The 72,089-nt window shown below is 43.3% G+C and overlaps 1 long non-coding RNA gene and 1 pseudogene across 1 annotated transcript; both read right to left on the reverse strand.

Annotated features, from left to right (window-relative positions):
• Positions 1–808: 808 nt before the first annotated feature.
• On the reverse strand, positions 809–16,461 carry LOC118856500 (annotated as a pseudogene).
• A 4,782-nt stretch (positions 16,462–21,243) lies between these two features.
• Positions 21,244–47,746, reverse strand: LOC118856151. The gene is made up of 6 exons (XR_005010834.1): positions 47,655–47,746; positions 46,559–46,626; positions 37,079–37,195; positions 30,365–30,450; positions 29,311–29,571; positions 21,244–22,326 (listed from the first exon to the last, which is right to left on the reverse strand). It is a non-coding gene; the product is annotated as an uncharacterized LOC118856151 (long non-coding RNA).
• Positions 47,747–72,089: the final 24,343 nt, after the last annotated feature.

The raw sequence follows: 72,089 nt of genomic DNA on the forward strand, positions 1-72,089 counted from the left end.
GGCTTGGCTCCTTGCTGCCATATTGTGTTTTAATTTCCTTGCTGTTATAGTGAAGTGGAATTACTGGTTTTGGGATACAATTACTGCTATGTCAAATTGCCAAAATGTCAAATCCTCAGTTTGAGGATTTGATCCTCTGGTGTCTGAATAAATGTTTTACTTCTGCCTTCTGTGTAGAGAATCTTTTATATTTTGTGATTCTGAACAATACAGGCATATTCATGGTCACCATCGATATTGTGAATCTTGCCTTACTGATATAGACATCAATAAAAACTCATTTTAAAATAAGAAAAAAGTCATTCTGGAGTCTTTCTTGGATTCCCCAAATAGGCACCAAGAGGCACTGGAGCCAGGTAGCTGCTGGAGCCCATCAAGAGAGGCAGTTGCCAATCCCAGGGTCATGAAGGTTTCTATAGTTGTCAGTCACAGGATCACTAACGGGGGCTACTCTCATACCTCTTGAAGGTACCCAGGATGAAAGGGGATTCTGCTCATCAGTGGTCAATTAATCTGCCATCTCCAACTCAGAAATGATGCACACATATAGGAGGTGAACCTACCAATCCTCTATAGACAAGGATCTATTTGGCTGTTGAGATACTATTTTGTTTTTGAGTATCCCAGGTACATCATGCCCAACATGGCCTTCATTGGAGGAATAAACTGTGAACGAAGGAAAAGACTTCAACAGGTTTATCATTTTTGCTTTCTTGGACTCTTCTATCTCCTACCTCTGTCTAGGCCGTGCCAGCGATGGATGTCTGGTTAATGCTTGGTGGCTGGCACTGACATGCATTGGAATGAATTAGTGGATGGTGCCTTTCCCCATCACCGCTTCAGCCAATTGCTGTTCTGGATAGAGGAGATGCTTGTCCCCTGAACTGGTGCATGTCTGCTGATCCAGAGGACTGACTGACTGACTGTATTCCAGGAAAGACAGAGGTGGCATTTCCAACTAAGAGAACAACCAGGACATTGCCTTGCAGGAGTGGGGGACCAGGACGGAAGGAAGGAAGGAAAGAGGGATGGAAAGGAGTGAGGGAAGAAGAAAAGGAGGAAGGAAGGAAAGAAGAAAGGAAGGAAGGAAGAAAGGAAAAAAGGAAGGAATGAAAGAAGGATGGAAAGGAGTGAGGGAGGAAGACAGGGAGGAAGGAAAGAAGGAAGGAAGGAATGAGTGGAAGAATGAAGGAATATCAGAAGGATGGAAGGAAAGAAGGAACGAAGGAAGGAAGGATAGAAAAAAGGAAGGAGGGAAGAAGGGGGATGAATAATAAATCATTAGAGAAGATCCTCCATATTACAGTGTAAGCCCAGCACATATGTGTCAAGGTCCCTGCCTCCTTTGCAGACCTTTAGACTCTCCCCCTTGGAGACTGATAAGCCCTGAACAAAGAACAGGAAACTCCTAAGACAAAGGATAGGAAATAACTCCTCTCCCACTGGAGAAACATTCCTTAAGAGCCAGTTCTTAGGAATGAGGGGGTGGGGGTGGCTCCTCTCTCTGGAGGGGAAAAAAACTTTCTTTTTTCAGGGTCCTATAAAAGTCATCACATGGGACAGGCACATTGGAACCTCGCCCATGGAAAGGACGCTTTGCCTGGGATTACGTTCAGAAGGACCAACAAAGAGGCTGTAAAGGGGTTTCCCAGGTTAGGAGAAGCCTTGGGTGCAGGTGCTGAATGTGAAGTGTATGTTGTATGTTGTGTGTGTTTGTCTTTTGTCATTGTCACTGCCTTTGTAGAAAAGAGAGGGATTCCCCAGCTTAGAGAAACCTTGAGCAGCGGTATTCCTCTGAACAGGTGTTGCTTCTGTGTGTCTGCATCTCCATCTTTGTCACTGTGTTAACTGTGCAGTAGGAATTGTTAAATAATGTGCTTGCAGGGTTAAAAGAGTATTTCCCCTGTCTTTCACTAAAAAAAAACTTTACTCTGTTGGGAGTGTGTCTTATTGCCCCTGCGAATCCGAATTTGAACCTAACCTAGCTTAATTGAACAGGAGAGAGGAAGGAAGGAGGGAGGGAGAGAAGGAAGGAGGGAGGAATGAAAGAAAGAAGGAGACAAGGGAGGGAGATAGGAGGCCACAAGGGAATGAAGGAAGGAATAGAATAGTAAGAACCATGGATTGAAGGATCCAGGTCCATGTTCTGTCTCTGCTACACACTCGCTGAATGACCTGAGGAATTCACATTTTCTACCTGGTTCTCATTTTCCTTATGGGCCAAATGAGGAACTTAGACTTGCTGCTCTCTGAGGTCCTTTCCAACACTCTTTCTATCTATTCTCTTGGGATCTATGACCTACTTTCTAATCCCAGCTCTGCTACTTTATCAGTGATGTTTGTTAAGTCACTTCTCTTGGGGCCTCAGTTTCCTCATCCATATAATGGGGGGATTGGACTAGATTATCTATTCCAACTCTAGACAAACGATCCTTTCAGAAAAGGTTTGTGTTGAGAAGAACAGGAGATCAATTTGAGCAGGCAAGATGGGACCAATCCTAAAAGTTTACAACAGAAAAAAATCTTTATTTCATATATTTTTGTTTATTTAGTCACATAGTTCCCAATTACATACCAACCAAAATTTTAACATTCTTTTTCTAAAAATTTGATTTCCAAACTCTCTCTGTTCCTTTCACCTCTAGAGAAGTCAAGCAATATGATAGCAGCAATACATGTGAAGTCATGGAAAATATATTTCCACATCAGCCATCTTGCAAAAGAAAACCCACAAAAACAAACCCACAAGAGAAAAAGAAAGTAAAAAAGAATGCTTCAATCTGCATTCAAGGTTCAAGATTAGAAAGAAATCTTCTAGTAGATCTAATTGAACATCAGGTTTTTCAGATGAGGCCACTGAGAGCTGGAGACATTCAGTGACTTAGCCAAGATCACAAAGTGTGTGGGGGACAGTTTCCTGAACCTCTGTCCAGGGTCTCCATGAGTGATTATACTACTGTCTCTAAGGGAGAGGGGAGATGAGGATGTAGGAGATGGCAACAGGGAAGTGCTTAGCATGGGGAGGGAGGGAGTAGAGTGGCCAGTCAGCAATTTGTAGATTGTTTGTTCATCCAAATGGTATTTATTAACTCTCTACTCTGTACAAGGCATTGTGTTGGGCTCTTGAGGTGATGTCAGGTCAAATCAATAAGCTTTTATCAAAAGCCTACTATGTGTCAGACTGTGCAAAGTGTTGGATGTGCAAAGAAAGACAAAAGGACAGTCCTTGCCCCCAAGAAGCTCACTGTCTGAGGCGGGAGACAACATACATATGCAGAGATAATGAAAAGAGCAGTAAAAAGAATTAAGGAAGGCTTCCTGGAGAAGGTGGGATTTTGTTTGGGACATAAATGAAGCCAGGGAGGTCAGAAGGTGGAGCAAAGGAAAAAGAGCATTACAGGCACTGGGGACAGCAAGAGAAAATTCCCAGAGCTGAGAAATGGAAGGTGTTTTTTGTGGAACAATCAGAAAGTCAGAGTCATTGGATCTAAAAGTATGTTTTGGAGCATAATGTGTAAGAAGGCTAGAAAGGTATGAGGGGGCTGGTGAAGAAGGGCTTTGAATGTGGTGAGAAGGGCCTATAGCAGAGTGGGGGGGGGTCAAAGGGGGAATATCCAAGAGATGCTTCTTAGGTAGAACTGAGAGGACGTGATGACAAATTGGTAATAGGGGGTGAATTACAGAGGGAGAAGTTGAGGATAACAACTGGATTTTCAGCCTGTGTGCTTGGGGGGAGGAAACAGTGGTGCCCTTAAAAGTAAAAGGGAGTTTAAAGTGGGAATTTGGCGGGGGGAAGAGAACTACTTCTGTTTTGGACATTGTGAGTTTAAGATGTCTTTGGGATGTTCAGGTGAGGACATCCTATCGGTGTTTGAGAATGTGACACTGCAGGTCAGGATGGATCTTGGCGATTGGGGGGTATGAACATCAAAGAAATGTGATCTCTGCATTCAAGGAGATGATCATCTTAGACCTGGCAGTGTGGTGTGGAAAGCTGAGCAGTGGAATGCCAGGGGAGGTTGTTCTGTTCATGGAAGTGGGAGAGATAAGACTATATTTGACATTGTGTGGTCTGGGCCACACCTTCCCTCCACTAGCTCATATCACACTCTTCCTTTTTTGCTCATCCAGGATGATTCTTGCCCATGTCTTCCTAGAAATATTGCTGCTGTCTAAGTGAATCCAGGCCTTTCTTTAGGTCTACTAATACTTCAGGAGCACTGGAGAAGCTTGGGGGTTATTCATTGATGTTTGATCCGGGCTTCTCACCAGAAGAGTGGCCTGCCTTGTTTAATTGGCCAACATTTCCTGGATGATTCCCTTATGCCTCCTCTTGCCCATCGATTCTCACTAGTAATATGTTGACACCAGGTCAGTTGGCAAATTAAACATCAGAATCCTAGAGCTGTAAGGGCTCTTAATGGTGACTTGGAAGCTCTGGTCATTATGTCCATTGTCCAGCAACTAGGAAAGCATTGGATTAATTTTCCAGCTCCCTCTTGGGTTCTAGAAACACAAGGCAAGTCTTCTAAGGGAAACAGCATTGCATGGAGGTGCCCTAGTGGACAGAGAGAGCTAGTGCTGAAATTGGAAACTCCTAGGTTGGAATCTCACCTTCAGTCTTTGCTCTGTGGCCAGGGGCAACTGACTATACTGCTCTGCACTTCAGTTTCCTCACGTGCAAAATGGAGATAATAAAACTGATAAGACCTGACTCCCGGCAATCCTGCAGAATAAACCTGCAGAATAAACCTGTCATATCGATCCATATGCTAAATGCGTAGCATTAATTTAGTCCCCACTACGTGCCAGGCACTGGGACCACTGAGACAGAAAGGAAAACATCTGAGCCCTCCTTCTATACCCTCCTATGAAATGAGGTTCTGCAATCAACCTCTGTGTGTGTGTTCTAGTTTCGAGAGATTCAACCATAGACTTGCACTTTAGACAGAATTTCTGAGTCGGGACCCAGATCCACTTGGGGAAACAGATCATAGGCAAATGTTTCACAAAGGGAAAATAACCAAGTGCTCCTTATAGTGGGAGGGACCATGGAGTCACAATCAATAGGCACAATGGAAAAACACAGATGTTCCTATGATGACTTAGGGGCTTTGCTGCCACATACAAGTTATTATTTCTTTTGAAGATATGCTATCTCAGATCATTGAACATAGTCTGGAGCTGACCAAAGCCCAACCTAAGGGGTACTTCAAGGATGACACTTTTTGATTCATTCAACAAATGTCTACTGCACCCCTCTTATTTAAAAGAAATTAGAGAATCCGAGGCTCCTAGATTTTGAGCTGGAGGCAGGCATCAAGTCCAGCTCAAATCCCTCTCATTTTACAGGGAATATAGAGAATGCAGGGAGGAAATAAGCATTCCAAATTCACCAGAGACTTATGCAGTGTCTATTATGTGCAATATGGTTCCCACTGACCTTGCCAATTCCCTTTCCTCTGATTCCTCTTCCACGCCCTCTGTCCTACTTGCTAAACTCATGCTCTTTACTTCCCTTCCACCCCATCCATGCTCCATCTCCACACCTTGGCACAGACAGCCCCCATCTCGGTAATACACTGCCTACCAGCTTTGTGGAAAGTACAGCCTATGTGCCAGAAGCCTGTTCCGGATCTTCCCCCTCCCCAGTTGGTCATAGGCTCTCCCTCTTGGTATCACCCCTGATCCACCTGTGGAAACAGATCTGTTCCATCTTCTTTGTGTTACTGACGTGCCCAGGCTTGGCCCCACATCCTTTCTAGTGTGTCGCTCCTTAAGCAGGTGCCCTTTCGGTTCGGTCTTTGTACGCCAAACATACAACAGGCACCGGCCCTAACACACAGCCGGTGCTTGTCAAGTTGAATTAATTGAACATAAGTTTTGGTCCCTGCCCTCGAGGAGATGAGGGCTCCATATATAAGATGGTGGAAAATGATGGATGGTGTAAGAGAGAGGAAACACCAGCACTGATGAGTGAGTGCCCAAAGGTGGTGAGTCAGTGGACCGAGGCCATCCAAATGATGTCTTCTCTAATGGGGCTGATGCTTGGCTCACAGCTACAAAATGCCAGGCCTTCAGCCAGACTGGTCCAAAAGACAGAACAAGTGTCAGTGATGCTTCAGTCCTAAATTCTTCAATAGATGTGAGATTTCACAGAAATGGATAATTTCTTCAAGGGTCCATATTGCAGCCCAGCCATGGCCATTCATCCATCTACAAACCATTCTTTTGAGTCTCTTAAGAAATAGCCATGTTTCCGTTATGACTTCCAGAGAATCACCCACAGCCTATGAGGGTAGTCCATTCCATCACAGGACAGCGTTTAAAGCAAAACCTACATGCCACTTCTTTTTTTTCTCTGTATATATTTTATTTAATATTTTAGTTTTCAACATTAATTTCCACAAGATTTTGAGTTACAAATTTTCTCCCCATTTCTACCCTCCCCCCATTCCAATATGGCATATATTCTGATTGCCTTGTTCCCCAGTCAGCCCACCCCTCTTTCATCCCATTCCTCCCCCCGCCCCCATCCTCTTTCTCCTTACTTTCTTGTAGGGCAGGATAGAATTCTATGCCCCATTCCCTATATATCTTGTTTCCCAGCTGCATGAAAAAAAATAATTTTTTAAGCATCTGCTTTTAAAACTGTGAGTTCCAAATTTTCTCCCCTCTTCCCTTCCCACCCATCCTCCCTAGGAAGGCAAGCAATTCAACATAGATATCACATGTATCATTATGCAAAACACTTCCACAATGCTTATGTTGTGAAAGGCTAACTATATTTCCTTCCATCCTATCCTGTCCCCCTTTATTCAGGTTTCTACCTTGACCCTGTCCCTTTTCAAATGTATTTGCTTTTGATTACCTCCTCCCCCAATCTATCCTCCCTTCTGTCATCCCCCCTTTTTATCCCCTTCCCCTTACTTTCCTTCGGAACAAGATACCCAGCTGAGTGTTTATGTTATTCCCTCCCCAAGTTGAATCTGATGAGAGTAAGATTCGCTCATTCCCCCTCACCTACCCCTTCTTCCCTCCAATGGAACTGCTTTTTCTTGCCAGTTTTATGTGAGATACTTTACCCCATTCTATTTCTCCCTTTCTTCCTCTCTCAATATATTCCTCTCTCACCCCTTAATATTATTTTATTTTTTTAGATATCTTCTCTTCATATTCAACTCATCCTCTGCCCTCTGTCTATATTCCCTCCAACTACCCTAATATTGAGAAGGACTCATGAATTACACACATCATTTTTCCATGGAGGAATGTAACAGTTCAACTTTAGTAAGTCCCTTATGATTTCTCTTTCTTGTTTACCTTATCATGCTTCTCTTGATTCTTGTGTTTGAAAGTCAAATTTTCTATTCAGCTCTGGTCTTTTCATTGTGAAAGCTTGAAAGTCCTCTATTTTATTGAAAATCCATATTTTGCCTTGGCACATTATACTCAGTTTTGCTGGGTAGGTGATTCTTGGTTTTAATCCTAGCTCCTTTGACCTCTGGAAAATCATATTCCACTCACTTCAATCCCTTAATGTGGAAGCTACTAGATTTTGTGTTATTCTGACTGTTTCCACAATACTCAAATTGTTACTTTCTGGCTGCTTTCAGTATTTTCTCCCTGACCAGGAAACTCTGGAATTTGGTTATCATATTCCTAGGACTTTTCTTTTGGGGATCTTTTTCAAGAGGCAACTGGCAAATTCTTTCATTTTCTATTTTACCCTCTGGTTCAAGAATATCAAGGAAGTTTTCCTTGATAATTTCTTGAACGATGATGTCTAGGCTCTTTTTGATCATGGCTTTCAGGTAGTCCAATAATTTTTAAATTATCTCTCCTAGATCTGTTTTCCAGGTCAATGGATTTTCCAATGAGATATTTCACATTGTTTTCCATTTTTCCATTCCTTTCGTTCTGTTTTATAATATTTTTATTTCTCATAAATTCACTAGCTTCCAGTAGCTCCAATCTAATTTTTAAGGTGGTATTTTCTTCCGTGGTCCTTTGGACCTCTTTTTCCATTTAGCTAATTCTGCCTTTCAAGGCATACTTCTCCTTATTGGCTTTTTGGGATCTCTTTTGCCATTTGAGTTAGTCTATTCCTTAAGGTGTTATTTTCTTCAGTATCTTTGGGGTCTCCTTTAGCAAGTCTTTGACTTGTTTTTCCATGATTTTCTTGCATCACTCTCATTTCTCTTATCAATTTTTCCTCTACTTCTCTTACTTGCTTTTCCAAATGTTTTTTTGAGCTCTTCCATGGCGTGAGCCCAATTCATATCTTTCTTGGAGGATTTTGAGGTAGGCTCTTTGACTTTGTTGACTTCTTCTGGCTGTATGTTTTGATCTTCTTTGTCACCAAAAAAAAGGAATCTACAGTTTGAGTTTGAGTTTGAGTCTCTGTTTGAGTCTGAGTTCATTTTCGGTGCCTGTTCATGTTCCCAACCAAGTACTTGATCCTTGAGCCTTTAGTCAGGATATGACTGCTTGTAGAGTAGAGAGTACTTTGTCCCAAGCTTTAGGTACCAATCTCTGCTGTTTTCAGAGCTACTTCCACTCCAGCGTCACCCCAGGCTCTGTCACAGCAGCGCTCCTCCCTCTCCAAGAACCACCAACCAGGACTGCAATTCAGATTCGAGCAGGGCACAGCAAGAGAATCTACCTTTGTGCCCACAAAGCCCTCTGAATCCCTTATAGTTAGTAGTTAGTGTGTACCTTATGTTTCTCTTGGTTCTTGATTCCAAAAAAGGTATCTAGAGTTCGACGCTGCTGATGCTGGAGCTCAGGTGGCAGCCTCAGGAGCTTCCTGCTGCTGCTATGGCCACTGCTGCATGACCTCCTCCACCCCCAGGCTGGTGGCTGGACATCTCTGAACCTGATCCTGCAGTTTCCCCCAACCTGTTCTTTGGCATTTGTCGCTTGAGAAGTCTGGGAACTGCCACACTTCGCTGTTTCATGATCCCAAGGCCTATTCAAGGCTAGCTGACCCTGGGTCTGGTCTGTCCCAGCACGGCCCAATCTGAGCTGCCCTCCGCTCTCAGCACCGTGTAATAGACCCTTTCTGGTGACCATCCAGGTTCTCCTGGGCTGCAGATCTGTTTCCCTCTGCTATTTTGTGGGATCTGCATCTCTAGAATTTTTTCAGAGCCATTTTTACAGGCATTTGGAGGGATCTTAAGCAAGTCCCTGCTTTTCTGCTGCTATCTTGGCTCTGCTCCCCCTACATGCCACTTTTTTTGCATGGGAGACGGGAAGGCAATTGTGGTTAAGTGACTTGCCCAAAGTCACACAACTAGTAAGTGTGTGAAGCATCTCAGGTCAGAATTGAACTCAGTCCTCCTGACTCCAGGGCCAGTGCTCTACTCACTGTGCCACCTAGGTGCCCCTTGTTTCCTCTTAAACCCATTCCTGATGAAAGTAGGTTACCAGAATGACCAGCCCTCCTCCCCATCTAAATCCTCAGTATCCTTTCTTCTTCTTGTACTTCTTTTGTGTAAAATAGTTACTGTTTTTAGTTGTTTCTAAATAGTGTTGCTTTTTAAATTCATATCATAGTCAGGTTTATCCCCCTCTTTCTTATGAGCTCGACAATTTTTAATAAAAATGTTAGACATACATTTTAACTTTTATGTTATATAAAAGGGAAGCTACCTGTTCTTATGAATCCCTTATAGTCAGTCTTTAGTTTGTACCTTACGTTTCTCTTGGATCTTGTATGTCAAATCTTCTATTAAGATGAGGATTATTTATTTATTTATTTATTTAATATTTTTAGTTTTCAGCACTGATTTTTGCAAGAATTTGAATTACAAATTTTCTCCCCATTTCTATCCTCTCCCCCACTCCAAGATGGCATATATTCAGATTGCTCTGTTCCCCAGTCAGCCCTCCCCTCTGTCACCTCACTGCCCCCTTTCCCCTTTTCCCTTACTTTTTTTTAGGGCAAGATGGATTTCTATGTCCCATCACCTGTATATATTATTTCCTAATTGCATGCAAAAACTCTTTTTTAACATCTGCTTTATAAAACTGTGAGTTTCAAATGCCTTCCCCTCTTCCCTCCCCAACCATCCTCCCTAAGAAGGCAAGCAATTCAACATAGGCCACATGTGTATCATTATGTAAAATCCTTCCATCATAGACTAACTATATTTTTCTCCTTCTTTATTCACTTTTCTTCCTTGATCTTGTCCCTTTTCAAAAGTGTTTGCTTGTGATTACCTCCTCCCCCATCTGCCCTCCGTTCTATCATCCTTCCCTTTTTATCTCCTTCCTCCTTCTTTCCTATGGGGTAAGATACCCAATTGAGTGTGTATGTTATTCCCTCCTCTGGTCAGTTCTGATGAGAGCAATATTCACTCATTCTCCCTCATCTGCCCCCTCTTCCCTCCCAACAGAACTGCTTTTTCTTGCCACTTTTATGAGAGATAATTTACCCCATTCTATCTCTCCCTTTCACCCTCTACCAATATATTTCTCTATCATCCCTTAATTTGATTTTATTTTTTTTAGGTATCATCCCTTCATATTTAACTTACCCTGTGTCCTCTGTCTATATTCCCTTCAGCTACCCTAATACTGAGGTCTCGTGAACTATACACATTATCTTTCCATGGAGGAATGTAAACCAAACAGTTCAATTTTAGTAAGTCCCTTATGATTTCTCTTTCTTGTTTTCATGCTTCTCTTGATTCTTGTGTTTGAAAGTCAAATATTCTATTCAGCTCTGGTCTTTTCACTGAGAAAGCTTGAAAGTCCTCTATTTTATTGAAAATCCATATTTTGCCTTGGAGCATGATACTCAGTTTTGCTGGGTAGGTGACTCTTGGTTTTAATCCCAACTCCTTTGACCTCTGGAGTATCATATTTCAAGCCCCTTGATCCCTTTATGTTGAAGCTGCTAGATCCTGTGTTATCCTGATTGTGTTTCCACAAGACTCAAATTGTTTCCTTCTGGCTGCTTGCAGTATTTTCTCCTTGATCTGGGAGCTCTGGAATTTGGTGACAATATTCCTAGGAATTTTCTTTTTGGGATCTATTTGAGGAGGCAATAGATGGATTCTTTCAATTTCTATTTTTCCCTCTGGCTCTAGAATATCAGGGCAGTTCTCTTGACAATTTCTTGAAAGATGATATCTGGGCTCTTTTTTGATCATGGCTTTCAGGTAGTCCAATAATTTTTTAATTCTCTCTCCCGGATCTATTTTCTGGGTCAGTGGTTTTTCCAATGAGATATTTCACATTGTCTTCAACTTTTTCATTCCTTTGGTTCTGTTTTTATAATATCTTGATTTCTCATAAAGTGACTAGCTTCCACTTGCTCCAGTGTAACTTTTCTTTTAGTCATGGGAATTTATTATATAGGAGAATATTGGATATTTATCCTTTTTTATAGCATTAACAATTCAGGATAATAATCAGAAAATATACATTTTTGAAATGACAGTCAAAAGAAAAGAATAATTACATATAGTACAGATTACAGAACTGTGATTTGTATTTAAGCAAAGCAACACAAAAAAGCTGTTTTCCTGTATTCACACTTAGTGAACATGGCATTTTCTGTGTAAAGCAGCAGCAACTGAAATCATCTAATCAAGTACCTTACAACAAAGAAGAGGAATATGAGAAATTATATTTCGGGCGGATACCATATCTGGTTGTAAACCTATTTTAAAATCTTTCCCCTTTCCCTATACATACATATAGATATATTTATAACATGTATATTTTTTGCCATTGTATTTCTGCTGGTTTAACATACTAAATAGTTATCTGCATTCATTTTGGTTTCTAAAAATATATAAAATGCATTGAAACAGCTAATGCAGCTTTCAAGCAATCATTGTATTAGCTTTGAAAGCTTCATTCTGAAAACATAAAGCAGTAATACTGAATAAATAGTGATTGTTTTGTCTTCTCCATACAGCTGATGGCCTTTATTCAAAATGTTGAAATACTGTAGCAAATAGTATAAATATGCAATGTTTCTTTTTTTGAATGGACATAATATAAAAGTAACACTTCTTTGCTATTTTAATACAATATAGGCTATCATAAACAACTTGGGGAGGGGAGGATATTAAAACCATTTTATTTACATAGGTAATTAAGGCACAGTTATGTAAAGGTAAGGAACACTAGAAATTTGTCCATTGTCCCACTTCCTCTGCACCTTCTGAAATCAAAAGTTTTAGATCATTTCAGATCAATCATAGCTCTAAACCTTGGAATGATGTTCACATCATTTTATCTGAAGACCATTTGTTCTTATGCACAAAGAAAGTTAGCTTTTAAAACAGATACCATATTTAGTTGTGAAATGGTCCCAAATTTTGCACCTTCTTTAACACATTTCTAATTTCACCTCACCAATCCCATTATTCCTTTTGTTAGTCTTTTTTCACCTTAGATTAAAGAATTACTCACATGACCTAATGATTATTAGTACTAATGAACAAGAGATTTATATGTGCAACTTCCATTAATGCTAACTGAAATTACACAAGTCCCCTGTGCATTGAAAGGAAAAGCAGATGCTGGTGAACTAAAATCTCTTTATAAGCACAACAAAACCACTTAGGCACATGTATTGGCAATTTTCATTGAATAAGAGACACCCAAAGGCAAGTATGCCAATGCTTTTTCCATTTAGTCATTAGTAGAAAAGATCTTGCAGTTCCCTCTTTCTGAAAGTTTTAGTAAAACACAAATTTGAAGGCAATCTGTAGCATTAAAATATTGTATAACATTAAATATCACAAAATATAAAAAGCATGTAAACATAAATTCTGTAATGTATGTTGTTCAAGTTTGCAAGTTATTTGTTTTCCCTTCAATATAGCCAAAGATGTGGCCATTTTCATTCATGGCAGATTAAATGACTGGGCTTGGGATCCAAAGTTTTCCAGATTATCTAGGTAGGAAAATGGATTCTTACCACCTCCCTTCCACTTTACATTTAAGCTTAAAGAAGGGTCCCTCCTTATACGTGTGGAGCCATGAGGCAGATTTAAATACATGGCTACTCCATGATTTATACTTATTATCCGGAAAGGAATGCTGATGTTTCTGAATATGATAACAAGGAGAAAGAGTCTTGTGTCCATGTTCCCAGAAGAATCAAAAATCTTTCATGATTTTATGCCACTCTCAAGGTTCCCTTTTCTTTGAACTTCTTAAAACAATTTCTATGTATTCTTTTACTGCACTCAGAATACTTTAAATTACATTTTGTATTCATCAAAAAGACTTTTCCTTGTGAATAAGAGGTCTCTAAATAGAAAGTAGTAAGGCATATATTTGGGTGTACCTCTTCCAATATTTTTGTTGAAACAGAATCCCCAAATAATGACTTTTAAAATATTCCCAATTTTCTAATTAAAAAGAAAAAAGTTCTGAATGAAAAGATAATCACGTAAACTGAGAGCAAAATTGCGAGGGCCCAAACAATGTCCAGGTCATTGACAAAAATGTAGTGAATTGTTTTCAGTAACAGTGGCAAATATCAGATACAAGCACTGATTCATTTTGGAGAGGTAAAAGCTAAGGAGAATATTTGATACTTTCCAATTTACCTGAATCATTGAAAATAATGTTGCTTCAAGGATTTAATTTCCCTGGAAAGAATGAACAAATAAAGAACCTATGTATATTCATGGCCTTTTTCACTTTCTCTTAGGAAGCTTCAATTGTCATGGGTTTGTGATATCAAAGAAAACTCAAATATTTTAAAACTTAAGATCCAAATTTCCTTTTGTGAACAAGCCAAAATCTGTTAACTTTTAAAAACAACCTGAAATAAGTTTTTATTGTCTTGAGGAAGTAGAACAGAGTGCATATTTTCCAAATTTAAAAAAATTCATTATCTTTTAGATTAATGCTTTATGAAATGTTAGATTTTGGTCATAGGGAATGTAAAAGTGCTAACAAGTAACATGCATTAGGGTATTAGTTGTCAATTTTAGGCAGTCATTTATTCTGTGTGTGTCTGTGTATGTGTATGTGTGTGTGAAATGACACTATTTTGGTTTTTATTAAGTGGGATATATAAATTGAAACATATGGTATCCTGTCAGTAATACTCTAAAAAATTAAAAACAGGTGCTGAATTCATATCAATTTTCTTTCCTTAGTAGGACCTAGTGACCCCCACTTCCTTTCTCTTTGCCTAAGTGATTAAAAAGGCAGAGTGACCCAGCATCTATGTAATCAACTATATCCAGGGAGTAACATTCATAGTATCTGTTTTAGTAGGCCCTACTTCAGAAGTGGGCTTTTAAAAGGAGGCATCATTTAGTCACATTCATTGAAGAGATTATCTTAATCTGTGATTATATTTTAATAAATCCTATGGGTTAATGAGGGGAAATTTAAAAAAAAAGCTGACAAAAATAACCTACATAACATCTCAAATCTATTTGGTAAGATATCCAACAATGACTTTTTTTGTTCAATACGGTCTGAAACATGGCAGAAACTTAGAAATATACATTCTATATAATAAAAATATATCTATCTCGTGCATCCATTCTCCTTCATGTGTTGGAAAATCCTCAAAGAAGGCTAAACTCTCCAGATTTAAAAAATATGAATTGATGAAGCTAATGTCATATTATTTATCCCCAATGTATCTAAAGCAAAGGATAAGAGCACCCACACAAGACATATGAAGTGGTTCTTTTAGCAATAACACAAAAGACAGAGCACCCCACAACATTTCTGTCATTGTGAATAAAGTTATGAATGAAGTCTGGACACATGTACACACACATTCAGGTTCATACAGTATTTTAAGTAATCAGTCACAAGTTAAGCAACATCAAAAAAAAATATTAAAAATGAACATTCATACATCCACTAATTCAATGGAATGAATTAAATTTTTAAGTCAGTCACATTTTTCCTCCATTTTCTTCAGTCACTGTTTTATTTAGGTATAAACACAGAATAATACTTTTCCTAATGCTTTTAAAATACTACAAATAAAAGTGACAGCTTTCTATTACAGCTGCCAGACAGAAACTTCAACACTGCTGATATTCAGAAACACAATTCCTTTGTTCATCTGCATCAGTGCACTGGGTATGGCTCCAAGCGTTTGCAAGATGGGAGAGAAAACAAAAGATACGGTGGCTTATGAAATACTTCCTCCACACATCACTGGCACTATTCCAAGAGAAGAAAATGGTATGGTCCCTTGGTACCTTTACTGGTCCTTTCCCAAAGTGGTGGGTATTATTATACATATATGCCTCCAGGATTAAAGCCAGATGAAATGAACAAGGCCGTTTCATGGACCTGAACTGGAATGCTGTCTCCCTTTCTATGTCTGCCTGTGAGGCCTCCACTTCGATGGGCTCTGCTGGAAGAACTGTGACCTTTGTTCCTATCTGTTGTATAAACTGTTGAAGATTGATTTGCCGAAGTTCTTTAGTCAACTGTTCTAGGTCCTGTTCTTTGTCCTGTAACATTTTGGTGGCTTGCCCTTGAGATCTTTCTACAGCTTTAATGCCATTTTCCAACCTCAGACTCTGTTGTCCCTGAATATCAATTTCTCCTTTGACTTTACCAATCTTTCCTTTCACTTCTTCTTCATTGACCTGTGACTCTTGTACTTCCCGGTGTAACTTTTTTTGCCTCGAGACCACTTTCCATACTGTGGATTTGAGCCAAATAGTCCTTTAATTTGCCTTCACATTCTAGGATCCTCTGCCTTATCTCTTGAAGCTGATCCTTCAGCTGTTTCTCATCTTCTTGTTCAATCTATAATTCATTTTCCCAAAATTCTTCCTCTTCAATTTCTACATCATTTCTTTTGATCTTCTGCTCAAGACAAACAATTTCTTCTTCCAGGTTAGAATTATATTTTTGTTCCCAGTATCTTATTTCTACATCACTGGACTCAAGCTGCTTCTCAATGGATTTAAGCTTCTCTGTCTGCAGGTGGATTAGCTTTTTCAATTCATCTGCTGTTGTCTTACAGTTACTGAGAACCTTTTGCTTAAATTCTGTTTCTTTACCTTTCCCAAAAATGTCCATGAGTCCTTTGGCACCTCCCATAAATGTCAAAGATTTCCTTTTTGCCTCTTGCCTTTTTATTGATTTGTCATTCTGAGGCCTCAGTTTAGCCAAGGGCAGCAAGCTTTGTCTAAATAAAGTTCTCTCAGGTATTCAGGCAACACTGCCTGAAGTTGGCCTCTCACTAAGAGATGGCCCTGTACCACATAATATTAATTGTACATCACTAGCATACTGGCTCCATTTGTTTAATGAAATGATTGGATTTTCATGAGGTGCTAAGTGCCTCTCTGTATCTCTCCATTTTTCTATTAGTGTGTATCTTCTGGTTTGACCTATTGCTTGAGCTAAGGCTATTACAACCTCTTGGCAAGTTTTGACTTCAGTGACCCCACAAACGATCCTCTTGACTCCATCCACCCATACTTTGGGTTCCATGGTGCAGCCAGCCAATCATGCAGGAGCTATAAACCCAGGCATATAGTTTTCAGGTCATATCTACAGCCACCAAAATGATTACAAGGCAGAGCATCTGTGGTCAGCTCACATCATCAGACTCAAGAATTCGAAATGAAAATGAGGCAGTCTTCAGCGTGGCTAGAGAACAAGCCGGGTATTTTGGGAGTAGCTACAGGCACAGTTTTGCGACTGCAACGTCCCCGTAGGCTGCAGAATCAAGCTGAATGAAGTCCTGTAGGGCAGCAGCGGGGCACCGGGTACTCAAGCGGCTCCAGGGAGCCCAGGCTGCTGCATAGATCCCTTGATCGCCCGGGTGGCGGCGACGACTGGGGCTGGGGCACACCGGCACTCTTCCTCCTCCTCCTCCTCCAGCTGCTGTTGCTCAGGCTCTGCTCTCCAGTCAGCGAGTCCCCCCAAGACCGTAGCACCGGCTTCTCCTCTTGTCCCGGAGCAGAGGGGAGTCCCATGAAGCACACACACTTCACATCCACGGAATGTGTGTTATGTGTGCGGAGGAAATCTGTGGTCCGTGAGTGGGGAAGAACCTCCCCTCCACCACTACCTCCAGTCCCGCTGAAGTGAGGACGGCTAAACTATCCGAGCTGCTGCTGCTACTACGGCAGAGGCAGCGCAGTGGAGGGGAGGGGAGCAGCCCAGCTGTTTTGCAGCTGGGATCAAGCAAGGGGGCGGGGAGGCAGAGTCTACGTCTGTCTGCAACTCTGACTATAGCTTTGGGGGCTGTGCACCAGCAACAGCCTCCAGTCTCATTTTAAATGTAGTATTGTCTTCAGTGGTCTTTTGGACCTCCTTTTCCATTTGGCGAATTCTGCCTTTCAGGGCATTCTTCTCCTCATTGGCTTTTTGGAGCTCTTTTGCCATTTGAGTTAGTCTATTTTTTAAGGTGTTATTTTCTTTAGTATTTTTTGGGTCTCCTTTAGCAAGTCATTGACTTGTTTTTCATGGTTTTCTTGCATCACTCTCATTTCTCTTCCCAATTTTTCCTCTACTTCTCTTTCTTGCTTTTCCAAATCCTTTTTGAGCTCTTCCATGGCCTGAGACCAGCTCATGTTTTTTTGGAGGCTTTTGATGTAGGCTCTTTGATTTTGTTCACTTCTTCTGGCTGTATCTTTTGGTCTTCTTTGTCACCAAAGAAAGATTCCAAAATCTGAGTCTGAATCTGAGTCTGTTTTTGCTGCCTGTTCATGTTCCCAGCGAACTACTTGACCCTTCAGGTTTTCGTCAGTGTTGCTCTTTGGAGGTATCTTTAATTCAATATCCTCCTCTCAAGATGAACCCCGGTCATCTCTATTTGCGTAATAGGTTTCTATGGTTGGGTTATTTCTTCTTTGCCTGGGAATTTTTTTGTACTAATACCTCTAGCCCTGGAGTATGGGAACTGGTGCCTCTTGCCCCAAATCTTTAGTTCTCTTCTCTAGCCTGGAGACAAAGCCAAAACTCCAAACTTCTGTTAAGTGCCCACAGGTGGGGGTTTTCTGCTGCACTACTTCTGCACTCACCGGGCATGTGCTGGTTCCTTCTTTCCCCCACTGCTCTTCTGAGCACAATTGAGTCTGGCTCTCCTTGTCAGGAGAGGTTCCCGAAGTCTTCCTTGCCTCAGAGGCACAACTCCCCTCACTATCCTGGGATGCATGCCACTTCTTAATCAACAAATATTATGTATCAGGCTTGGTGCTGTTCCTTAGGTCAGGAAGGCCTGAGTTCAAATCCCAAATCAGACACATACTGTGAGACCCTGGAAAAGTCACTTACCCTCTCTCAGGCCTTATTTTTCTCATTTGTAAAAATGGGGACAGTGAGCACACCTACCTTCCAGAGTTGTTACAAGGTTATATAACAAAATATTTGTGAAGGACTTCTCAAACCTTACACAAAAGAGGCAGGAAAGTGTGATTATAATGAAGGAGAAGGTGGGGAGGGTGGCGGAAAATATTTACTCTCATCAGAAGTCTATAAGCAGTTCGTAAGCCCTTGCTCTACCCTCAGCATCTGTTGATGAAACAGGTAAGGAGAGGTCCCTTTAGAAGGAAAAGCCCCATGTGGCACCAATGTCAAGGCCTAAGTGTTACTCTTCACTGAATTATTTCTATTTGGCCAACCATGTATATATTTGTTAAGTGTAAGACACATCCATTATTGATTTTGAAAGAAATTTGCTTTTCCTTAAAATTAAAATTTCTGAACATTTCACTATAAGAACCCACAACAGTGTTCTGCCCTTGCCTCCCCTCAGTCCCTTAAATATCTATGCAGTATCAGGCAGGTAAAAGTGTCTATTAGAATTTGCTCTCTATCAGGCACTATGCCAGGGCAGGGGGTACAAAGGATGTCAAAACACAGCTCCTGCCCTCAAGAAGCTCATACTTTAATGAGGGAGGACAGTATGTGCATAACTGGGTATTATCAAAATATCTACAGAGTACATGGAAGATAACCTAAGAAGAGAAAGTGCAGGGGCCCAAGCATCAAATATTGGCCATAAACAGTGGCCAAAGAAGCATTTGTATACAGTTCAGCACCTCAACTTTCCCAACTTCTGTTATAAAAGTCAGGGAAGGTAGCTGGGTTTGGGGACTAAACCGGACGCCTTGATGGCTCCCAGGGAGGAATCCCCTCTAAAACTGCTGCTGACTTTTCCTGTTGGGCAGTTGAGATATTCCTCAGTCAGTCCCCTTTCATGGTCTTAAAGGACTCAGAGTTAACAAGGAACTTGTCAGAATAGAAAGAGCCCTGGCTTTGAGATGAATCACAAGCCTGGGTCCAAATCCTGCCTTGGTCACTTGCTGTCTGTGTCACACTTAACAAATCCACTAACCTCACTTGGTCTTGGTTTTCACTTCTTTAAATGAGCAGTTTGGATTAGGTTCCTTCCCAGTTAAGATATATGATTCCATGATCCCATCCCAAGCCAGAGAGGTCAGAAAATGAGGTCCATTTTTGGCACAAGGGAGAAAAAGAGGTCTGTGGTGAGGGAGAGATATTCACTGTTTTTTAATCCTTAATCTAAAGAGATTAATCATATATGTAATAAACCAAAAGTTCAACCTCTCTTCCAATTATCTTTCATTTCACTGATTTATTCCACAATGACCAGATAAGGATAAAGCATAAAACTTCAAGGTTGTGAAAGAGAAAAGGACAAAGTTTAGAGACTCTACTCTTTCTTAGACATCCTGAACTTTGCAGAGATTGTGAAAGGGCTCCATTCTTCTCCCTGGGCTCTGGTGGGGCTGGCTTTCTGTCCTGTCTGCCTGGGCTTTGCCAAAGCGGTCAAGCTGCTGGCGATCCCCATGGATGGCAGCTACTGGCTCAGCATGCATGAAGTGGTCCAGGAGATCAGTCTGGGAGGCCACAAAAGTGTCATGCTAACACCAGGGTTCTCCATGCACTTCAGAGAAGGGCCATTCTACACTTTGAAGACCTTTCCAGTCACTTTCACCAAGGACCAGTTTCATAATAAGCAGAAAAATGCCCATTTACTCTTTGAAAAAGAACGTTTCTTGTAGGGCAAGATAAATTTCTACACCCCATTGCCTATGTATCTTATTTTCTAGTTGGGGAGTGGGGTGACAGAAGGGACGGCTGACTGGGGAAAAGGGCGACCAGAATACACGCCATCTTGGAGTGGGGGGAGGGTAGAAATGGGGAGAAAATTTGTAATTCAAACTCTTGTGAGAATCAATGCTGAAAACTAAATATGTTAAATAAATTTTTAAAAAAGCACGTTTCCTGAAACAGTTCTTTGATATGGCTGGGGCCATGAAGGTTTTTGCTGACAGGCATTTTGGCTTTTGTACTGACTTAGTATTTAATAAGAAACTGATGAAATCACTGGAGCAGGCCCACTATGATGCTGTTTTAACTGATCCTGTGGTTCCTTGTGGAGCTATCCTGGCTCAGTATCTCTCCATTCCACCTGTGTATTTCTTCCAGGGAATCCCATGTGATTTCACAGCTGAAGGCACTCATATTCCGAGGATGTTCACATGACTTTCCTGCAGTGGGTAAAGAACATTTTGTATACTTTGCCCCAGTCTGTGGCATGCCATCTGTTTTTTTCATCTTTTGCACGATTGGCTTCAGAACTCCTGCAGAGAGACATGAGAATAGTGGATGTTCTGAGCCATGGATCTGTGTGGTTTATGAGGTCAGACTTTCTGCTGGATTACCCCAGGCCAATCATGCCAAACACCATCTTCATTGGAGGCAGGAACTGTGCCAATCCCAAGCAGCTCTCACAGGTTGGTACGTGACGTATAACAAGCTATCACGTTAGTTGATACCTTTTGGTAAAATGAGAGCATACTGATTTTCGTTTTTAAGAGAAAAATCTTGTTACTTTTAATTTTCTTAATATTTTCCCCAATTACACATAAATACAATTTTTAATATTCGTTTTTAAAGTTTTGTGTTTTGTGTTCCAAAGTCTATCCCTTCTGCCCTCTCCAGCCCCTCCCTGAAATGTGTAAGCAATGTGATATTGGTTATCCATTTACAATCATGTAAAACATTTCCACATTCATCATTTTGTGTAAGACAATTAGACAGTAAGGAAAGAAGGAAGGAAGGAAGGAATAAAACAACAAAGGAAGGAAAACATTGTGCTTCAGTCTTTATTCAGTATTCAGACAACATCAGTTCTTTCTCTGGAGGCACATAGCATATTTCATCATGAGTCCTTTGGGATTGCCTTGGATCACTGTATTACTGAGAAGGTCATTCTTTATTGTAAAATATTACTGTTACTATGTATAATGTTCTCCTAGTTCTGCTCACCTCACTCTGTATCAGTAAATTTTATTATATTTTAATGGATCTCCTGGATGGATGGCCTCATGTGGTCCCAGGCCTGTAAAGATGGACTGGGGAGGGATAACTATATGATCAGTTTTTTTTCCTCACAAATTTTTCTTTGTAGTGGTTTCTTTGTGTCTTCCTTTCCTCTAACGCTCCAGTTTTCATGGCCACTAGGAAATCAGGAGACCTGCATTCTTGTCCTGCTTCTGCCACTGACAGAAAGTCCTTTGGTCAGAATGACTTGATTTTTCTTGGGTTTGTTTTCCTCTTTAGTTAAAGAAAGGAGATGAAGGACATAAATCCAGATTTCTTAAGTGATTCTTTGGGTTTGTGGGCACAGACTCACAGGCTTATATGTTGAAGGGATATCAGAGACAATTTAGTCCAATCCATCACCTTACAAAGGATGAGAGGGAAGCTGGTTTGGTGAATAGAACACTGGAATTGCAAGCATGAAGGCCTGGATTTTAAATTCCACCTCAAGCATTTCCTCATTGTGCGATGCCGAGAAAGCCACTTAACTTCTGTAAGATTCACTTTTATCAACTATAAGGTGAATTTTGGATCAATCACCACTATAATCTCTTCAAACTCTTAATTTATGATCCCATGAAATCAAAACTCATGAAATTTAATTGACTTACCACAGGTTACGCAAGGAAAAAGCCTCAGACCCTAGTGCTTCATTATGGACAGGTTTTCTTTTTTCAGTCAACATTGTTTCTATTCCCCCCCCCTCAAAAAACTAAACATGAAAGAATTTAAAGTGTCCATTTAACAATTCAACAATGATTTCTCTCAATACAAGGCATTGAGGATACACAGATCTTGCCTTTGTGGTGCTTACCTTAAAAAGAACGTCACACTGAGCCAGACTCTTCCTGGTCCTGGCTCAACATTTGGAGCTTCTGTTGATGTATTTGAAACCCAAATGTGCCATATCAAATTAGTTTGTGAAAGTCTGGACTATAGTTTTTCTACTGTTGCTTTCAGGTCCCATGACATCTCAGTTTGAATTCACATGGAGAGCTGTTAATGAAGGAGTGTTAGGATTTAGTTGAATCTTAATAAAGAGAAGAATTTGTCAGAGAGGCAAATGCTCTATCGAATATTCAGGGATTTATACTTCCTAATTTAAAGTCTAGGCTTTGTAACGAATTCTGAATGTGTTGCCCTCCAAGGAAGAAATGCAAGGGATGGTGTAAGGGTCTAGGTTATGGCCAGGACCCTGGACAGCTGCCAACTCTCCTCCCATGTTTTTATCTATTCTAGATGGAGTATGCCCTCAGCCTTGGCTAAAGTGAAAGAAGGAAATTACTTACCTGGGGAGGTACAGAGATTATTGTGATCAAGGAGTTTAAGCAGAAGGATTAGGACAATAATGTAGAAGGAAACACTATTCCCTCCATTAGAGGGAGCCCCTGCAGCATTTGCCAAACCCTGTGAGATGGGAACACTTATTTATTCATATTTGTCTATTTATTTGGATATTTACTGAATATGAAAAATATTTATTACAGATTTTGGAAGAAAGTGATTTCTTCTTGTAAATAAAATTTCTGAACATTTCTATAAAATAGTAAATAATACTGTCCTCCATCTCTACATCTCTCTCAATTTTCTAGGCAGTGTCTGTCAGTCCACAAGCATTGATGAAGTGCCTAACATAAGAGGTGCTGCACTAGGTGCTGTAGATAGGAAGAGGTTTGTGAGTGTGTGTATGTGTATGAGAGACAGACAGAATGAGAGAGACAGACAGAAAGGGAGATACAGACAGAAAGAGAGAAACAGAGACAGAGAGGGAGAGAGAGGGAGAAAGAGAGAGAGAGAGACAGAGAGACAGAGAGAGAGACAGAGACAGAGAGAGACAGAGAGAATGTGTGAGAAAATGTGTGTGTGTCGTGGGGGGGCGAACAGCCATCCACACACATGGGAACACATAAATAATTGACTGCAGAAAACAGACCAGATGACATTCCTATAGCAGATAAAGAACATCCTATACTCTTTGCCCCATAACATTGAATAGTATATGATATATTCAACTTTTGCAAGCCTGGCTTCAGAACTCCTTCAGAGATATGAATATAGTGGACATTCTGAGCCATGGATCTGTGTGGCTTATGAGGGCAAACTTTGTGATGGATTACTCTAAACCAATCACACCAAATGTGGTCTTCATTGGGGGCATCAACTGTTCAACTACCAACCAGCTCTCTCAGGTTGGTATGTGATGTATTAGCCAACACTGCAGATGCCACCCAGTGGTCTTATTCAAACATCTTTTTTTAAGAGAAAACATGACTGTATACTTAATTAGCCTCCAAAGGTAAGGTCATCCAGGGTGGTCCCAGAAAATCATTATAAGTTCTATAGAGACAAAGTAGAGGTAATGATCAATATGGGAATAGTTTGTCCACAAACAGCTTTTTGTAGTGATTTGTTTTTCCATTGGTTTTACTATGCAAGTCTTTTGTGCAATATGAAATCAGGAGACCTGGATCTACTGCGGGATCTGCTACTGTCTAGCCGTGTGGCCTTAGACAAGTGAATTCTTGATCTCTCGGTAGTCTTGGACATCATAAATCCCCTTCTCCTCCTTCCTGCTCTCTTCTTTCTAGATTTTCATGACCCTGTTCTCCAGTTCTCCTCCCCACCTGAGTGCTCTTTCCCAGTCTCTTTCTTGTATCACTGCCCAGGTCATGCCCATTTACCATGAGTCTCTGTCCAGAGCCCTCTTCTCCTATCCTATTTCACCTCATGATCTCATCATTTCCCATGGTTCCTAATGTTATCTCTATGCTGATGATTCTCAGATTATCCAGCCTTAACCTCTCTGCTGATCTCTAGTCTCACATCTCTAACTCCCTGTTGGATATATCAAACTGGATGGCTTACAGAAGTCCTAAAGTCAGCATGTCCCAAACTGAGCCCCCTCTCTCTCTCCAAACCATTCTGTCCTCCTGACTTTCCTATTACTCTCAAGGGCACTACCATCCTTCCAGTCCCTGTTTCAACAATCTGGCTAGCAGCTTCTGTGGGGGTATACACATTTGGGACAGATTTTAAAACCCTTGCATAAAGTCACCAGAAAGAAATATGAATTTGATTGGGGACTTGAACAAAGTAGAGCTTTTGAGGAAGCAAAGGCTGTTATACAATTAGCTCTGGATTTATGGCCTATGCAAAATGGGCTAGTGGAGTTACAAGTAACTGTACAAGATGACTATGCAAATTGGAGTCTGTGGCAAAAACAACAGAGCCGAAGCGTACCTTTAGGCTTTTGGTCAAGGAAACTGCTCTCATCTGGAATGCAATATACACCTTTTGAGAAGCAGCTGTTAGCTGCATATTGGGCTTTAGTAGACACTGAGCAACTAACTCTGGGTCATGAAGTGGTATTAAGGCCTGAAATTCCAATTATGACTTGGGTAACGAGTACCCCAGCTTCTCACAGAATTGGACATGTGCAAGAGGCGAGCATAATCAAATGGAAGTGGTATATTCAGAATAGGTCCAGAGCAGGCAAAAGTGGAGTTTCTTCTCTACATGAATCTGTGGCGAACATTGACACTGAGAGGAATGATAAACCCCTTGAATCTAAGCAACAGATGGTACCATCCTTAGTGAAATGGAATAATGGATATGATGGACTAAATGAAGAACAGAAGAAACATGCTTGGTTTACTGATGTGATAGCAAAATATTTGGGACAGAAGAGACATTGAAAAGCAGTAGAGTTCACCTGTACTAGGCGAACTCTAGAAAGTTCTGGGATGGGTGGAAGTAGCCCATATGCTGAACTGATGGCAGTGCATCAGGCCATCAAAACAGAGAAAGGAGGACAGGGCCATATATTTAGTGACTCGTGGGAGGTAGCTAATGGATTAGCTACGTGGATGTCTGTATGGAGGAATCAGAATTGGGAGATTCATGGCAAACAAGTTTGGGGTAAAGAGTTATGGGAAAATATATGGGATATGTCTTTGGTTACGGATTTGTCAGTTTTTCATGTTGATGCTCACGCGACCCTGACCACACCAGAACGTGAGTACAACGCACATGCGGGTCGACTAGCAAAGATTGCTACTGAATGTATTGTCCCTACTCCGACTCCAACTGATGACCCAGCCTTAGCAAGATGGGTCCACCAGACTGCCGGCCATCTAGGGGTCCAGGCCACCCATCACTGGGCACAGGATCAAGGTATCAGTATCTCTCATGCATTGTTAAAACAAATAACAGAGGAGTGTTGTATATGCCAGTTAGAAAAAGAACGAACTCTTCCTAGGAGTAGTAACTGGAGAAATAGCAAAGGGAAAAGTTCTAGCCCAAATTTGGCAGATACATTATATTGGCCCACTACCCCAGGATAAAGGATGTAAATATGTATGTACATGTGTTGACACCTATTCAGGTGTACTAGTGGCTTGTCCTTATAAGGACGCAACTCAGAAAAACACCTGTAAAACCCTAGATATTGTAAGTTTATACTATGGAACCCCAATGCAGATTCAAAGTGACAATGGGTCACATTTCAAGGGCAAAGAAATGAGAAGATATTGTATGTTGAATAATATAGAATGGATATATCATATTCCATATTACCCACAAGCATCTGGGCTAATTGAAATGAATGGATTGTTGAAAGAACAGCTGAGAAAATTAAGCTCTAATAATTCATATCGACATTAGAAGGATAATTTGTCTATTGCCTTACGTAATTTGAATAATAGGCCCTTAGGAGGGAGTACACCTCCAGCCACAATGATGGCCCCAAATCTGCAGATCAGAGAACAGCAAACACGTGAGATCCAAAATATTGAACTTTAGACTGTGAGGGAAGATGTCCCCCTACCATGTCCAGGAACACCTGGTTCAGCAGGATATGATTTACATTGTATAGAGAATTTTAGGTTGAATAGGAAAGAGATAAGAAAAACCCCTACTGGAGTATGTATGAGAATCCCCAAGAATCATTTTGGACAGATATTACCTAAACCAGGATTAGCAGCTCAAGGAGTACATGTATTGGCTGGAGTGATAGATTCGAATTATCAAAGAGAAATTGTTGTGACACTCTAGAATTTGAGTGAAAAACCTATACAATTTTGTAGAAATGATAGGATAGTTCAAGCGATTATTATCCCCTGTGAAAAAATACCCTTTGTGAAAACTGACCCTCCTCCCAAAATAACGATTAGAGGAGCAAAAGGGTCTTGCTCCATTGATAGAATAAAATTGGGAGCTAAGGTATGGGTAAAACGGAAGCCAGATGATATTCCAAAGGCTGCAGAAGTCATAGCCCATGGGAAGGATAAAACTCTAACAGTTGTTTATTCAGGGTAAGATAATTACCAAATTGTACTCCTGGACCATATATTTTACCGTGAATAGGACTATAATAATAGATTCATGGACTCCGGAAGTATGGCTGATGCTGATAAATGCCACAAGCCACTCAGAGGGAAGGTGATCTTGTGTGATTAACAGGTGAAAGTTCATATCTGAGGAAAAAGGCCTAGAGGGCAATCCTTGTCTCCATCTAGGATGGGAACCTTCTACCTTAGTTTCCTTATTGTGTTCCCTTGGAAAAGAAACAATTCCTACCTGAGTTAGGCTATGGGATCAAATTTTTGAATAACTGGAGTCTCAACCAGAATGGGGGTGATTTTATTTGAAGTATAATAGCCCATACTTGCTTACTCTTTTGCTCTTTGTCTTGGTCAACCTTGTTGCTAGTTCTGTCTCCTTTAGGCTTAAGTACCCTACACTTTCAGGTGACTGTCTAAGCACGTAGCATTCTTGGAATTCCTGCCAGCTCGCTAAAGAACTGACCTCTGAAATGGGACTCTTGGGGCAGGGACAGCTCTACATCCAATCTCAGCAAGAAGCAGCTATGGAAAATGAGACCTTCACCCCTTACCCCAAGATTTTGAGCCCCAATTGTTCGAGTGCGGGTGAATGATGATACTGCTCTGTGTACTTATTTTGTGTCATCCTTGCTGTATTGTTTTATTGTTATGGTATTATTGACACCCCTTTCCTATGTAATGGATACAAAGATCTAGGGGTGGATATTTGAATTGTAAAACAAGTATTTTAGGGATGATTGATTGAAGAGATTATCTTGCTGGGACCTAAGGGTGGGTCATGTTTGTGTTGTAAACAGATATTTAGGAATGTCACTGAATGATTTGCTTTGTTGTGAATGATATGTTTTAGTTTCCTGCGTAATTGGATCACAATGTATAATGGGTCAATGTATGTTCTAGGATACATGGCTGATTAAATCATGTATCCTAGAACAAGTGGTGGAGTGTGCTGGTAGGCAAAATGGGCTCCTTAGCACTTAGTTCAACAAGTACCCTTGAATAGTTTGGCTTTTGTTCCATTTGAGTAACTTAGTGTATTTTATTGAGCCTTACGAAGTGCTGAGCCCCAGGACAAACCCCTATTAGGTGTAAAACCTATGTGGTTGTGGATTGGCAACAAAGGTGGGGCCCAAGGTGGGGCTAACTCCAGGGAGGGCCTAGTTTACATGTCTGGGACAACAGAGGCTTTTAGACCACGTGGGTTTAAGTTGCCTCTTTGTGACGATTCTAGGTCACATGGGGGAGTCACATGTGTGCTGAAAAAGATATAAAAACCAGGGGTTGGCTGTCTGTTCCTTGGAGCTCTTTGCCTCAGCAGTGGTGTCGCGCATGACTCTGGGCCAGCCCTTGTTCTGAGCTCCCGGGCTGAACCTAGATGTTGGTAACTATGAATCTGTATTTGGTCTGTCTGTTAATGTTTGTAATTTGCTCTGAAGTTCAGAGTGCTGGTCTCTTCCCCTGAACTAAGAGAATGATATTTGGATGCTGAATTAAAGTAAGCCTGTCAACCCCTTTAACCTTGCTTTCCTTATCAAAGCAGATCAAAAGAACCTGTGCTTTCGCAGTGTGCTGGCAACCTTCTGGGTGCTGGCTGTTGGTGGATGTTACACCCCCACAGCAGCTGCTAGCCAGATTGTGGATACAGTCCCCAGGCTCATAACTCCAGTATTACCCTTGACTGCTCACTCTCTTTCCTGCCCCGATTCAATATGGCTTATGATAAGTTCTATTAATTTTGTCTTGGTAATTTTTTCCTCCTATATTACCTTGCTAGTATCTCTTCTCTTCTTCTCTCCTCTGACACCATCCTCACCCTGCTATAGGCCTTACTCACCTCACTGCACCCCTGGACTCTTGCCAAGGCCTGATGGTTGCACTCCTTGCCACAAGTCTCTCCCCACTCCAGTCCATCCTTTTCTTAGCTGTCCAGCTAATCTCCCTAAAAGGCAGGTGGGACCCTATCACCACCACCACCATCCCCATGCAGTAAAGCCCAGGGGCTCCCTATTGTAGGATCAAATAAAAATCTTCTGGTCTTCAAAGACCTTTCTCACCTGTGTCCTCCCTTCCCCTTTCCAGCCTTCTTACACCTTACACCCCTCCCCATGACTCCTCAACCCAGAGACATCAGCCTCTCTGCTCTTCCTCCAAAAGGGTGCCCTATTTCCTGACTTCCTCCTCACTGACCCACTCCATACCAAGGGTGCCCTCCTGCTCAATTTACCGCCTTCTATCTGCTCAATGTTTCCAAAGTATCGTCTTGTTTGTGCTTAGTTGTTTGTACAACATCTCCCCCTCTAGACCATGAGTTCACTGAAGGCAGGGGCTATCTTTTGGCTTTCTTCATATCTAACATTTAGCACAGTGGAAAAAGACCTTCCTAATCTGAGGATGTATATTTTTAAACAGATCTGAACTACATGGAGCAGACTCAGTCACACCAATGCAGTTCCTCTGGGCTCAGGCCAAAAGGCTCACAGGACTCTGGAGCCAGGGAAGGAGGCCATTTGGTATAAGCGGGAGCACAGCTTGGGGGTGAGTCATAACTCTGCCACTGTCACTCCCACAGTGGTGCTCACATTTCCTCTTCTGTAAATTGAGGCTGTAGGACTCAATGACCTCCTTACCTCCCACTCACCTCTGAAGGCCTATGACCTTAAGTCGGATGGATGTTCAGTTGGTCAATTGCTATCCCGGTTTGCCTGAAGTCAGCCTTGGGAAGGGAGCACCATTGTTATTTTAAAGCTAAGGACCCCAATCTCCTTTTTGTGCTTAGAGGGTAGGATCCAGTTTTATTTTCAAGTGATGGTATCCGCCCAACGTGCTAATGCAGGTCCTTCCCTGGTGCTGCCTTCACCTCCACCAATCTCCATCATACTGGTGTACTTCCTCCCCAGGCCTGGTGAGAGAACAATTATGACAATAATAAATTGTCTTTACATGTAATCAGAAAAAATACAATACTATTTAAAATAAAATAAAATCCTTTTTGAGCTCTTCCAGGAAAAAGAAAGATACTTTTCCCAATAGTAATCATGATAAATGAGAAGAAATGAGCTGTCACCACAAAGCACTCAATATACATTATCTCATTGGATTCTCACAATATTATGTGAGGTGGGTATGATAATTATCTCCATTAGTAGAAGTGGAAATTGAGGCTGAGATAGCTGAAAAGATTTGTTCAAGGCAGTAATTGTCCAACCTTGGCCTCCTGAACCAGGTCCCATCCCCCAGCCCAAGTGCGCACCCCATCCCCACCCCTAGCCTTTAGCTGAAAGAGACCTGGGAGCTGGTGATAGCCACCTCCTGGCCAGAGGCAAAAGATTAACCAATGAACTTCTTATCATCCCCTGACCCTGATGAAAGGTCTCTTGGTTGTTGTTGTGGTTTTTTATCAGTACTAGAGAATTCTTTGGGATGGGAGTTCAATCCATCTAAAGGGTTGGCAATTCCTCCTTTGCTCTGAGACTTTGATAACTGTTTCAGGCACTGAGGCACTTAGTGACAGGCCATTATGAACTGCCTCCTACATGCCAGGCACTGTGCTGGTCAGTGGGACACACAGCAAAAACCATCCCTGCCTTTTAGAAGCAGACACTTTAATGGAAGAAGACAATGTGCAAATAATGAGGCACGTTTACAATGTAGGCCGTGGATGGAAGGTAATGGGAGAGAGGAAGAATTCATACCTGGGGAGCAGAGGAAAGGCTCTACAGGTGACACGTGAACTGAGGCCTGAGGGATGCTAGGAAAGCCAAGGTTTTACCAGAGAGACCTGCCAGGCAATAGTGATGAAGACAGCTCTGTCCTACTGTATCAGGTTGTGGGTGAGGGAGGCCAGACCCTGGACAGCTGCACTGGGCTCCTTGACTCAAGGAAACTGATGGGGAATCCTCTTCATTCAGAAAGGGACCCAGTGGTCATTATTCCCAATAGCTTGTGTCATTGGCTTGTTGGACATTTTCCAAATGTCATTTCCTAACAACTCCCCTTCATGGTTCATCCATCTACTTCTGAAGGCCCATTGGGGGACATGCCTGAACCATGTGAAAGGCCTCAGCGGATGGAGGGTCATCACAGTGGAGGGGTGTGCATGTGTTTGTGCCACCTCTGTGCTATGCCACCAGCACATGAACCTTCTTGACATTTGTCCTTGGACAGAAAGTCTTCTTAACTTTTGAACCACATAGCATGGATTTTCATGTGCGATTTCCAAATAAGCTTGTTCCATGCAACAACTGGAAGAGTCCAAAGTTTTCTCTACAGTGACAGAGCAGTCAGTACTGTTTTACTTATATGGGCACTTTTCCCCTTGTTTGCCACGCATCAGGAGGATTGTAGGATTTTTATTTAGTTGAGATGTTGTAGCCCCTCCCCCTTCCCTGTCCCCAAGGAAAATCACCAACTCAGAAACATTTCCACTCAGAAGCATGGATGATTCAACTCAATTCAACCAACCAATAATCATTTATTAAGCTCCTGTTGTCTACCAGGCATTGTGCTAAGCACTGGGGATACAAAGAAAAGCAAAATGTCCCTGCTTTCAGGGTGCTTGAACTCTAATTGGGATAGTCAGTCAGATATACGTAAATCAGTTCGTAAAAGCTATATGCAGATCTACAAAGCACCTACTATGTGCCAGATTCTGTGTTTTGTGTGGCAATATAAAGACAAATCCAAAATAGGCCCTGTCCTCAAAGACTTATTTTCATCCAACTAGGTCCATTACCAAGAATTTATTTAGTACTTATTCCATGCAAGGATCTTTGGCAGGTGCTGGGGATGCAAATACAAAAGTGAAATAATTCCTGCCCTCAAAGAGCTTATATTCAGTTAGGGAGATGTATAAGTGTGGGCAACATGCAAAAATTGGGGGAGATGCTCCTACCCATGCGCAATAATGGGCCTGTACAGATCATAAATGGGGGGATCAGAAAAGGTTTATTGAGTACCTGGGACATTCAAAGAACCATACAGCAAGAAGAGTTTGTAATGTCAGTGTGTGAATGTGTTGTGATCACTATTACTGGGGAAGAATGTCTACATGGATAAGATCATACATTGAAAGAATCTATGGCAGTGTGGGGGTAGAAATCTGTGGTGCAGCATGGCAGCCGTCTTTGGCTAGTCTGATGTGAGTTGGCACTTAGAATGCCCAGGACCATTACCACTCTGGCTTTTAAAAGTAAATGCCTTGTTCTTTGTAGTTTATCTTTTATCAATGAGGGCAGTCATGGGGTTGGGCTAAATATTAACTTGCTAGTTAACTAACTTGCTGATCTGTAGATCAGTTGGAGGTAATAAGACAGAGAATTACAGTTCAAAGCTCTTTGATCTAGACAGAAGTAGCTTGTAGCAAATGGCAAACTGAGGGAGAGATGACTGCTCAATATTCAAGTACTCAGGGACTCTTTCTTTGGGTACTCTGTTTGGGGATGGGAGAGGGGGAAAATTTGCTGGTGATTCCAGTTGATGGCAGCCACTGGCTCAGTATGAATGGGGCCCTTCAGGAGCTGTGGGTCAGAGGACATGAAATTGTGGTAGTTGCCCCTGAAGTGACTGCTCTTATCCAAGAAGCCACATTTTATGAGCTCAGACAGCATCCAGTGCCTTGCAAAAGGAGGATGTGGAGGCCAGCTTTCAATGGATTAAAAATGATCCCTTCCAGAAGTTTACTGTCTGGGAGAGTTTTTAGAACAATAGAGAGGATGAAAAATAGCTTGGATTTTTACTGCCTGTTCCCACTTGGTCTACAACAAGGAGTGGATGACCCGCCTTGAAGACACGACCTTTGATGCTGTCTTCACTAATCCATTCCTTCCCTGTGGTAAAATGGTAGCCCTGTACCTCTATTTGCCTGATGCCTACTTTGGGCCCAGAATGCCATGTAGTCTTGACTTGGTCAGCACTAGGTGCCCCAATCCTTCCTCTTATATCACAAGAAGCTTCTCTGGCAACACAGATCAGATGACTTTTGGGCAGAGCATGAAAAACATGTTGCTCACTGCAGCCCAGGCCTTCCTCTGTGACTTTGTCTATTCTCTATATAAGCGTCTTGCTTCTGAACTCCTTAACAAAGTGGTGACCATTGTGGAACTTCTGAGCTATAGATGAATTTGGCTGTTGAAAAGAGTATCCCAAGCCAGTCATGCCCAACATGGTTTTCATTGGGGGCATAAACTGTGTTTATAAAAATCCATTGTCTTTGGTGGGTATGAAAGCAAATGGACTCCCTTTCTTTTGAGCCTCTCAATTAATCAAGATTTTTTTTCCCCAGTGTGAAGTACAAGCCCAATACTTTATTGGGCACTCAAGATAACAATACAAAAATGAGAGAGTCCCTGACCTCAAGAAACTTATAGCCCTCCAGTAGATAGAGCACATTCACAAGATACTTATAGAAAAAAAAAGAAAGAAAGGGGGCAGAGCCAAGATAGCATCTGGAAAGCAGCGGCTTGCATAAGCTCTCCCCCAAATCCCTCCAAACACCTGTAGAAATGGCTCTGAACAAATTCCGGAAGTGTGGAACCCACAAAATAGCAGAGGGAAACAGGTCTCCAGCCCACAAGAGCCTGGATGGCTGCAGGGAATGGTCTATTGCACAGTGCTGAGAGGGAGGGCAGCCCAGCGTGGGCCACTCTGGGACAGAACAGACCTGGAGTCAGCCAGCCTGAAGAGGCCTTGGGGCCATGAAACAGTGAGCTGTGGCATTTACAGACTTCTCAACCCACAAACACCAAACAGCAGGTTAGGGGGAAACTGTGGGATCAATTTCAGAACTGTGCAGCTGCCAGTTCTGGTAGTGGAGGAGGTGGTTCAAGCTGGCGGGAGCAATAGCAGGAAGCTCCTGAGGCTGCTTGTGTCAGCTGTCTCTTGAGTCCCTGGCTCACATGGTGGGAGGAATCTAGCAGTGGATCAGAGAGGGAGTGCAAGGAACGTTTTGTGGGCACAAAGCCAGATTTTCTTCCTGTGCTCTCCTTGGATCTGTATTGTGGTCCTGGTTGGCGGTTCTTGGGGGAGGAGGAGTGCTGCTGTGACAGAGCCTGGGGTAACGGTGGAGTAGCAGTAGCCCTGAAAACAACAGTGCTTGGACCCTAAAGATTGGGACAAAGTACTCTCTACACTACAAGCAGTCATATCCTGACAAAAAGCTCAACGGTCAAGTAGCTGGCTGGGAAAATGAAGAGGCACCAAACACGAACTCAAACTCAAACTACAGATTCCTTTTTTGGTGACAAAGAAGATCAAAACATACAGCCAGAAATCAACAAAATCAAAGAGCCTACCTCAAAAGCCTCCAAGAAAGATATGAATTGGGCTCAGGCCATGGAAGAGGTCAAAAAACATTTGGAAAAGCAAGTAAGAGAAGTAGAGGAAAAATTGGGAAGAGAAATGAGAGTGATGCAAGAAAACCCTGAAAAACAAGTCAATGACTTGCTAAAGGAGACCCCAAAAATACTGAAGAAAATAACACCTTAAGGAACAGACTAATTCAAATGGCAAAAGAGCTCCAGAAAGCCAATGAGGAGAAGAATGCCTTGAAAGGCAGAATTAGCTAAATGGAAAAGGAGGTCCAAAAGACCACTGAAGAAAATACCACCTTAAGAATTAGATTGGAGCAAGTGGGAGCCAGTGACTTCATGAGAAAGCAAGATATTGTAAAAAAGATCCAAGGGAACAAAAAAATGGAAGACAATGTGAAATATCTCATTGGGAAAACCACAGACCTAGAGAACAGACCCAGGAGAGATAATTTAAAAATTACTGGATTACCTGAAAGCCATGATCAAAAAAAGAGAGCAGACAAAATCTTTCAAGAAATTACCAAGGAAAACTGCCCTGATATTCTAGAACCAGAGGGTAAAATAGAAATTGAAAGAATACACTCTTTGCTTCTTGAAAAGCATTCCAAAAAGAAAACTCCTAGGAATATTGTATTCAAATTCCAGAGTTCCCAGGTCAAGGAGAAATTACTGCAAGCAGCCAGAAAGAAACAATTTTAGTACTATGGAAACACAATCAGGATAATCCAAGATCTAGCACCTTCTACCTTAAGGGATTGAAGGGCATGGAATATGGTATTCCAGATGTCAAAGGACCTAGGATTAAAAACAAGAATCACCAATCCAGCAAAATTGAGTATAATGCTTCAAGGAAAAATATGGATTGTAAATAAAATAGAGGACTTCCAAGGTTTCTCAGTGAAAAGATCAGAGCTGAATAGAACATTTGACTTTAAAATTCAAGAATCAAGAGAAGCATGAAAAGGTAAACAAGAAAGGGAATTCATACAGGACCTACTAAAGTTGAACTGTTATGTTTACACTGCTCCATGGAAAGATGATGTGTGTAAAACATGAGACCTTTCTCAGTATTAGGGGAGTTGAAGGGAATATAGATAGAGGGCACAGGATGAGTTGAGTATGAAGGGATGGTATCTAAAAAAATGAAATAAATTTAATGGGTGAGAGAGGAATATATTGAGAGAGAGAGAAAGGGATAGATAGAATTGGGTAAATTATCTAACATAAAAGTGGCAAGAAAAAGCAGTTCTGTTGGAAAGGAAGAGGGGGCAGGTGAGGGGGAATGAGCAAATCTTACTCTCATCAAATTCAGCTTGAGGAGGGAATAACATACAAACTCAATTGGTTATTTTACTCCACAGGAAAGTAAGGGGAAGGGGATAAAAAAGGGGGATGATAGAAGGGAGGGCAGATTCAGGGAGGAGGCAATCAAAAGCAAACACATTTGAAAAGGGACAGGGTCAAGGGAGAAAACAGAATAAAGGGGGACAGGATAGGATGGAAGGAAATCTAGTTAGCCTTTCACAACATGAGCACTGTGGAAGTGTTTTACATAATGATACATGTGTGATCTATGTTGAATTGCTTGCCTTCCTAAGGAGGGTGGGTAGGAAGGGAAGAGGGGAGAGAATTTGGAACTCAAAGTTTTAAAAGCAGATTTTTAAAAAGTAAAAGAAGTTGTTTTTTGCACACAGCTGGGAAACAAGATATATAGGGAATGGGGCATAGAAATCTATCCTGCCTTACAAAAAATTAAGGGGAAAGGGGATAGGGCGGGGAGTGGGCTGAAAGACAGGAGGGCTGACTGGGGAACGAGGCAATCAGAATATATACCATGTTGGAATGGGGGGGGTAGGGTAAAAATGGGGAGAAAATCTGTAACTCAAAATCTTGTGGAAATCAATGTTGAAAACTAAAATATTAAATAAACTATATAAAAGAAAAAAAGAAAGAAAGAAATACAATATAATTTTCAGTGTGGGGATGATGAGTGGCCCTAAGAATGAATGGGGGGAATCCACTGAGGTGGAATTTAAGCTGAATCTTCAATAGAGGGTGAGCATGATAGTCTAAGATGTGTAGGTAAAGACAAAAAGAAATCCAGGCACAGCAGAGATACCGTACAAAGGGATGGAAACAGAAACAGAGATGCCCTGTCTGTGCCACTGTATGCCAGCATGGTATGGCATGTGTCAGTCTGACCTTGAGTAGCTCTATTGGATTGATTGTTAGCATTTTCTGCAATAACATCTCACACATGTGTCCTGCTTTTTTCATTTTCAAAGCACTCACACTTAATTATCATCTCCATTGGTCACCAGATACAATCATTGGTATTTTACACATCAGCCAACCAAGCCTTAGAGAAGGGCAATGATCTGTCCAGGTGCTTCAAGCCAGTCAATGGCAGAACAAAGACAAGAATCATGGTCCAGTGTTCTCCCCACAAGCCCCCTGCTCCCATATGCTATTTTCCACTTGGGGATACATTTTCTGACTTGACTGACAAATTGACATATTCCTCTTTCATGTGTTAAGTGCCTTTAAGTTAAGTGCATTAAGATGGCAGAAGACAAACTGGAAAATTTACATTATAGAAAATTAAATGTTTTCCATTAAATAACACAATATAGTAAAAATGAGAAGGGAAGAGGTAACAGAAAATACCTTTGCAACAAGTTTCTCTAAAAAAGGTGCCAAATCAAAGCTGTATGAGAAACTGATTTAAATTAATAAGATTGGAAGCTAGTCCCTAAAGGATATGAACAGGCAATATTCAAAGGAAGAAATCTAAATTATGAACAATCACATAAAATGTTTCAAATCACTAATTATAATAGAAATGTAAATTCAAACATTTCTAGCATTCTGATTCCCACTATCAGGATGACAAAATGACAAAAAGGAGAAGTAAGCAAATGTTGGAAAGTTTGTGGGAAAATAGGCATGCTAGTGCAGTGTTGGCAAAGATGTGAATTGGACCATACATTCTGGAAAGCACTAAATGCAGAAATTGTACAGACCTCTTGACTCATCTATACCATTACCAGGCCCATATTCCAAAGAAATTAAAGACAGAGAAAAATACTTGATTCCTACAAAAATCTTCAGAGCAGTCCTTTTCATGGTAGCCCCAAACGGGAAATTAAGAGGATGTCCTCTTAGTGGGGAATGGCCAGGGCAGGTCTGGGGTCTGCTTGTACCAGGCACCTACCCCTGGGAAAAGGTAAACAAATGGTGGTATGTGAATGCATTGGAATAGGATTCTGCCATAAGAAATGATGAAATGAACAATTTCAAAGGCAAGTGGGAAGACCCCGATGGACTAATGCAGAGTGAAATGAACACAATTAGGAGAAGGCTTTATATAATGTAGTAACATCATTAAGGAAAAACTCTGAAAGGCTTTTGAGACACTCATCAACATAATGATGAAACACAAGTCCAAAAGAAAAAAGAGATGAAATATTTCTCTTGCCTCCTGCCACAGAGAGATCCTGAATATAAAATGCAGGAGGATTCATACTTTTCTGACATGGTGAGTGTAAGAATTTGTTTTGCCTGGACTATGTATCTATGCATCGAGAGTTTTATTTTAGTTTTTTTTTTTAATTGGCTTAACGTGGGGTTAGAAAGAACAACAGATTAACAAAATTACATGTTAAATGAAAAGTAAAAATAGCAAATTGATTTTAAATATCACGAGGGGGGCGAGCCAAGATGGCAGCTGGAAAGCAGGAACTAGCGTGATCTACCTGCCGAGTCCCTCCAAAAACCTACAAAAAATGGCTCGGAACCAATTCTAGAACTGCAGAACCCACAAAACAGCAGAGGGTAGCAAGGCTCCAGCCCAGGACCACCTGGATGGTCTCTGGGTGAGATCTATCCCACACGGAGCTGGGAGCTTGGAACAGAGTGGAGCAGAGCCCAGCCTGAGCTGCGTGGACCAACCAGACCAGAAGCCGGGCGGAGGGGGCCCTAGCGCCCTGAATCAGTGAGTTGCGGCAGTTACCAGACTTCTCAACCCACAAACACCAAAGACTGCGGAGAAGGTTAGTGGGAAAAGATGCAGGAGAGGAAGGAGTTCGGGCTTCCAGCCCCGGGAGGGGGGGCGGGCAGCGGAGGTGAGCAGATACAGCTGCTGCTGCTTCTGGCCCCAGGCCCACCTGGTGGGAGGAATTAAGTGGCCGATCAGAGAAGGAGTGCACAGCCTGCTGAAGATCTAATCCCAGTCCCAGTTGGGGGTACTTGGGGAAGGAGTAGTGCTGGTGTGACAGAGCTGGCACCTCCCCCCCAAACGTGGAACATAGAACTCGTTAGTCTACATGCAGTCATACCCCACTGAAAAACTCAAGGGTCAAGTCAGTTGGTTGGGAATATGGCCAGGCAGCGAAAACACACCCAGATTCAGTCTCAGACTTTGCATATTTCTTTGGTGACAAAAAGACCAAAACATTCAGCCTAAAGAAGTCAACAAAGTCATAGAGCCTACAACAAAAGCCTCCAAGAAAAACATGAACTGGTCCCAGGCCATGGAAGAGCTCAAAAAGGATTTGGAAAAGAAAGTTAGAAAAGTAGAGGAAAAATTGGGAAGAGAAATGAGAAGGATGCGAGAAAACAATGAAAAACAAGTCAATGACTTGCTAAAGGAGACCCAAAAAAATACTGAAAAATACACTGAAGAAAACAACACCTTAAAAAATAGACTAACTCAAATGGCAAAAGAGCTCCAAAAACCCAACAGGGAGAAGAATGCCTTGAAAGGCAGAATTAGCCAAATGGAAAAGGAGGTCCAAAAGACCACTGAAGAAAATTCTACTTTAAAAATTAGATTGGAGGAAGTGGAAGCTAGTGACTTGATGAGAAATCAAGATATTATAAAACAGAACCAAAGGAATGAAAAAATGAAAGACAATGTGAAATATCTCATTGGAAAAACCACTGACTTGGAAAATAGATCCAGGTGAGATAATTTAAAAATTACTGGACTACCTGAAAGCCATGATCAAAAAAAGAGCCTAGATATCATCTTTCAAGAAATTATCAAGGAGAACTGCCCTGATATTCTAGAGCCACAGGGCAAAATAGAAATTGAAATCCATCAATCGCCTCCTCAAAAAGATCCCAAAAAGAAATCTCCTAGGAATATTGTTGCCAAATTCCAGAGCTCCCAGATCAAGGAGAAAATACTGCAAGCAGCCAGAAAGAAACAATTTGATTATTGTGGAAACACAATCAGAATAATCCAAGATCTGGCAGCCTCTACATTAAGAGATTGAAGGGCTTGGAATACGATATTCCGGAGGTCAATAGAGCTAGGATTAAAACCTAGAATCACCTACCCAGCAAAACTGAGTATCATGCTCCAATGCAAAATATGGACTTTCAATAAAATAGAGGACTTTCAAGCTTTCTCAGTGAAAAGACCATAACTGAATAGAAAATTTGACTTTTAAACACAAGAATCAAGAGAAGCATGAAAAGGTAATCAAGAAACAGAAATTGCAAGGGACTTACTAAAGTTGAACTGTTTTGTTTACATTCCTACATGGAAAGATGATGTGTATGATTTATGAGACCTCAGTATTAGGGTAGCTGAAGGGAATATGGGCATATATATATATATATATATACATATATATATATATATATATGTGTGTGTGTGTGTGTGTGTATGTGTTTATGTGTATATATATATATGTATAAGTGAATGTGTATGTATGTATATATCTATGTGTGTGTGTGTGTGTGTGTGTGTGTATACACACACATATAAGAGAGAGAGAGAGAGAGAGAGAGAGAGAGAGCAGACACAGGGTGAGTTGAAGATGAAGGGAAGATATCTAAAAGAAATAAAATCAAATTAAGGGATGAGAGAGCAACATACTGAGAGAGGAAGATAGGGAGAGATAGAATGGGGTGGATTATCTTGCATAAAGATGGCAAGAGGAAGCAGTTCTGTGGGAGGAGGGGAGAGGGCAGGTGAGGGGGGAATGAGTAAACCTTGCCCTCATCAGATTTGGTCTGAGGAGGGAATACCATACATACTCAGTTGGGTATCTTACCCCACAGGAAAGAAGAGGAAGATAAAAAAAAAATAAATAAAATGGGGGGGATGATGGAGGGGAGGGCAGATGGGGGTGGAGGTAATCAAAAACAAACACTTTCGAAAGGGGACAGGGTCAAGGGAGAAAATTCAATAAAGGGGGATGGGTTGGGAAGGAGCAAAATATAGTTAGTGTTTCACAACATGAGTATTGTGGAAGGGTTATACATAATGATACACATGTGGCCTATGTTGAATTGCTTGACTTCTTAGGGAGGGTGGGTGGGTGGGAAGGGAAGAGGGGAGAGAATTTGGAACTCAAAGTTTTAAAAACAGACGTTCAAAAACAACAAAAAAAAAATTTTGCATGCAACTAGAAAATAAGATAGACAGGCAATGGGGCGTAGAAATTTATCTTGCCCTACAAGAAAGGAAGGGAAAAGGGAATGAGAGGGGAGTGGGGTGATAGAGCGGAGGGCTGACTGGGGAACAGGGCAACCAGAATATATGACATCTTGGAGTGGTGGGGAGGGTAGAAATGGGGAGACAAATTTGTAATTCAAACTCTTGTGAAAATTAATGGTGAAAACTAAATATGTTAAATAAATAAATTTAAACATGAAAATAAATAAATAAATATCACAAGGTAATGTGTAACAAATGTTGTATTTGAGCCTTAGACTCCTATTCCAAATATAGTAAATACTTCCCACTGTATCATGCTGCTTTCTTTCATAGAGAAGGTACCTATTCCATGGTGTCGTGTGCGAGGATCAAATGAGATAGTAAATGAAAACTGTTTCATAAAACTCAGAGAATTACATGTATGTTAGCTGTTCCTGTATTATAATGTGAGAGGTGGGTCAAAGATGATGGATCATTACTAAGCTGTGAATGGTGTGATGTGGAGGTATAAGGAGTTGACCCAGATGAGGGTATGGAGAAGGTTCGGGGCTGCCCACATTTTTCTGTTAGTACTTGGCTCAGTGCTGGGCTTGGAGAGGGAAGTCAATAAATATTGTTGACTTGTACTAAGTAAACAGGAAGTAGGGGCCAATCCAAGGAGGAATCTAGCTTCAGTGACGGTGGAAAATTGCTGGGAAAGGTATAGACAGTATACTTGGTCAGGTAATAGTTGTATTGGATAACTTTAGAAGTCCCCACCAAAGCTGATCCTTTGGCATTCCTATGCCAAATGTTCTTGCCACAAAGAAATAATTGCAAGAATTTGTGCTGAGTTATTTGAAGAAATGAATCCAAAGAAGTTGGAGTATATTAATTTTCTATACTCTAAATTATCCAGTTTGTCTTATGTCATCTTCTCTATCACTTTAATTATGAATTATTTCCACATCCATGTCTCTCAAAGGTAATTTCTTCTTTGCTCCTCTAACTTATTTATGGTATTTATCACTTTCCATGTCCAGATGATATATCCATTTGGAGTTTCTCTTGGTGTATGCTGTGAGGTCTTAGTCTAAACCTAATTTTTTGCCAGACTACTGTACAGTTTTCCTAACAGGTCTAGTCACATAGTATAACTAGAGTCACTGGGTTTATCAGACCCTACATTACTGTTTCGTTCCGTATGCTGTATACCTAACTTGTTCCAGTGATCAAGCTCTGTTTGGAGGAATCATTGCCAAATTTTTCTGATGATCACTACTTTGTAGTATAGTTTGAGATCTGGTACAGTTAGATCTCCTTTCTTCATTATTAATCTTGAGATTCTCGACCTTTCATTCCTCCATGGGAATTTGGTTATTCCTGCTAACTCAACAAAATATTCTTTTGGGGGTTTGATCAATACGACATGGAATAAGTAAATTAATTTAGGTAGTATTACCATTTCATTACATTGGCTCAACCTATATTTCTCTAATTATTTAAGCCTGTACTTCTTCACAGAGTGTTTTATAGTTAGATTCACACACTCCCAAATATTTTATAGCTTCTGTAGTTATTTTAGAGAATTTTCCTTTTTCAGGTGTTCCTGCTGGATTTTTAATAATGCTGAATAATGATTTACATGGATCTATTTTATATGCTCAAAGCCTTGCTGATGTTTTTCTACTATTTCAATTACTTTTTGTTGACTCTCTAGGGTTCTCTAAGTACATCATCATATCATTTATAAAAGTGATAAATTTCTTTCCTCTTTGCCCAAACTAATTCCCCCAATTTCTTTTTCTTATCTTATTCCTATAAGTAACATTTCTACCACTATGGTAAACAGCAATAGAGATAATGAGCATCCTTTCTAGGCCCCTATTCTTCTAGTAAAGGACTATAAATTTTCTCCATTACACAATGTTTGCTTTTTGATTTAGCTAAATTCTGTTGACTATATAAGAAAAAGTTGGTTTATTCCTATTTTTTTGAGGTTTTTACTAGCAATGAGTGTTGAATTTTGTCACAAGTCCTTCCACAATCTATTTGTATAATCATATGGGTTTTACACTTTATATCATTAACATGGTTAATATTTGTTCATATTTATAGTATGCCTTATGTTGAATGAATACTGCTTTCCTGGTATAACCAAAACCTAGTTACAATGTATAATCTTTCTAACTTGCAAATTTTTTTTTTTGCATCAATGTCCAGTAGGGATATTAGTGTACACTTTTCTTTATTAGTTTTATTTCTCCCTGGTTTTGGTACCAAGACCACATTTGCATTATAGAAAGAGATTAGAAAGGTGTCTTCCTTTCTTATTACTTCAAACAGTTATGCTGTATTGAAATTAACTTTTCTTTGAATGTTTGACAAATTCATCTTAAAATCCAACTGTTTCTAGAAATTTTTGCCCTCTGGAAGTTCAGTTATGTCATTCAATTACTTTTTCTGACACTGATGATTTAAATATTCTATTCTTTTGTCAGTCTGAATATTTCATATTTTGTAAGAATTCATCTACTTTCACTAAGTTATCAGTTTTATTAGCATACAATTAGGCAAAATAATTTCTGATAATTTCCTCTATTTCTTATGTAATTGTTATAAGTTCTCATTTTCCACTTCTCACGTGAAAAATTTGGTTTTCTTATCTATTTAAATCAAGTCAGCTGTTTATTTTACTATTTTTAAAAGAATAATCAATTTGTAGTCTTATCAAATCAATAGTCTTTTCTCAATTTTACTAATCTCTTCCTTAATTTTCAGAATTTCTACTTAGTTTAGTAGGAGATCTTTGTTTGGTGTTCAAGTTCTTAAAAATTGCATGATCGGGGTGGAGCCAAGATGGTAGCTGGTAAGCACGGACTAGAGTGAGCTCCGTACCCGAGTCCCTCCAAAAACCTATAAAAATGGCTCTGAACCAATTCTAGAAGGGCAGAACCCACAGAACAGCAGAGGGAAGCAGGGCTCCAGCCCAGGACAGCCCGGATGGTCTCTGGGTGAGGTCTATTCCACACGGAGCTGGGAGCTGGGAACGGAGTGGAGCAGAGCCCAGCCTGAGCGGCGTAGACACTCCAGACCGGAAGTCGGGCGGAGGGGGCCCTAGCGCCCTGAATATGTGAGCTGCGGCGGTTACCAGACCCCTCGACCCACAAACACCAAAGACTGCGGAGAAGGTTAGTGGGAAAAGCTGCGGGAGTGGAAGGAGTTCGCGGTTCAGCTTCCAGCCCCGGGGGCAGCGGAGGTGGGGCAGCTACAGCTGTTGTTACTTCCAGCTCCAGGCCCACCTGGTGGGAGGAATTAAGTGGCGGATCAGAGCAGGAGTGCAACAGCCTGCTGAAGATCTAAGCCCAGCCTGGACTGGGGGTCCTTGGGGAAGGAGGAGTGCGGCTCTGACAGAGCTGGCACCTCCCCCCCAAACGTAGAACATAGAACTCGTTAGTCTACAAGCAGTCATACCCCACTGAAAAACTCAAGGGTCAAGTCAGTTGGTTGGGAATATGGCCAGGCAGCGAAAACGCGCCCAGATTCAGTCTCAGACTTTGGATTCTTTCTTTGGTGACAAAGAAGACCAAAACATACAGCCTAAAGAAGACAACAAAGTCATAGAGCCTACAACAAAAGCCTCCAAGAAAAACATGAACTGGCCCCAGGCCATAGAAGAACTCAAAAAGGATTTGGAAAAGCAAGTTAGAGAAGTAGAGGAAAAATTGGGAAGAGAAATAAGAAGGATGCGAGAAAACCATGAAAAACAAGTCAATGACTTGCTAAAGGAGACCCAAAAAATACTGAAAAATACACTGAAGAAAACACCACCTTAAAAAATAGACTAATTCAAATGGCAAAAGAGCTCCAAAAACCCAATAGGGAGAAGAATGCCTTGAAAGGCAGAATTAGCCAAATGGAAAAGGAGGTCCAAAAGACCACTGAAGAAAATACTACTTTAAAAATTAGATTGGAGCAAGTGGAAGCTAGTGACTTTATGAGAAATCAGGATATTATAAAACAGAACCAGAGGAATGAAAAAATGGAAGACAATGTGAAATATCTCCTTGGAAAAACCACTGACCTGGAAAATAGATCCAGGAGAGATAATTTAAAAATTATTGGACTACCTGAAAGCCATGATCAAAAAAAGAGCCTAGATACCATCTTTCAGGAAATCATCAAGGAGAACTACCCTGATATTCTAGAGCCACAGGGCAAAATAGAAATTGAAAGAATCCATCAATCGCTTTCTCAAATAGATCCCAAAAAGAAATCTCCTAGGAATATTGTTGCCAAATTCCAGAGCTCCCAGATCAAGGAGAAAATACTGCAAGCAGCCAGAAAGAAACAATTTGACTATTGTGGAAACCCAATCAGAATAACCCAAGATCTGGCAGCTTCTACATTAAGAGATCGAAGGGCTTGGAATGCGATATTCCGGAGGTCAATGGAGCTAGGATTAAAACCTAGAATCACCTACCCAGCAAAACTGAGTATCATGTTCCAAGGCAAAATATGGAGTTTCAATAAAATAGAGGACTTTCAAGCTTTCTCAGTGAAAAGACCAGAACTGAATAGAAAATTTGACTTTCAAACACAAGAATCAAGAGAAGCATGAAAAGGTAATCAAGAAACGGAAATTGCAAGGGACTTACTAAAGTTGAACTGTTTTGTTTACATTCCTACCTGGAAAGATGATGTGTATGATTCATGAGACCCCAGTATTAAAGTAGCTGAAGGGAATATGCATATATATATGTATATATATATATATAAGTTTATGTATATATATAAGTGAATGTGTATGTATGTATGTATCTATGTGTATATGTATGTATGTGTATGTATGTGTGTATATATATATGTGTTTATATGTATATATATATATATATGTAAAAGAGAGAGAGCAGACACAGGGTGAGTTGAGGATGAAGGGAAGATAGCTAAAAGAAATAAAATGAAATTAAGGGATGAGAGAGTAACATACTGAGAGAGGGAGATAGGGAGAGATAGAATGGGGTGGATTATCTCGCATAAAGGTGGCAAGAGGAAGCAGTTCTATGGGAGGAGGGGAGAGGGCAGGTGAGGGGGGAATGAGTGAACCTTGCTCTCATTAGATTTGGTCTGAGGGGGAATACCATACATACTCAGTTGGGTATCTTACCCCACAGGAAAGAAGAGGGAGGAAGATAAAAAAAAACAAAAGGGGGGGGATGATGGAGGGGAGGGCAGATGGGGGTGGAGGTAATCAAAACAAACACTTTCGAAAGGGGACAGGGTCAAGGGAGAAAATTCAATAAAGCGGGATGGGTTGGGAAGGAGCAAAATGTAGTTGGCCTTTCACAACATGAGTATTGTGGAAGGGTTATACATAATAATACATGTGTGGCCTAGGTTGAATTGCTCAACTTCTTGGGGAGGGTGAGTGGGAAGGGAAGAGGGAAGGGAACTTGGAACTCAAAGTTTTAAAATCAGATGTTCAATAACAAAAATGTTTTTGTATGCAACTAAAAAATGGGATACACAGGCAATGGGGTGTAGAAATTTATCTTGCCCTACAAGAAAGGAGGGGAAAGGGGGATGGGAGGGGAGGGGGGTGACAGAAGGGAGGGCTGACTGGGGAACAGGGCAACCAGAATATAGGCCATCTTGAAGTGGGGGGGGAGGGTAGAAATGGGGAGAAAATTTGTAATTCAAACTGTTGTGAAAATCAATGCTGAAAACCAAATATGTTAAATAAATAAATTGCATTTAAAAAAAAATTGCATGATCAATTCATTGATTTGTCCTTTCTCTCTTTAATTGAAGAAATCATTTAGAGATATAATTTCCTCTCAAAAACATATTTATCTTTCCTACTTGGGAGACACGGTCTCAGAATATACCGTGCTTGGGACAAGAAAGGAGGACAGGACGTTTAGTCAGATTAAACTTAGAAAAGTCATCTAGGGAGGGTTGGTTAAGTGTGGCGATAGCTCTCGGGGAGGGCAAAGGGGAGACACTTTGTGGGGAAGAGGCGAAACCAATGTGGCTGCTCAGAAAAGGACTGGCCTGTCCTCTACTTGGACTCCAATCTCCTTTCCTTCAAAGTGCTTTGTTCGGGAGACTTAGGGAGACCCTAGGGAATCTAGAGAAGACCCTGGTACCTTCGCATCGGGGTCATCCTTGTCCTCTAAGGATCTGAGCTCTTCTGGGTCCAGAGCAAACAAAGCTTCTACAAAGAAAAGGCAAACAAGAACCTCGGGTCACCTTCAAGGCCTGGGCTGTTCCATCCATCAGGTTGCAGCGGTTAAAGAGGGGAAGAGAGGTCTCCTCATCCACAGACTTGGCGTGGCAAGGAGACACTTTTTCAAAAATAAAACGCTCTGAAAAGACAATGACATTTAGGCAGGGAGGACACACATGGAGGAAACCAGGTGGTTATTCACACCATCTCTGAGGGGAGCAGCACATCCAGGGACAAAGGGGGAGCTTGAAGAGTTAAGACAGCTCTTATCTGCCGTGCCCAAATCACTCCCAGCTGGGGAAGGGGGGAGCTCCAGCAGGATCCCAACCTCCAGTCCTCCTCCCCCCTGGGCCTCAGTTCCTTCCTCTGCAAAATGAGGGGCAGACAATGGCCCGGGATCGAGGTGGCCGTGGACCTTCACCTTAAATGACCAGTCCCCCAATAACTGAGCAACAGCGACACTGTCCCCAAAATGTCGCGCTTCTGACAGACAGACTCAAGCTCCTCCTGCCAGGTTATCCCACCTGGCCTCAAGCCCCCAGGACCGGAGCCATGCCTGGCCCTGACGTGGGTACAATCTGTCAGACGGGGCTTCCCTCTCTGGAACGGCAGTGATGCCAACCACTAGCACTATCGCAAAGTGCATTATGAATATCATCTCGTTCTCATTCGATTCTTATAACCCCTCTGGGAAATAGGTATGATGGTTATTTTCATTTTACAGAAGAGGAAGCTGAGGCCTACAGGGGTGGCCAGGTTCCAATCCCTGCCCGGTCGCTCAGCCCCGCCCCCCCAACACCCAGGCCGGCCTCTAAGGGAAGCCCTGCCCACTCTGCCCGGGGCTTACCATCGACGTCGGTTGGTGACCCGGACCAGGGGCTTCCCCACTCTGGGCCTCAGTTTCCCCGCCTGAAGAATGGGGGCGGAAAAGCCCAGGTCCGGCCCCAGTCCGGCACCTGCCCTCCCAGAGCGGCCGCCCCACTGCCCCCCCACCCCCTGTCCCGGGGCCCGCTCACCGCTAACGCCCTGACCCCCGGCCCCAACACCTCAACTGGAAGCAAAGGAGGAGGGCGCGGCGGAGGGCCGCCATTTTGGTGCGGTGGCGACCCTAGCCTAGTGGGCGCATGCGCCCAAGCGAACTACATCTCCCAGAGTGCACCGCGCCTCCCGTCCGCACCAGACCCCAGGAGAAGCGCGAGCCCGTGTCGCAGAGCTTTGTGGGGGTTGTAGTCTAGATGCCTCCTTGCCGCCCCCTACCGGACAAGAAGAGGAAAGTGAAACCTTATTTAGTGCAGCAGGATACGCGATGGAGAAGCAGCCAATCAAACCTTCTTGTCCCACGTGGGAGGGCTGAAGCGCAGGGACATTCCTAAAGGAAAGCACTGGGCATTGCCGCCCAGAGAAAAGTGCCCTGGCTCTGGCATTCTTGGGGGCTGGCCATCTGGCGGCCTGAGGCAGTGCACAAAAGTGCCCTCCGTTTCCCCATCTGTAAATGAGGGCCGGGAAGGCTCTGGGTCCATCATTCTCTGTAAGATCAGGGGTTGGAGGAGGGCCATCCAAGCAAGCCTTCTCATTGTCCAGATGGGGAAACTCATAGGTCATAGGTCGTCTCGTCTTACCCCTTCATCTGTCAGAGGACGAGACTGAGGGTCAGAGAAGAGAAGCCGCTGGTCCCAGTCAATACAGAAAATAAGTAGAAAGCGTTGCATTTGAACCCAGGACCTCCAGCCAAAACTAGTCTTTCTGCAATGTAACCTTGGGGTCAAAGGTTGGGCTGTTTTTCTTTGCAAGCTCAGCGTCCTGCATGTACGAGAGCGGGTGCTGAATTCCTCAAAGCCCTCATTGTGAGGACCAGGAAACTGGGGAGGCTGAGGGAGGTCAAAAATGGCTGCTCACGGGGTCCCTGCAGGGTGTCACTGTGTGAGGGGTCACTGTGGGGGAGGGTCACTGCAAGGGGGTCACTGTGGGGGGGGTATAACCACAGGGGGTGACCCTGGGAGGTCACTGCGGGGGGGGGGGTGTCACTGTAGTGTGGTCACTACGGGGGGTCACCACACAGGGTCAACACAGGACAGCCACTGCAGGGGGGTCACTGTGGGGGAGTCACTGTGGGGGGGTCACTGCAGCAGGGTCACTGTGGGGGAGTCACTGTGGGGGGGTCACCACAGCGGGGTCACTGCAGGGGGGTCACCTCAGCGGGGGGTCACCTCAGCGGGGTCCCAGGAGGTGTGCAGGACTGGAATCTGGCCCCTCCTTTCTGCCTGGGCCGCAGCAGGTCCCCCCAGAGAACTTGGGCCACGCAGGGTTTTCCTTCACCCATTCATGCTCCCGGGCTTTGGCTGGGTGGATTCATTGTGTCCACCCCACTGTAGCCAGCACCCTGTAGGCTTCAGGGGAAGGAGGAGGAGCCGGGCACAGGCCCGTCCCAAAGGGACATTTCAGCCCCACTGGGGGCAGGGAGCAGAGGAGCAGAGGATTCCTAGTAAAGAGGATACAGCCCGGAGCCCTCTGCTGAGGCCCGAGCAGAAGCTCTTAACCAGGGCCAGGAACTTGTTTCTGAAACCACTTTGGTGACTGTATTTCCTACACTTGGTTTCTCTGTCATTCTATGGCTCTTCTCCATTTAAAAACAGGAGCCTGCGACGGGGCCCACGGGCTTCCCCAGGCTGCTGGAAGGCAGGGTCTGAGACACAAGCCAGAAGGTTCGGAAGCCTGGCCGTGGAAGAAGGTGTTGTCGGAGTGGGGAGGGACGGAGGCTTCAAGGGATTCACAAAACCTCAGACTTGGCAAGGACCTCAGAGGCCACAGTCTCGCCTCTCCCTGAACCATCAAGCAGCCAGTTTTGGCCGCCCACTTATCAAGCCACAGTCAAGTCACTTATCAAGCAAGAGACATTTTACTAAGGTTTTGGATTTGGTTTTTGTCCTTTTTTTGACCAAAGGTGATCCGCTGGCAAAGGAAGAGACCTCTCCAGTCTCTTTGCCAAGAAAACCCCATGGCCAGTATTAAAATGCTAAAAGAGCTGACAGGAAGATGCACCGTCAGGTCAGCAGGGTGGTATGGGGCCACTGGGTCAGAAAGAAGCCGCCATGATTGAACGACAACAACTTTGCTCAGGGCTGGAGAAGCCACTGGCTCCCAAGGCAGTCTGCTCCACTCTGGGACAGCCCTCATCCACAGAAAGCTTTTCCTGACCCCCCTCCTCAACCTAGTTCCTTGCAGTTTCCACCAGGGCTCCTAGTGCTGGGGCCTAGAGCAAGATCCATCTTCCATAGGGCTTCTGTGAAAAGATGTGAATGTAGGCACTCCCCTAAGCCTTCTCTCCTCCAGGGAAGAGAACAGCACAAGTGTGCTTGCCTCCGGAGTGCTGGAAGCATGGCCTCAGGTGTCAGGGCTCTTGGCTGGTTGCCATGTCCTGCTGCTGACTCCCATGGAATCCGGCCTCCCCCCCTCCACCGCACCCCCAGCCCCGGGGCTCCTTCAGGTGACCCACTGTCTGACCCCATCTGCCTCCCCTGCACCTGCCCATCTGATTTCTGAGTCCACACAGGATGTGACCTTAGTCCTCATCATCTGAATTGTTTCCTGCTTGGCCCAGCCAAGATGCTCAGGGTCCTGGCTGCTGTTGTCTCTCCTAGCTTCGTGTCACCAGAAAGCATCCAATAAGTGCTCTTGCTACCTTTATCCAAGTCTCCAAGAAAACTGTGTAGAAGTCCCCGGCCAAGCACAGAGCCCTGGGGCACTCTCCTACAGACCCAGCAATGTCTGCTCTTTGGGTGCTGCTCTTCTCAATTCCCCGTTCTAAATCTTCCTAATGAATGACACCATCCTTACCCTCAAGGACAGCCTAAGAGGCTCAGTCCAGAGCTTCGCTCTAATGTAGACAAGATGAAGCCTGGGCGTCCCCACATTTCAGGATTTCAAGCCAGTGGGTGGTGCCAATGCCTGTTTGGGTGGAGGGGGTGCATCATCTCTCGTGTGTGTGGGAGTGCGGCTCAGTGAGCCTTGCCCCCACGGGTTAAACTGGACTTTATCTGAAGGGAGAGCTGTGTGCCCAGTGTTAGGCTTGGGGGGACCCTGGAAAATGGGCCACAGGAAGAAGCAATGGAGCAGTGGCCAGACTCAGGGCTTGTGTGTCCCCTTTCTGAAGGGCTAGGCAGGAAAGAAGTATAACTTGGACCTCTGGCCCCAAAGCTTAGCAGTGTTGGAGTGGAGACGAAGGTGATCTGTATTAAAGGTAGGCAGTCTGGACTGCAGCAGGTGGGCGGTGGTGCTGGGAGGGCCTCACTGTCTGAAATCAGGAGCTACCTCCTCTAGCCTCAATGCTTGTAGGGGCCCCTGGCGAGGGCCCCAGGGCTCATCTGTGCTTAGCCCCCTGAGGGTTAGCCTTAAAGCTCACTTGTGAATGGTGCAGTGCACCCAGTCAGGAGGGGGTGACCGGACCCTTGCCTATTTCATCTGGCTGGAACATGTTGAATGAAGTGTTCATGAGACATCCCATTCAAGAGGTCTGATGCACGACTAGAGGGAAGAACTGGCCTGGGAGCTTTGGAGGGGAAAGAGGGTCTTCATTCCCCCTCTGAGCAAGGGCTCCTTCAGCTCTCCGTTCTTGTAAACCTAAGGAAACATTACTAAGAGCTAACATTTGAACAGCCCCTACTAAGTGGCAGCACTGTGATAAGCAATTATGGTCTCATTTGTTCCTGACAATAACCCTGCAAAGTAGGTGTAATCTTATTCCCACTTTTTTTTACAAATGAGGAAAGAACTGTGAAGTTCGAATGCAGATTGAGGCATACTACATGCTCGCCTTTTTTCTTCTCATGTTTTTGTTTTTGGGTTTTTTTTTTTTGGTTCTGTCTCTTTTTTCTCATGATTCATTCCATTGGTTATAATTCTTCTCCACAACTTGACTAGTGTATAAATTATTTTTTTTCAATTTTAATTAATTTATTTTTTAACATATTTAGTTTTCAGCATTGATTATCACAAGAGTTTGGATTACAAATTTTCTCCCCATTTCTACCCTCCCCCCCCACTCCAAGATGGCGTATATTCTGGTTGCCCTGTTCCCCCATCAGCGCTCCCCTCTGTCACCCCACTCCCCTCCCATCCCCTTTTCCCTTCCTTTCTTGTAGGGCAAGATAAATTTCTACTCCCCATTGTCTGTGTATCTTATTTTCTAGTTGCATGCAAAAACATTTTTGTTTGTTTTTGAACATCTGTTTTTAAAACTTTGAGTTCCAAATTCTCTCCCCTCTTCCCTTCCCACCCACCCTCCTTAAGAAGTCAAACATTTCAACATAGGCCAAATGTGTATCATTATGTATAACCCTTCCACAATACTCATGTTGTGAAACACTAACTATATTTTGCTCCTTCCCAACCCATCCCCCTTTATTGAATTTTCTCCCTTGACCCTGTCCCCTTTCGAAAGTGTTTATTTTTGACTACCTCCACCCCCATCTGCCCTCCCCTCCATCATCCCCCCCATTTTATTTATTTTTTTTTTATCTTCCTCTTCTATCCTGTGGGGTAAGATTGCCAATTGGGTATGTATGGTATTCCCTCCTCAGGCCAAATCTGATGAGAGCAATGTTCACTCCTCCCCCCTCATCTGCCCTCTCCCCTCCTCCCCCAGAACTGCTTCCTCTTGCCACCTTTATGCCAGATAATCCACCCCATTCTATCTCTCCTTATCTCCCTCTCTCAGTATGTTCCTCTCTCATCCCTTAATTTGATTTTATTTCTTTTAGATATCTTCCCTTCATCTTCAACTCACCCTGTGTTCTTGTTCTTTTTCTTGATTACCTTTTTATGCTACTCTTGATTCTTGTGTTTGAAAGTCAAATTTTCTATTCAGTTCTGGTCTTTTCACTGAGAAACCTTGAAAGTCCTCTATTTTATTGAAAATCCATATTTTTCCTTGGAGCATGATACTCAGTTTTGCTGTGTAGGTGATTCTAGGTTTTAATCCTAGCTCCATTGACCTCCGGAATATCGCATTCCAAGCCCTTCGATCTCTTCATGTAGAGGCTGCCAGATCTTGGGTTATTCTGATTGGGTTTCCATAAAACTCAAATTGTTTCTTTCTGGCTTCTTGCAGTATTTTCTCCTTGATCTGGGAGCTCTGGAATTTGGCGACAATATTCCTGGGAGATTTCTTTTTGGGATCTGTTTGAGGAGGCGATCGATGGATTCTTTCAATTTCTATTTTGCCCTGTGGCTCTAGAATATCAGGGCAGTTCTCATTGATAATTTCTTGAAAGATGATATCTAGGCTCTTTTTTTGATCATGGCTTTCAGGTAGTCCAATAATTTTTAAATTATCTCTCCTGAATCTGTTTTCCAGGTCAGTGGTTTTTCCAATGAGATATTTCACATTGTCTTTCATTTTTTCATTCCTTTGGTTCTGTTTTATAATATCTTGATTTCCCATAAAGTCACTAGCTTCCACTTGCTCCAATCTAATTTTTAAGGTAGTATTTTCTTCATTGGTCCGTTGGACCTCCTTTTCCGTTTGGCTAATTCTGCCTTTCAAGGCATTCTTCTCCTCATTGGGTTTTTGGAGCTCTTTTGCCATTTGAGTTAGTCTATTTTTTAAGTTGTTATTTTCTTCAGTGTATTTTTCAGTTTTTTTGGGGGGGTCTCCTTTACCAAGTCATGGACTTGTTTTTCATCTCGCATCCTTCTCATTTCTCTTCCCAACTTTTCCTCTACTTCTGTAACTTGCTTTTCCAAATCTTTTTTGACCTCTTCCATGGCCTGGGACCAGTTCATGTTTTTCTTGGAGGCCTCTGTTTTAGGCTCTTTGACTTTGTTAACTTCTTCTGTCTGTATGTTTTGGTCTTCTTTGTCACCAAAGAAAGAATGCAAAGTCTGAGTCTGAGTCTCGGTGCGTTTTTGCTGCCTGGCCATATTCCCAACCAACTAACTTGACCCTTGAGTTTTTCAGTGGGGTATGACTGCTTGTAGACTAATGAGTTCTATGTTCCACATTTGGGGGGGATGTGCCAGCTCTGCCACACCAGCACTCCTCCTTTCCCAAGAACCCCCAACCGGGACTGGGCTTAGATCTTCAGCAGGCTGTGCACTCCTGCTCTGATCTGCCACTTAATTCCTCCCACCAGGTGGGCCTGGAGCCGGAATCAACAACAGTCTAGCTGCCCCACCTCCGCTGCCCCCGGGGGTGGTGGCCCAACCACGTACTCCTTCCACTCTTTTCCCACTAACCTTCTCTGCAGTCTTTGGTGTTTGTGGGTTGAGAAGTCTGGTAACTGCCGCAGCTCACTGATTCAGGGCAATAGGGCATGCTCTGCCCGGTTGCTGGTCTTGTTGGTCCACGCCACTCAGGCTGGGCTCTGCTCCACTCCGTTCCCAGCTCCCAGCTCCCAGCTCCATGTGGGATAGACCTCACCCAGAGACCATCCAGGCTGTCCTGCGCTAGAGCCCTGCTTCCCTCTGTTGTTTTGTGGGTTCTGCCATTCTAGAATTGGTTCAGAGCCATTTTTTATAGGTTTTTGGAGGGACTCGGTACGGAGCTCACGCTAGTCGATGCTTACCAGATGCCATCTTGGCTCCGCCCCGTGTATAAATTAATTTAATGCGAAGTTATACATGGTATTTATATGAGATTCCATGCCGTCTTGGGGAGGGAGGGGGGAGGAAGGGGAGAAAACCTGGACCCCAAAATTATGTAGAACCGTGTGTGGTAAACTAAAAATAAAAAAAAAAAATAAAGAAATAAAGTAAATGAGGTATAAATAAAAAAGAAAAAAAACAAATGAGGAAACTGAGGCAAGCAGAGGTTAAGTGACCTTACCAGGGTCACACAGCTAGTAGGTGTCTCAGGTTGGATTTGAACTGAGACCTTCCTGCCTTCAGGCCAGTGCTCTATCCACTGGGCCACCAAGCTGCCTCAAGACCTATGGTTATTGGTCAGTCATTCCAGTCGTGTCCAATTCTTGGTGACCCCATTTGTGGTTTTCTTGACAAAATGCTGGAGTGGTTTTGCCATTTCCTTCTCCAGCTCATTTTTCTCATGGGTAAACTGAGGCAAGCAGGGTTAGTGACATGCGCAAGGTCACACAGCTAGTAAGCATTTGAGGCTGGATTTGATGTCCCGACTTCCTGACTTCGGGCTCTCCTCTGTGCCTGTGGAAGGGAAAAAAATAGACTTTGGAAGACAGATACATAGGGAAAAGCTAGCTCCCCCACGTCTCCCTGATTTCCACCTTGCCTCACAGTGACCCCTCAGAATTCTTCCTTGGAGTTATCTCGTTGCTGCTGGGAGGGCTCATCTGCGGCCTGTCAGTTCATTGACCATACTGGATGGCACTGCTCATTTGACCAGAGCCAAAGAAAGGCCAAGCTGGCAATGCCAGTGGGTAAAAGGGCTTGCCAGAGCCCCCTGTGTGTAATAACTGAGGCCCCCCAACCCCATCCATGCCCAGGCCTCTCTGATTGCTCCAGGGGTCAAATGAACCTGAAAGAGAGGTGTGTCCTTGGGCCTGTTCCCATTCCTGGGTGTTCCTTCCCCTGAGGGCACAAGGGTACAAGCCTTATCTGGCCACTCCTCATGGATTGCACAGGGCTCAGTCAAGAAAACCTTTAGTCATGCTCAGATTCACTGGCCAAGGAAAACAAGCTTCATAATTCAATCTGGGCGAAGAGTAAGGCAGGGGTAGGCTGGGGCAAGGCCACTTGGCCCCAGCCCTGGCTCCCAGACCAGCTTGGAGATGGGCTCCAGGTTCTGCCAATGCCCCAGCATAAAGCCTGGTTTTTCACTTACAGCTCCTACTTCCTATCACCTATTGTACTAAAGAGTCAGTCACTAGATGGGACTGATTAGTCACTCTTCACTGTGAATCAATTAGGATTCCACTGTGGGATTAGAGCCCCAGCTAAAAGGCCTGTTAGCCAGCAGGAAGGCTGGGGAGAAGCATTCACTGTGTGACCTTGGATGAGTCCCTAGCTGCTCAGTGCCTGGGGCAGCCCCTAGAAGAGACATCAGGAATCCTGATCTCTTTTGTGGCTTCCTTCTCTACTCCCTCCTTCCCAGAACTGTGCCCTGTAACAAAGACGCTGGCCCAGGTTTGACCAACTCTGGTCAGTTTCTTAGGCTTTCCTTGGGGAAAGGAGGTAGGTAGGTGGTCTAGACTGCAGCAAGTGGGCGGTGGTGCTGGGAGGGCCTCACTGTCTGAATTCAGGAGCCACCTCCTCTACCCTCAATGCTTGTAGGGTCCCCTGGCATGGGCCCCAGGGCTCATCTGTGCTTAGCCCCCCTAGGGTTAGCCTTAAAGCTCACTTGTGAATGGTGCAGTGCACCCAGTCAGGAGGGGGTGACCGGACCCTTGCCTATTTCATCTGGCTGGAACATATTGAATGAAGTGTTCATGAGACATCCTGTTCAAGAGGTCTGATGCAGGACTAGAGGGAAGAACTGGCCTGGGAGCTTTGGAGGGGAAAGAGGGTCTTCATTCCCCCTCTGAGCAAGGGCTTCTCCAGCTCTCTGTTGTGGAAAATATACTATTTTACATCATTTTTAATTTCAATCAGACCCAGAGCCTGAATTAATGAGTAACTGGAAGAAGATCCAGGGCCTGGGCTTCTTTGTTCTCTAGAGTTTGCTCAGGAAATACCCTTACCACTGTCAACAAGACCAGATTAGACTGACCTAAGGACATTCTCACCCCTGTTAGCCATTAAAGGATGAGACCCTAACCCCAAGAGAGACTACCTCGCTTAATATCAACTGACTTTTGTCAACATTCTTTACAACCCTATTCCATTAAGGAAAATCCTCTTCTTGTATCATGGTTAAACATACATGGGGGTCATAAACATGAGGTAACTCAGGCTGGCTGGGTCTGCTAAAATAACGTATATAAGTTTTCTCATTCCTTTGTTCAGAGAGCCAGAGCCTATGCTCTGACTCCTTGTACGTACAAGTAAGCTAGCTCCACTATGCTTTAAGGGAAATAATAAACAACATGGATTTTTCTATCACCTAGCTTGTTTGCCTCCTTCAACCAAACTTTCAGGTTTAACACTGTTCTTGTAAGCCTAAGGAAACATTACTAAGAGCTAACGTCTGTACAGCCCCTACTATGTGCCCGGCACTGTGATAAGCAATTATGGTCTCATTTGTTCCTCACAACAACCCTGCAAAGTAGGTGTAATCTTATCCCCACATTTTTTTTTTACAAATGAGGAAACTGAGACAAGCAGAGGTTAAGTGACCTTACCAGGGTCACACAGCTAGTAGGTATCTCAGGTTGGATTTGAACTGAGACCTTCCTGCCTTCAGGCCAGTGCTCTATCCACTGGGCCACCAAGCTGCCTCAAGACCTATGGTTATTGTTCAGTCATTTCAGTCATGTCCAACTCTTGGTGACCCCATTTGGGGTTTTGGGGGTTTTCTCGATGTTGGAGTGGTTTTGCCATTTCCTTCTCCAGCTCATTTTTCTCATGGGTAAACTGAGGCAAGCAGGGTTAGTGACATGCGCAAGGTCACACAGCTAGTAAGCATTTGAGGCTGGATTTGATGTCCCGACTTCCTGACTTCAGGCCCTCCTCTGTGCCTGTGGAAGGGAAAAAAATAGACTTTGGAAGACAGATACATAAGGAAAAGCTAGCTCTCCCACGTCTCCCTGATTTCCACCTTGCCTCACAGTGACCCCTCAGAGTTCTTCCTTGGAGTTATCTCATTGCTGCTGGGAGGGCTCATCTGCGGCCTGTCAGTTCATTGACCATACTGGATGGCACTGCTCATTTGACCAGAGCCAAAGAAAGGCCAAGCTGGCAATGCCGGTGGGTAAAAGGGCTTGCCAGAACCCCATGTGTGTAATAACTGAGCCCCCCCCCCACCCCATCCATACCCAGGCCTCTCTGATTGCTCCAGGGACCAAATGAACCTGAAAGAGAGGTGTGTCCTTGGGCCTGCTTCCCATTCCTGGGTGTTCCTTCCCCTGAGGGCACAAGGGTACAGACCTTATCTGGCCACTCCTCATGGATTTCAGAGGGCTCAGTCAGGAAAACCTTTAGTCATGCTCAGATTCACTGGCCAAGGAAGACAAGCTCCATAATTCAATCTGGGTGAAGAGTAAGGCAGGGGTAGGCTGGGGCAAGGCCACTTGGCCCCAGCCCCGGCTCCCAGACCAGCTTGGAGATGGGCTCCAGGTTCTGCCAATGCCCCAGCATAAAGCCTGGTTTTTCACTTACAGCTCCCACTTCCTATCACCTATTGTACTAAAAAGTCACTCACTAGATGGGGCTGATTAGTCACTCTTCAGTGTGAATCAATTAGGATTCCACTGTGGGATTAGAGCCCCAGCTAAAAGGAGCCTCCTATGGAGGCCACCCCCTCACTTTAGAGAGGAGGAGACTGAGGCACAGAGAGGAAGTAGCTTGTCCTCGGTCATACTGGTAGATCTTGGGATTCAGATCTCCGCAGGAGCCATTCATGGCCATCATCCCTGAAATTCCTTTATCTGGTCACCATCTGTCCCCATTCTGCCTCTCCCTCTCCCTGTTCTCCGTCTCCCCCTTCCCTCCAACACTTCAGTCCCCTTCCCAGGCCATCCCTGACACTAGCTAATCTGTCTTCCTTCCCCATGGTACCCCATTCATTGGTGAATAAGTTCACCCTGGAGCAGCCTCTTCTCGCCAGGCCCTGGTCATGCTCATATCGGCCCGGCCTCAGCTCATTCCCAGAGCTCACCACTACAGCCCTTACACCCCGGCAACTGAACAAAGCTGGAGAAAAGTGTGGAAGCCTGCTGCCCGAGGTCACCGCACACTTAGGGGACATGATCTCAGCTGCCCTGGATCCCCACCAGGCAACCCTCGTACATCTTCCTAACTGATCTCTCGCTCTCCCATTCTCCACAATGGCTCTTCCAGACCTTTCCGGGTCTCCTCAGACCTCCCATGGGGACCCCTTCCCCACCATAGCAAAAACCCTTGCCTCATATTTCACTGAAATATGGAGGCCATTCACCCCGAGCTTCCTTTTCTCCATTCTGCCCCATCCTAGGTCAGGCAGAAGCCTCGAGCCACTCTCTCCTCCTTCGCTGCTGTCTGGTGAGAAGAGGGGGCCCTTCTTGCCAAAGCAGAACCCCCTCCCGCCATGCCCAAGCTATCCCGTTCCACCCCATCTTCTCCATTGGATCGCCCCCTCTAGGAGCTCTCCTCTCCCTCACTGGCCTGCTCTTTCCCTGTCTCTCAGCTACTTCCTGCTGCCATCCTGAAAACAAAAACCAAAAACAAATGCTCTTAGATCACGTACCCCTCCCTTTTTGAGTAAGTCCTTGAGAAGCCCATCCACAACAGGGGCCTGCACTTCCTGTCCTCTCCCTCTCTTTGTAACCCTTTACAATCCAGCTTCAGCAGTCATCATTCCACTCAGACTGCTCTCTCCAAAGTTGCTCATGACATCTTGGTGGCCCAATGCATGGCCTTTTCTCACTCCTCATTCTCCTTGACCTTGTGGCATCTTGGATGCTGAGGATCATTCTCGTCTCCTCTATCCCCTCTTCCCTCTGGGTTTTCAGGATGCTCCTCTTTCTTAGTTCTCCTCCTCCCTCTCTGAACTCTCTTCTGTCTCCTTTGCTGTCTCTTACTCCAAGTGACGTCCATGGGTGTCCCCCAAGGCTCTGTCTTGGGCCCTCTGCCCTTTTTCCTCTCGTGCTCTCATCAGCTCCCATGGATCTGATCTATGTCTCCAGCTAGAATACCTTGAAGGGCATCACCACCCTCCCACTCACCCAGGCTCCAGCCTAACAGCATCCTCAGACTCCTAGCTTTCTCTACCTCCAGGCCGCTAGGTTGCCCAATCCTGCCACTACTGCCTTTGTACCATCTCCCCAATGTGCTTCCTTCTCTCCACCCTGGTGGAGACCCTCGTCCCCTCACTCCTGGACAGCTGCAATAGCTGCTGGGGGGGGGGGGAGTCCTGCCTGCCTCAGCTTCCCCCCACTCCAGCCCATCATCCACCCAGCTACAAAGTGGAGATTAAACCCTCATCACCTGACACCTCCGGGATCAAATAGAGAACAGTCTGTTTGGCTTTTAAAGCCCTTCACAACCTGCCTCCCTCCTAACTTTCTAGTTTCTAAAACACTTTTCTCCTCTGCAATACGTCAGGTCTGCCATAACATGATGTACATGTTCCTAAAAATCACCACCCCACGATGCAAAAAATGGGCAACAAAAACCATGGGGAAAACCACGGGGGAAAAAGGGGCTTCAAAATTTTATCCAGGACACGTTAAAAGAAAAAGTTAGGACCCTAATAAAATCAGGAGCACCGTTTTATTACATGTTGAATACTTAAGAAATCGTAAAGACTACAATGAATAGCAGTGAGGTCTGGCCACTGCTCAGCCTGCCCCAGGCTTCCCACAGGACCCAAGTGTCAAAAGTCAAGGCCCTTGGGGCAGGAGGAAGGGAGGGCCTCTGGAGGTCACCACTCCCTGGGAGGTGGTGGGGGAGGTCAGGGCCCAGCCAGGGTGAAAGGTGGGGGAGGGATGGGTCTGTTTCCGCAGCTGTGGCTGGATCAGAAGAGTACAGTAAACATGGAGGCACTTGACCTTGAAAATGGCCTGTAATGTGCTTATGGAAGCAGCTTCAGGAGGGTCGAGCTTAGCAGTTATTGTAAAGTACGGTGTTTTTCCTGTTTTCTGGATTTTTAGCAGATAAAATCATATATAAACAAACACAAAATGTGCACGAAACTCACATCCTTCCCTAATAGATCTATTGTGCACTCACATTCACATTTTCCCGAAGGAGTGCATTGGCAGAACTGACCGTCCTGTATGATCGGGGACCCTGGCCTCCTCTAACATTTGTTCCCCACATAAGATGTTCCATCTTCCCGTCCTGGGCACTGTCACCACCTACCTGCCATGCCTAGAATGTTCTCCCTCCTTATCTCCAACTCCTCCCTTCCCTGGCTTCCTTCCAGACTGGGCTTAAACATCACATTCTGGAGACACTGGTGCCTTCCTTCTGCAATTATCTCCAACTTCAGCAGCACTTAGCTTGTTTGTACTAGGTTGTTTGCCTGTTGTCTTCCCCTTTTGGACTGGCAACTTCTTGCAGGCTGGGACTGTCTTTTTCTTTCTTTGCATCTTTAGGGTTTAGCACAATGCCTGACACATGATATGCACTTAATAAATGCTTCTTGGCTTGACTGGACAGTTCCTTGAGAAAACATCCTGGCTTAGTGAACCAAGCTCTATTCCTGGAGTCAAAAGCCCTGGGTTTATATCCTGCCTCTGATCCCTAATGGTTGTGTGACCTGGTAGGGCCTGTTTCATTCTCTAGAAACTAAGGAGATTGGACTAGACAGGCTCTAATCCCTTCCAAGTCTGCCTGTGATTCCTTTGTTGTCCGGACATACCTCCTGCCCTTGTCCTTACCCAGAGCCAGTCCCTCCCTTCTTCTTCCCTCCAATGCCTCTTTTCCTCCCTTCCTCCCTCTCTCCCTTCAAGACCTCTTCTGACATGCTCTCCTCCCTTCCCTCTTGGGGCCCTTGGTCCTTCCTTCCTCATGTCTTCCTCTCTCCCTCCTTCCCTTCCCATCTCACAGCAACCTTCTGAAATAGTATTTGTCTCATTTACAGCCAAGGAAACCGAGGCTGAAAAGTAGAATTACTTGTCCCAGGCACATGGGCATCTAGCATCTGTCTGGGATAGGATTGGAACCTGGACTTTCCTGAAGCTGAGGCAATCATTCTTTCCACTAGAATGCCTGCCAGGCTCATGCAGGGGGCCTCCCACATTGGTAACTCCAGGTGGGACTGTGTTGGCAACCAAAAATGGGCTCCTTAGCACTTAGTCAACAAGTGCCCTTGACTAGTTTGGCTTTTTCCCCTGAACTGAATACTGTTTGTATGTTGGACTGGAGTAAGCTTGTCGGCCCCTTCACCTTGCTTCCCTTGCTTAAGCTGATGGAAAGAACCTGTGCTTTCCCAGTCAACCCCTTCACCTTGCTTAAGCTGATGGAAAGAACCTGTGCTTTCCTGGTCAACCCCTTCACCTTGCTTAAGCAGATTGAAAGAACCTGTGCTTTCCCCGGCATACCTTACACCCCCGCAGAAGCCGGATGGTTAAAAGCAGCTCCCGTTGGAGCCAGAGGCTGCTATAGCTACAGCTACAGCCACAGCCACAGCCACAGCCATAGCTACAGCTGAAGCAGGAGCTGCCAGTAGCAGAGCTGACCTACGGGAGGAAGCTGAACAAAGACTTCAGGCCAGTGGGTAATCTTTTTACCATAGAGGGGGAAGCATGATTTTGCTTTACGCAATCATGCTTCTCTGTAGCCTCCTGGTTACTCTTTCAAGGCGTACTTATTGGGCCTGGAAGCTTTTGATCAATTTATCAAAATGGGGTTGCTGGTTCATGGGTTGGTTACTGTGGAGCCTAAATATATGTTTTGATTCTTCTGCCTTCTACTTTGAGAGTTTCTTATATCCGGCGGTTCCGAACCTTTCAGACATGTTTATGATCCTCTTTGAGATTATAAACTCTGCCCTCCTAATGCATTTGGCGACGAGGATGGGATCGCTAGGTATAAGATCTCTATTTAGAAGCAGAACAATTTCAGAGGAAGAGATGAATATCCCAGGATGGGAGGATCCATTTTATTCCTCCTGATCTTTCCCTACTCCCAAATGCCTCATTTCCCCCAAACCTCCTCTTCAGTCATCCCTCTCATATGCTGTAAGGCTTTAATCACTGCCATGTTCTGGGCCAGGCACACTCTTTTCCTAAGGGGAGACTTTTGGGGGCTCAGGACTAGTCAGCACTTTGTCTTCATGTTTCCCAGTTGCTCATTACTGGCAGCTGGGCACAGGCTGAGAGTCCCCTCCTCCTTGCACTGTCATTTCTGTCCATGACCTCTATTCTCCCCTAAGCACTGATCTGTACTCAGAGGTTCAAAATGTACCCTCCCAGGGACAGAACATCTGTACTAATCTGTACTAACCCTTCCTCACACTCCCATGCACTGACTCTTTTCTGTGCTGAAACACAGCTTCTTTCTAAATTTCCACACACTTTCCTTGCCTTCTCTCTCAGAAACACTACCAACATCCTCCCTCCCAAATACCAGGGCTGGCTTCACTGATTACCTGGAAGAAAGCCACATACTTACTTATGAGCTAGGGGAAAATTCGCTGCCAGAGGCACCTGGCAGCAGCCTTTTCCAAGACTATGATCTTTCTCTTCACAGTGACAGTCCCACAATCCCTCCCTGTGGCTTTGGCATGGCAGGACATGGGTGACCTTGGGGAAGTCACACTCCCTAAGCCTCATTTCCTTTACCTATAAAGTGAGAGGAGAGGACTGGAGGACCTTTCCATTCCTTCTCACTCTGCACAGGCTATTCTGTGGGAAGGCCTTGCTGAAGTAGTGCTCTCCTCCATCTTTGAGTCCCTTGCCCAGCTGCTGGTATCACCTGCTAAACCTGATGGACAGTACTACCGCTTTTCAGCCTATCTCCTACTTTGAGACATTCAGTTTCTTTCAGTTTTTGTGTGATTATAAATCATGGAGCCATGAAGACCCCTGTGTGAATGGTTTATAGGCTTTTGTTTCTGTTTGTTAACTGGTGTTGAGAATGTTCTTGTGGCCTAGAATCCATGCCCATGAGGACCCGTTAAAGAAACTGGGGAAGTCTCATTTGGAGAAGAGGTTGATTGGGTTTCTGTCATGGCTTCATTCATGTGTTTGAAAGACCACCACTTAAGAAAGGGATGAGGCCTGTTGTGCTTGGCCCCAGAGGACAGAACATGGCAGAGGATTTGGAAGGAGGAGGATTTATGCTCAGGGTCAGGGAAAACTTCCTATCAATTTGAGCTGTCTCAAAAGGGAATGGATCACCTTGGGGAGCTGCAAGTGCCTCCCTCTGGGAGACCTTCAAACAAAGGGTGGATGCCCACTTGTTTGTCCCAAGGTAGAAGAAATTCTCTTTCAAGTACATGGGGGACTAGATGGCCTGGGAGGAGTTTTCTAGTTCTGAAATGATTCTGGGAGGGCATTGTCACTGGTTGGTGCACGGATTTCTGTAATAATGGCAGAGGTTCATCTATGCTTTAGTCCAATAACTTATTTTAACCCTCTAGCAATACTGTGAGATAGATACTATGTCCATCTTATAGAGTGATTGTTCACTCTGAGTATAAAGTCAGCAGGCCTTTCGCCTTTGAGCAAAATGGTAGCATCAATACATTTAGACTCTGCTTCTGTAAGAAGGATCCTGAGGCCCAGAGAGTCACAACTTACCCCTGATCACTGCAGTAAGCATCAAGGCAGGATTCAAACACAGGCCTTCCCGCCTTCACATCCAGTACTCTGCCCACTGTGCCATGTGGCCTTACCAAGGAAAGGGAGGGGGGATTGTTTCTGTAGTTGACTGCCAGGCTGCTCTCCAGAGAGATTCCATCTTCATGCCTATGTTCTCTCCCCTGCCCAGCCTCCTCTTCAACACTTTCATTATCAGCTCCTTAGGGTCCTGGGTCCTGGCACTGGGGATACCACAGTGAACACCAGTCCCCTCCCTGAAGGGCTGACAGTTCAATAATCAATGGCATTGGTGGGTTTTGATTAGACAGGGAAGTTCCCATAAGGCCATTCCCCATCCAGTCATTTAGCATCATGAAGTTCAAATGACTTTGACCAAGCACCTTACTCAGTGTTCCAGGCAGCTCTCTTTAGAGACTTGCACCATCAGGATGCAGGCTTCCCATTCAGTATTCCTTATGATTAATGCTTGCCCTGACACTTTAGTCTCATAACGTAATGATGTGAATCAATCCTATTGATAATTCAGAAGGTTGTCCATGTGGTGCCAGATGTCTAAGGGATGTGTCCAGGGTTTGGGCTTTGACTCTGTGGCATTCAGTGTGCTTTTATCAATGGCTTGACTGCAAGCAGAGGAGATAGCTTGCTGATCAAATTAGTGGGTGGCACAAACCTGAGAGGGATAGGTACCACAGCAGATGACAGATTCTGAGTCTCCAAAATCTTAGACTGCACCTCTGTCTCATGGTAACAGCAAAATATGTGTCCTTTTTCCTCCTCCTCCTCCTCCTCCTCCTCCTCCTTCTCCTCCTTCTCCTTCTTCTTCTTCTTCTTCTTCTTCTTCTTCTTCTTCTTCCTCTTCTTCTTCTTCTTCTTCTTCTTCTTCTTCTTCTTCTTCTTCTTCTTCTTCTTCTTCTTCTTCTTCTTCTTCTTCTTCTTCTTCTTCTCCTTCTTCTTCTTTTCTTCTTCTTCCTCTTTTCTTCTTCTTCTTCTTCCTCTTCCTCTCCTCCTCCTCCTCCTCCTCCTCCTCCTCTTCTTCTTCTCCTCCTCCTCCCTTCTTCTTCCTCTTCCTCTCCTCCTCCTCCTCCTCCTCCTCCTCTTCTTCTTCTCCTCCTCCTCCTTCTTCTTCCTCTTCTTCTTCTTCTTCCTCTTCTTCTTCTTCTTCCTCTTCTTCTTCTTCTCTTCCTCCTCCTTCTTCTTCTTCTCTGCTTCTTATTTTTCATCATCACCATCAACGTCATCATGATGATGAAATGAGAAGAGGATTCCTGACATACTACTATTCCTGATAGACTTCTGGCTCTTCTATAATGCCAGACTTTGGATGCAATGAGAGGGCACATTGCCCATCCTGGACAGGCCTCACCCCTCCTGGCCCAGGAACATGCTAGCTTCAGATTTTTAAAGACTCAGTATCCCTGTGGTGAGCAACACCAAGCCACAGCCCCTTGCATGGTCTCTGGAGGGCAACCTCTCCACCTGCCCCATCCTGCATTGCTAGAGTAAGGGAATCCCAAGCACACATGCCCCACGTTCCCCAGGATCCCCAGGAGAGAATGGCAAGGCTGGGATCTGGTCTCAGTCCTTTGACTCCAGATCCGGTCCAGGCCTTACTGAATGGCCAATGGCCCCTCATTGAAATGGACCGTGGCTCCATATCATCATTCTCCAGAACACAAAAGTTGCCTCCTACTCAAAGAACACAGAGGCCTCTTCTACAGGGAAAGCCACCCCACAATTACCTTTAAATGCCTGGGGAACTCTTTTAGTCCCCACTCCTCTGTGTCATGTTTTTGTTCCCTCTATCTTTCTGGTAAAAGGAAGAATTTCCCTCTCTCTTCTCTATCGCATTCATTTTCTGCTTTCCTTCTTCTTTGTAGCACTTTTTACATTCTTTCAAGGAATTCTTCCTTCTCTCCAATAGCCTGGAAAAGAGAGAGGTGCTGCTTTTCTGTAGATAAAGACCAACGTGCATTTCATACTTCCATACCCAAGTGTAAATAAAAATAGGAATGCCACTTGGGTGGCTACATGGAAGGTGAGCTGAAGAAGGGAGAGGCTTGTCATGGGGGAACCAAAAGAGAGGCCATTGCAATGGTCCAGGTGAGAAATGATGGACTAAGGAAGTGGACACAAGAACGACTGGATGATGAGAAAGTGATTGATGAGAGATATGTCATGAAGGCAGAGCCACCAGCGATTGGCACAGATTCGATGGGGGTGGGGGTGGGGGTGGGAGTGGGAGTAGGAGTGGGGGTGGTGGTGGGGTGGGAGTGGGAGTAAGAGTGGGGGTGGGGGAGAGGTGGGGGTGGGAGTGGGGAGAGAGAGTTGAGAATCACTCCAAGGTTAGTATTCAAGGCTAATAGTAAGATCAGGCAAGCGTGACAGTCAAGCAGGGAATCAAGAAGGCTGTTGGTGATGCGGGCCTGGGCTCAGCAGGACAGTGAGGGCCATTGATCAGACATGCAGAGTTGTACATCACTGGCACAGAGTCAGCAGCTGATGCCACAAAACAGAAAAGAAGCAGAAATCTAATGATCTAATTAACTGTACCTACTTTGTTTCTCCTCCCATCTCCATGTATCCATCTCTCTCCATTTCCCTAGCTGTTTGGCAGCTGTTTCCTGATCTCAACTGGCTTTAAAAAAAGTTTTATTTAAAGGTTAATAGTGAACATCTAGCAGCTGGATCTAGCACTGGGCCTGGAATCAGGAAGATCTGAGTTCAAATATGACCTCAGCCACTTATTAGCTGTGTGACCCTGGACAAGTCACTTAACCCTGTTTGTCTCAGTTTCCTCATCTGTCAAATGAACTGTAGAAGGAAATGGCAAACCACTGTAGTATTTCTGCCAAGCAAACCCCAAGGAGAGTTGGACATGACTGAAACAACTGAACAACAAAAGTGAGTGTCCATGTAGTCTTCCATCTGTGGGATTCTCCCATTTGTAGTGCTCTTCCCTCTCAACAATGACCCTAAGGAAATCTCCCTTTGGGCAGCTTGCTCCAGTCACCTGAACTCAAGCACTCCTGCCCTCAATATCGCCCTCAGGTCATTCCCAAGGATGGAACTGGTCTTTATCCAATTTGAGAGTCTGACCTATATTCAAAGAAAGGAATCAGAAAGGCAGAAGAAGGCAGCCACAAATAGGAGTGATTCTGTTCTCAGGATTATCTGGGCTACTACCAACTGCTCACTGTTGCTATGGACTTCTCCTACAATCTTCCATTTTCTGCTCCCCTTCGCCTTGCTCTGTCCTAGACTGGAAATCAAAGGGGAAACACGATAGGAAAGAGTGGGAACATTTTACAACTCACTTTTATAGACCACCAGGTGGGCAGCTCCTTCTGTTACAAACTTTTTCTTTGCTTCAGCCAATCAATCAGGGGACTTTTCCTGTCCTACTAGCAGCTTGGCCAGCTCTCTTCCTACAAAGGTCCTTGCTCCCACATGCCGATGAAGGCATTCTCTAGATCACTCTTTCTACAAAGGTTATTGCCCTTTAAAGTGAAATTACATAAACCTCTGGGAATGTTGGATAAAAAGTGGTTGGAGATTGAGGAGGTCAATGTCCCTTATTTCTTTTTGAAATATGAACTCTGGCCAGAATAAAATTGGCAAGAAAACTTAGAGAATTGCAGAAATCCAGAGTCTCAGAGAAGGTACAGACCTCAAAATGGTAAGACACTTCCTTTTCTCCTTCCTGCTTGGGTTTCATGTTACAAAGGCTTGTATTTTCTCTCTGTTTAACTGTCTTTTTTTCCTCTCATGTTTCTCCTCTTCTTTTCTCTCTGGGATTTATTTTTCCTGAAACAGGAATCTGTCTCTCTCTGGTGAGAGAAATTTCTCCCTTTCCCTCCTTCTCTGGTCAAGTCATCCTTCCATCACCCACATATTCTTTGAGTCCTCTTGACTCTATGTCTCAGCCTCAGTCTCTCTATCTCTATCTCTCTCCCTCCTTCCCTCTCTCCTTCATCTCTTTTCTTTTCTTTCCTTCACCTCTCCTTTTCCCTTTTCTCCTCTTTTCCCTTTTTTCTTCCTCCTCTTTATCATCTCCTTTCTTCTCCATGACAAGGTTCCAAGTTCACTCAACCTATAATTCCAATATCTTGAGAAATCATGGAGATGCTGATTCTATTATCCATAATACTTTATTCCCAAGGATCTATGAATACCCAAATCTAGTACCTTGTTGCTCAGTCCTTATTCTTGTCCTCCTTTATGGAAAAAATGTTATTACTGAGGATAAAACTTAAAAGTGCTTAGTGGTGTATGTTTTTTTAAAAGAACTGGTTGTTTAACATTTAGCAATTCACCATTACTGAAACAAGTGAAGAGCAAAATTAAACGTCCATAGCAGTCCTCAAGCAGAGGTTGGATGACCTTGTATTCATTCATTCATTCATTCAACAGACCGTCCTGTGCCAGGCACTGTCCTGGGTCCTGGGGATAAAAAGACAGTCAGGAAATAATCCCTCCTCTCAAGAAGCCAATATTCATTCTATTGGGGAGAAAGAAAATAAAAAGCATGAATATAGAGAAGTAAATATGAATTACACACAAAGTGAATAAAGTTGTTTGGAAGGAATGGGTGGGGGCTTTAGGTGTGGCTGCTCACCAGACAACTCTGGAATGAAGCCTGGAAGGAAGTTAGGGATTCTTCAAAGCAGAGGTTAGGGGGGAACGCATTCCCTGGCTGAAGTGGTAGGGACAGCCTGGGTCAAGGCACAGAGGTGAGACATAATGTCCTGTACTAGGCTGTACTTTACAGCTGACAGAGAAGAGGAAAGAGAAAGGTGGCCTGGGACCAGACTTCCAAGGACTTTCAGGAAGAGCAGAGATTGAACTTGCTTCTAGAGGTGATAGGAAGCCACTGGCACTTGTGGAGCAGGGAACTATGCAGTCAGCTGTGAGTTTTAGGAAGACCATTTTTGTAGCTGTGGGAAGGATGAATTCAAGTGGGAGAGACCATTGTCTTCTATGTTGTAAATGGAATTATTTTTCAGACATGGTTCCTGAAGCAAGATTGCTCCTGTTTCTCTTTCCAATTTTTTTTCAGCCAACTTCCATCCTATGATCAAGATATTGCCCCTCTTTTCTATTTTTTTTTTACCACTTCTGTTAGATCTATGTCTTAGCCTTCAACTCTCATATTCTTTTTTGGGGGGGGGGATTTTTCTTTTTCTTCTTTTCTTTTTAGTTTACAACACTCCGTTCTACATAATTTCGAGTTCCAGATTTTCTTCCCCCCTTCCTCTTCCCTCCCCAAGATGGCATGGAATCCGATACATCTTCTATGTATAACTTCGCATTGAACTTATTCACACACTAGTCAAGTTGTGGAGAAGCATTATGACCAATGGAATAAATTGTGAGAGAGAAGAAACAGAACCAAAAAAACCCACCAAAAACAAAAACAAAAGAGAGAAAAAAAGGGGGAAAAAGGCGAGCATAAAGTGTGCTCAATCTGCATTCATATTTCATAGTTCTTTCTCTGGATGTAGGTAGCATTCTCCATCATGTGTCCTTTGGAGTTGTCCTTGCACCTTGTGTTGCTGAGAAGAGCAAAATCTATCAGGGTTAGTCCTGACAGAATCCATATATCTGTGGTTGTGTATAATGTTCTCCTGGCTCTCCTCCCCTCACTCAGCATTATATAGTGTAGGTTTTTCCAGGTTGTTATGAAGTCCATATCATCCCCATTTCTTACAGCACAATAGTATTCCATTACCTTCATATACCACAGCTTGTTCAGCCATTCCCCAATTGATGGGCATCCCCTTAATTTCCAATTCTTAGCTACTACAAAAAGGGCCACTATAGATATTTTTGTACATATGGGTCCTTTTCCCACTTGTGTGATCTCTTTGGGATACAACCCTAGAAGTGGTATTGCTGGGTCAAAGGGTATGCACATTTTTATAGCCCTTTGGGCATAGTTCCAAATTGCTCTCCAGAATGGCTGGATCTGTTCACAACTCCACCAACAATGCAACAATGTTCCAATTTTCCCACATCCCCTCCAGTATTTATCATTTTCCTGTTTTGTCATTTTAGCCAATCAGACAGGAGAGATGTGGTATCTGAGAGTTGTTTTGATTTGCATTTCTCTAATCAGTAGTGATTTTGAGCATTTTTTCATATGCCTATAGATATCTTTAATTCCTTCCTCTGAAAACTGCCTGTTCATATCCTTTGACCATTTCTCTATCGGGGAATGACTTGTATTCCTATAAATTTGGCTCAGTTCCCTGTATATTTTAGAAATGAGGCCTTTATCAGAGACACTGGTTGTAAAGATTTTCTCCCAATTTACTGCTTCCCTCCTAATCTTTGTTGCATTTGCTTTTTTTATACAAAAACATTTCAATTTAACATAATCAAAATTATCCATTTTGCATTTTGTAATGCTCTTTATCTCTTGTTGGATCATGAATTCTTTTCTTTTCCATAAATCTGATAAGTAAACTATTCCTTACTCTCCCAAATTACTTATAGTATCAGCTTTTACTCCTAAATCATGAACATGTTTTGACTTTATTTTGATATATGGTGTAAGATATTGGTCTATGCCCAGTTTCTGCCCTACCATTTTCCAATTTTCCCAGCAGTTTTTGTGAAATAGTGAATTCTTAGCCCAGAAGCTGGCCTCTTTGGGTTTATCAAAGAGTAGATTGCTATAGTCGTTGACTTCTCCATCTTGTGTACCTATTCTATTCCACTGACCATGACTCTGTTTCTTAGCCAGTACCAGGTAGTTTTGATGACTGCTGCTCTATAGCACAGTTTAATATCTGGTATGGCTAGGCCACCTTCTCTAGCATTTCTTTTCATTAATACCTTAGATATTCTAGACCTCTTGTTCTTCCAGATGAATTTTGTTATTATTTTATCCAGCTCAGTAAAATAATTTTTTGGTAGTTTACTTGGTATGGCACTGAACAGATAGATTAATTTAGGTCAAATTGTCTTTTTTATTATATTAGCTCGGCCTAACCATGAGCAACTGATGTTTTTCCATTTATTTAGAACTGACTTTATTTATGTGAAAAGTGTTTCATAATTATGTTCATATAGGCCCTGGGTTTGTCTTGGCAGGTAGACTCCCAAATATTTTATAGTGTCTACTATAACATTGAATGGAATTTCTCTTTCTATCTCTTGCTGTTGGCCTTTGTTAATGATGTATAGGAATGCTGAGGATTTATGTGGGTTTATTTTATATCCTGCAACTTTGCTAAAGTTGTTTATTGTTTCAAGTAGGTTTTTACTTCATTGTCTAGGATTGTCTAAGTAAATCATCACATCATCTGCAAAAAATGATAATTTAGTTTCTTCTTTGCCTAGTCTGATTCCTTCAATTTTGTTTTCTTCTCTTATTGCTACAGCTAACATTTCTAGTACCAAATTGAATAGTAGGGGTGATAATGGACATCCTTGTTTCACCCCTGATCTTCTTTGGAAAGCATATACCTTATCCCCATTACAAATAATGCTTGTTGATGGTTTTAGGAAGATGCTATTTATAATTTTAAGGAAGGTTACATTTATTCCTATGCATTCTAGTGTTTTTAATAGGAATAGGAGTTGTATTTTGTCAAAGGCTTTTTCTGCATCTATTGAGATGATCATATGGTTTCTGCTAGTGTTGTTGTTGATATGGTCAATTATGCTAATAGTTTTCCTAACATTCAACTAGCCTTGCATCCCTGGAATAAATCCTGCCTGGTCATGGTGTATTATTCTCATGATAACTTGCTGCAATCTTTTTGCTAATATTTTATTTAAACGCGTCAATATTCATTTAGGGAAATTGGTTTATGATTTTCTTTCTCTGTTTTGACTCTACCTGGTTTTGGGTATTATTACTATATTTGTGTCATAAAAAGAATTTGGTAAGACTCCTTCTTCAACTATATTCCCATATAGGAAATAATTGTTCTTTAAATGTTTGACAAAATTCACATGTAAAACCTTCTTGCCCCGGAGATTTTTTCCCCAGGGAGTTCATTGATGACTTGCTCAATTTCTTTTCCTGAGATGGGGTTATTTAGAAATTTTATTTCCTCTTCTGTTAAACTGCACAATTTATGTTTTTGTAGATATTCATCCATACCCCTAAGGTTATCAAATTTATGAGCA

This window comes from Trichosurus vulpecula, chromosome 7 (genome assembly GCF_011100635.1).
Source record: "Trichosurus vulpecula isolate mTriVul1 chromosome 7, mTriVul1.pri, whole genome shotgun sequence".
NCBI lineage: Eukaryota > Metazoa > Chordata > Mammalia > Diprotodontia > Phalangeridae > Trichosurus > Trichosurus vulpecula.